We start from the raw sequence: 72,089 nt of genomic DNA on the forward strand, positions 1-72,089 counted from the left end.
CCCACATCACCTAGGAGTTCCATCGGGTGCATCCAACATGATTTCCGAGCCTATCGTACGTTCAGCGCAAACCATGCACCTATCTTACGTAAAGATTAGCACTATCTCCAAACGGACCGAAATGAGCTTTCACTTGAGCCTCGTCACCTAGGAGTACAATCGGGAGCGTCCAAATTGATTTTCTGACCCTATGGTACATTTGGCACAAACCGTGCAACTATCTTGCGTCAAGATTAGCACTACCTCCAAACAGACCAAAATGAGTTTACACTTGTGCCTCATCTCCCAGGAGTACCATCTGGTGCGTCCAAAATGATTCCAGAGCCTATGGTATGTTTGGCACAAACCATGCACCTATCTTGCTCTAGCACTAACACCGTCTCCAAACGAACTGAAACGAGATTTGACATGACCCACATCTCCTAGGAGTTCCATCAGGTGCGTCCAAATTGGTTTCTGAGCCAATGGTACGTTCGGCACAAACCTTTCACCAATCTTGCGTCAAGATTAGCACTACCTCCAAATAGACCAAAACGAGTTACCACTTGAGCCTCATCACCTAGGAGTACCATCGAGAGCGTCCAAAACAATTTCTAACCCTATGGTTCGTTTGGCACAAACATTGCACCTATATTGCACTAACAACAACACTGTCTCCATACGGACCGAAACAAGATTTGATATGACCCACGTCACCTAGGAGTTCTAGCAGGTGCGTCCAAAATGTTTTATGAGCCTATGGTATGTTCAGCACGAAGCTTGCACCTATCTTGCGTAAAGATTAGCACTATCTCCAAATAGACCGAAACGAGCTTCCACTTGAGCATAGTTACTTAGGAGTACCATCTATTTCATCCAAAATGATACCAGGGCATATGGTATGTTTCGCGCAAACTGTGCACCTATCTTGCACTTACACTAACACCATCTCCAAATGGACTGAAACAAGATTCGACATGACCCACATCACCTAGGAGTTCCATCGGGTGCATCCAAAATGATTTCTGAGCCTATCGTATGTTCAGCGCAAACCGTGCACCGCTCTTGCATCAAGATTTGCACTATCTCCAAACGGACCAAAATGAGCTTCCACTTGAGCCTCGTCACCAAGGAGTACCATTGGGAGCATCCAAAATGATTTCTCACCCTATGGTACATTTGGCACAAACCATGCAACTATTTTGTGTCAAGATTAGCACTACCTCCAAATGGACCAAAATGAGTTCCACTTGTGGCTCGTCTAACAAGAGTACCATCTAGTGCATCCAAAATGATTCCTGATCCTATGGTACATTTGGCACAAACCATGCACCTATCTTGCACTAGCACTAACACCATCTCCAAACGAACTAAAATGAGATTTGATATGACCCACATCACCTGGGAGTTCCATCAGTTGCGTCCAAATCGGTTTCCGAGCCTATGGTACGTTCGGCGCAAACCTTTCACCTATCTTGCATCAAGATTAGCATTACCTCCAAACAGTACAAAATGAGTTACCACTTGAGCCTCATCACCTAGGAGTACCATCGAGAGCGTCCAAAACAATTTCTGACCCTATGGTACGTTTGGCACAAACCGTGCACCTATATTGCACTGACAATAACACCTTCTCCATACGGACCGAAACAAGATTTGACATGACCCAAGTCACCTAGGAGTTCTAGCGGGTGCATCCAAAATGTTTTATGAGCCTATGGTATGTTCAGCACGAAGCTTGCACCTATCTTGCGTAAAGATTAGCACTATCTCCAAATAGACTGAAACGAGCTTCCACTTGTGCATAGTTACTTAGGAGCACCATTTGTTTCATCCAAAATGATACCTGAGCATATGGTATGTTTTGCGCAAATAGTACACCTATCTTGCTCTGACACTAACACCATCTCCAAATGGACTGAAACAAGATTCGACATGATCCACATCACATAGGAGTTCCATCGGGTGCATCCAAAACGATTTCCGAACCTATCATACGTTTAGCGCAAACCGTGCAACTATCTTGCGTCAAGATTAGGACTATCTCCAAATAGACTGAAACGAGCTTCCACTTGAGCCTCGTCACCTAGGAGTACCATCGGGAGTGTCCAAAATGATTTCTGACCCTATGGTACATTCAGCACAAACCGTGCAAATATCTTGCGTCAAGATTAGCAGTACCTCCAAACGGACCAAAATGAGTTTCCACTTGTGCCTGATCTCCTAGGAGTACCGTCTGGTGCGTCCAAAATGATTCCTGAGCCTATGGTACGTTTGGCACAAACCGTGCACCTATCTTGCACTAGCACTAACACCGTCTCCAAATGAACTGAAACGATATTTGACATGACCCACATCACCTAGGAGTTCCATTAGGTGCATCCAAATCAGTTTCTGTGCCTATGGTATGTTCGGCGAAACCTTTCACCTATCTTGCGTCAAGATTAGCACTACCTCCAAACAGACCGAAATGAGTTACCACTTGAGCCTCATCACCTAGGAGGACCATCGAGAGCGTCCAAAACAATTTCTGACCCTATGGTACGTTTGGCACAAATCGTGCACCTATCTTGTACTGACAATAATACCGTCTCCAAACAGACCGAAACAAGATTTGACATGACCCACGTCACCTAGGAGTTCCAGCGGGTGCGTCCAAAATGATTTATGAGCCTATGGTATGTTTGGTGCAAAGCTTGCACCTGTCTTGCGTAAAGATTAGCACTATCTCCAAATAGATCTAAACGAGCTTCCACTTGAGCATAGTTACTTAGGAGTACCATCTATTTCGTCCAAAATGATACCTGTGCGTATGGTACATTTCACGCAAACTGTTCACCTATCTTGCATTGACACTAACACTATCTCCAAATTGACTGAAACAAGATTCGACATGATCCACATCACCTAGGAGTTGCATCGGGTGTATCCAAAATGATTTCTGAGCCTATCATACATTCAGCACAAACCGTGCACCTATCTTGCATAAAGATTAGCACTATCTCCAAACGGACCAAAACGAGCTTCCACTTGAGCCTCGTCACCTAGGAGTACCATCGAGAGCGTCCAAAATGATTTATGACCCTATGGTACATTTGGCACAAACCATGCAACTATCTTGTGTCAAGATTAGCACGACCTCCAAACGGACCAAAATGAGTTTCCACTTGTGCCTCGTCTCCTACGAGTACCATCTGGTGCGTCCAAAATGATTCCTGAGCCTATGGTACATTTGGCACAAACCGTGCACCTATCTTGGACTAGCACTAACACCGTCTCCAAACGAATTGAAACGAGATTTGACATGACCCACCTCACTTAGGAGTTCCATTAGGTGCGTCTAAATCGGTTTCTGAGCCTATGGTACATTTGGCGAAACCTTTCACCTATCTTGTGTCAAGATTAGCACTACCTCCAAACAGACCGAAGTGAGTTACCACTTGAGCCTCATCACCTAGGAGTACCATCGAGAGCGTCCAAAACAATTTCTGACCCTATGGTACGTTTGACACAAACCGTGCACCTATCTTGCACTAACAATAACACCATCTCCAAATGGACCGAAACAAGATTTGACATGACCCACGTCACCTAGGAGTTCCAGCGGGTGCGTCCAAAATGATTTATGAGCCTATGGTATGTTCGGTGCGAAGCTTGCACCTATCTTGCATAAAGATTAGCACTATCTCCAAATAGACTGAAACGAGCTTCCACTTGCACATAGTTACTTAGGAGTACCATCTGTTTCATCCAAAATGATACCTGAGCATATGGTATGTTTCGTGCAAATGGTGCACCTATCTTGCACTGGCACTAACACCGTCTCCAAACGAACTGAAACGAGATTTGACATGACCCACATCACCTAGGAGTTCCATCAGGTGCATCCAAATTAGTTTCTGAGCCTATCTTACGTTCAGCGCAAATCGTGCACCTATCTTGCGTAAAGATGAGCACTTTCTCCAAACGGACCGAAATGAGCTTCCACTTGAGCCTCATCGCCTAGGAGTACCATCAGGAGCATCCAAAATGATTTTCTAACCCTATGGTACATTTGGCACAAACCGTGCAACTATCTTGCGTCAAGATTAGCACTACCTCCAAATGGACCAAAATGAGTTTCCACTTGTGCCTCGTCTCCTAGGAGTACCGTCTGCTGCGTCCAAAACGATTCCTGAGCCTATGGTACATTTGGCACAAACCGTGCACCTATCTTGCACTGGCACTAACACCATCTCCAAACGAACTAAAACGAGATTTGACATGACCCACATCACCTAGGAGTTCCATCAGGTGCGTCCAAATCGGTTTCTGAGCCTATGGTACGTTCAGCGCAAACCTTTCACCTATCTTGCATCAAGATTACCACTACCTCCAAACAGACCGAAACGAGTTACCACTTGAGCCTCATCACCTAGGAGTACTATCGAGAGCGTCCAAAACAATTTCTGACCCTATGGTTCGTTTGAGACAAACATTGCACCTATATTGCACTAACAACAACACTCTCTCCATACGGACTGAAACAAGATTTGATATGACCCACGTCACCTAGGAGTTCTAGCGGGTGCGTCCAAAATGTTTTATGAGCCTATGGTATGTTTGGCGCGAAGCTTGCACCTATCTTGCGTAAAGATTAGCACTATCTCCAAATAGACTGAAACGAGCTTCCACTTGTGCATAGTTACTTAGGAGTACCATCTGTTTCATCCAAAATGATACCTGAGCATATGGTATGTTTTGCGCAAATAGTACACCTATCTTGCTCTGACACTAACACCATCTCCAAATGGACTGAAACAAGATTCGACATGATCCACATCACATAGGAGTTCCATCGGGTGCATCCAAAACGATTTCCGAACCTATCATACGTTTAGCGCAAACCGTGCAACTATCTTGCGTCAAGATTAGGACTATCTCCAAAATAGACTGAACAAGCTTCCACTTGAGCCTCGTCACCTAGGAGTACCATCGGGAGTGTCCAAAATGATTTCTGACCCTATGGTACATTCAGCACAAACCGTGCAAATATCTTGCGTCAAGATTAGCACTACCTCCAAACAGACCAAATGAGTTTCCACTTGTGCCTCATCTCCTAGGAGTACCGTCTGGTGCGTCCAAAATGATTCCTGAGCCTATGGTACGTTTGGCACAAACCGTGCACCTATCTTGCACTGGCACTAACACCGTCTCCAAACGAACTGAAACGATATTTGACATGACCCACATCACCTAGGAGTTCCATTAGGTGCATCCAAATCAGTTTCTGTGCCTATGGTATGTTCGGCGAAACCTTTCACCTATCTTGCGTCAAGATTAGCACTACCTCCAAACAGACCGAAATGAGTTACCACTTGAGCCTCATCACCTAGGAGGACCATCGAGAGCGTCCAAAACAATTTCTGACCCAATGGTACATTTGGCACAAACCGTGCACCTATCTTGTACTTACAATAATACCGCCTCCAAATGGACCGAAACATGATTTGACATGACCCACGTCACCTAGGAGTTCCAGCGGGAGTGTCCAAAATGATTTATGAGCCTATGGTATGTTCGGTGCAAAGCTTGCACCTATCTTGCGTAAAGATTAGCACTATCTCCAAATAGATCGAAACGAGCTTCCACTTGAGCATAGTTACTTAGGGAGTACCATCTATTTCGTCCAAAATGATACCTGAGCGTATGGTACATTTCATGCAAACTGTTCACCTATCTTGCATTAACACTAACACCATCTCCAAATTGACTGAAACAAGATTCGACATGATCCACATCACCTAGGAGTTGCATCGGGTGCATCCAAAATGATTTCTGAGCCTATCATACATTCAGCACAAATCATGCACCTATCTTGCATAAAGATTAGCACTATCTCCAAACAGACCGAAACGAGCTTCCACTTGAGCCTCGTCACCTAGGAGTACCATCGAGAGCGTCCAAAATGATTTCTGACCCTATGGTACATTTGGCACAAACCGTGCAACTATCTTGTGTCAAGATTAGCACGACCTCCAAACAGACCAAAATGAGTTTTCCACTTGTGCCTCGTCTCCTACGAGTACCATCTGGTTCGTCCAAAATGATTCCTGAGCCTATGGTACATTTGGCACAAACCGTGCACCTATCTTGCACTAGCACTAACACCATCTCCAAACGAATTGAAACGAGATTTGACATGACCCACCTCACTTAGGAGTTCCATTAGGTGCGTCTAAATCGGTTTCTGAGCCTATGGTACGTATGGCGAAACCTTTCACCTATCTTGCGTCAAGATTAGCACTACCTCCAAACAGACCGAAGTGAGTTACCACTTGAGCCTCATCACCTAGGAGTACCATCGAGAGCGTCCAAACAATTTCTGACCCTATGGTACGTTTGGCACAAACCGTGCACCTATCTTGCACTAACAATAACACCATCTCCAAATGGACCGAAACAAGATTTGACATGACCCACGTCACCTAGGAGTTCCAGCGGGTGTGTCCAAAATGATTTATGAGCCTATGGTATGTTCGGTGCGAAGCTTGCACCTATCGTGTGTAAAGATTAGCACTCTCTCCAAATAGACTGAAACGAGCTTCCACTTGCGCATAGTTACTTAGGAGTACCATCTGTTTCATCCAAAATGATACCTGAGCATATGGTATGTTTCGTGCAAACGGTGCACCTATCTTGCACTGGCACTAACACCGTCTCCAAACGAACTGAAACGAGATTTGACATGACCCACATCACCTAGGAGTTCCATCAGGTGCGTCCAAATCAGTTTCTGAGCCTATCTTACGTTCAGCGCAAACCGTGCACCTATCTTGCGTAAAGATGAGCACTTTCTCCAAACAGACCGAAATGAGCTTCCACTTGAGCCTCGTCGCCTAGGAGTACCATCAGGAGCATCCAAAATGATTTTCTGACCCTATGGTACATTTGGCACAAACCATGCAACTATCTTGCGTCAAGATTAGCACTACCTCCAAACGGACCAAAATGAGTTTCCACTTGTGCCTCGTCTCCTAGGAGTACCGTCTGGTGCGTCCAAAACGATTCCTGAGCCTATGGTACATTTGGCACAAACCGTGCACCTATCTTGCACTGGCACTAACACCATCTCCAAACGAACTAAAACGAGATTTGACATGACCGACATCACCTAGGAGTTCCATCAGGTGCATCCAAATCGGTTTCTGAGCCTATGGTACGTTCAGCGCAAACGTTTCACCTATCTTGCATCAAGATTAGCACTACCTCCAAACAGACCGAAATGAGTTACCACTTGAGCCTCATCACCTAGGAGTACCATCAAGAGCATCCAAAACAATTTCTGATTCTCTAGTACGTTTGGCACAAACCGTGCACCTATCTTGCACTGACAATAACGCCGTCTCCAAATGGACCCAAACAAGATTTGACACGACCCACATCATGTAGGAGTTCTAGCGGGTGCGTCGAAAATGATTTATGAGCCTATGGTATGTTCAGCGCAAAGCTTGCACCTATCTTGCGTAAAGATTAGCACTATATCCAAATAGATCGAAACGAGCTTCCACTTGAGAATAGTTACTTCAAAGTAACATCCATTTCGTCCAAAATGATACCTAAGCGTAAGGTATGTTTTGTGCAAACTGTACACCTATCTTGCACTGACACTAACACCATCTCCAAATGGACTAAAACAACATTTGACATGACCCACAACACCTAGAAGTTCCATCGGGTGCATCCAAAATGATTTCTAAGGCTAGTGTACGTTCAGCGCAAACCGTGCACCTATCTTGCGTCAAGATTAGCACTATCTCCAAATGGACCGAAATGAGCTTCCACTTGAGCCTCGTCACCTAGGAGTACCATTGGGAGCGTCCAAAATGATTTCTGACCCTATGGTACATTTGGCACAAACAGTGCAACTATCTTGCGTCAAGATTAGCACTACCTCCAAATAGACCAAAATGAGTTTCCACTTGTGCCTCATCTCCTAGGAGTATCGTCTGGTGCATCCAAAATGATTCCTGAGACTATGGTACATTTGGCACAAACCATGCACCTATCTTGCACTGGCACTAACACCATCTCCAAATGAACTGAAACGAGATTTGACATGACCCACATCATCTAGGAGTTCCATCAGGTGCGTCCAAATCAGTTTCTGAGCCTATGGTACGTTCGGCGCAAACCTTTCACCTATCTTGTGTCAAGATTAGCACTACCTGCAAACAGACCGAAATGAGTTACCACTTGAGCCTCATCACCTAGGAGTACCATCGAGAGCATCCAAAACAATTTCTGACCCTATGGTACGTTTGGCACAAACATTGCACCTATATTGCACTAACAATAACACCATCTCCATATGGACTAAAACAAGATTTGACATGACCCACGTCACCTAGGAGTTCTAGCAGGTGCGTCTAAAATGATTTGTGAGCCTATGGTATGTTCGGCGCGAAGCTTGCACCTGTCAAGCGTAAAGATTAGCACTATCTCCAAATAGACCGAAATGAGCTTCCACTTGAGCAAAGTTACTTAGGAGTGGCATCTGTTTCATCCAAAATGATACCTGAGCATATGGTATGTTTTGCACAAACTGTACACCTATCTTGCACTGACACTAACAACATCTCCAAATAGACTGAAACAAGATTCGACATGATCCACATCACCTAAGAGTTGCATCGGGTGCATCCAAAATGATTTCCAAACCAATCGTACGATCAGCGCAAACCATGCACCTATCTTGTGTCAAGATTAACACTATCTCCAAACAGACCGAAACGAGCTTCCACTTGAGCCTCATCACCTAGCAGTACCATCGGGAGCATCCAAAATGATTTCTGAACCTATGGTACATTTGGCACAAACCGTACAACTATCTTGCGTCAAGATTAGCACTACCTCCAAACGGACCAAAATGAGTTTCCACTAGTGCCTCGTCTCCTATGAGTACCATCTGGTCTGTCCAAAACAATTCCTAAGCCTATGGTACATTTGGCACAAACCATGCACCTATCTTGCACTAGCACTAACACCGTCTCCAAATGAACTGAAACGAGATTGATATGATCCACATCACCTAGGAGTTCCATCAGGTGTGTCCAAATCGGTTTCTAAGCCTATGGTATGTTTGGCGAAACCTTTCACCTATCTTGCATCAAGATTAGCACTACCTCCAAATAGACCGAAATGAGTTACCACTTGAGCCTCATCACCTAGGAGTACCATCAAGAGCGTCCAAAACAATTCTGACCCTATGGTACGTTTGGCACAAACCATGCACCTATCTTGCACTAACAATAACACCGTCTCCAAACGGACCGAAACAAGATTTGACATGACCCACGTCACCTAGGAGTTCCAGCGGGTGCATCCAAAATGATTTATGAGCCTATGGTACATTCGGCACAAAGCTTGCACCTATCTTGTGTAAAGATTAGCACTATCTCCAAATAGACCGAAACGAGCCTCCACTTGAGCATAGTTACTTAGGAGTACCATCTGTTTCATCCAAAATGATACCTGAGCGTATGGTATGTTTCACGCAAACTGTACACCAATCTTGCACTGACACTAACACCATCTCCAAATGGACTGAAACAAGATTCAACATGACCCACATCACCTTGGAGTTCCCTCGGGTGCATCCAAAATGATTTCCGAGCCTATCGTATGTTCAGCGCAAACTGTGCACCTATCTTGCGTAAAGATTAGCACTATCTCCAAATGGACCGAAATGAGCTTCCACTTGAGCCTCATCACCTAGGAGTACCATCGGGAGCGTCCAAAATGATTTTCTAACCCTATGGTACATTTGGCACAAACCGTGCAACTATCTTGCGTCAAGATTAGCACTACCTCCAAACGGACCAAAATGAGTTTCCACTTGTGCCTCGTCTCCTAGGAGTACCGTCTGGTGCGTCCAAAACGATTCCTGAGCCTATGGTACATTTGGCACAAACCGTGCACCTATCTTGCACTGGCACTAACACCATCTCCAAACGAACTAAAACGAGATTTGACATGACCGACATCACCTAGGAGTTCCATCAGGTGCATCCAAATCGGTTTCTGAGCCTATGGTACGTTCAGCGCAAACGTTTCACCTATCTTGCATCAAGATTAGCACTACCTCCAAACAGACCGAAATGAGTTACCACTTGAGCCTCATCACCTAGGAGTACCATCAAGAGCATCCAAAACAATTTCTGATTCTCTAGTACGTTTGGCACAAACCGTGCACCTATCTTGCACTGACAATAACGCCGTCTCCAAATGGACCCAAACAAGATTTGACACGACCCACATCATGTAGGAGTTCTAGCGGGTGCGTCGAAAATGATTTATGAGCCTATGGTATGTTCAGCGCAAAGCTTGCACCTATCTTGCGTAAAGATTAGCACTATATCCAAATAGATCGAAACGAGCTTCCACTTGAGAATAGTTACTTCAAAGTAACATCCATTTCGTCCAAAATGATACCTAAGCGTAAGGTATGTTTTGTGCAAACTGTACACCTATCTTGCACTGACACTAACACCATCTCCAAATGGACTAAAACAACATTTGACATGACCCACAACACCTAGAAGTTCCATCGGGTGCATCCAAAATGATTTCTAAGGCTAGTGTACGTTCAGCGCAAACCGTGCACCTATCTTGCGTCAAGATTAGCACTATCTCCAAATGGACCGAAATGAGCTTCCACTTGAGCCTCGTCACCTAGGAGTACCATTGGGAGCGTCCAAAATGATTTCTGACCCTATGGTACATTTGGCACAAACAGTGCAACTATCTTGCGTCAAGATTAGCACTACCTCCAAATAGACCAAAATGAGTTTCCACTTGTGCCTCATCTCCTAGGAGTATCGTCTGGTGCATCCAAAATGATTCCTGAGACTATGGTACATTTGGCACAAACCATGCACCTATCTTGCACTGGCACTAACACCATCTCCAAATGAACTGAAACGAGATTTGACATGACCCACATCATCTAGGAGTTCCATCAGGTGCGTCCAAATCAGTTTCTGAGCCTATGGTACGTTCGGCGCAAACCTTTCACCTATCTTGTGTCAAGATTAGCACTACCTGCAAACAGACCGAAATGAGTTACCACTTGAGCCTCATCACCTAGGAGTACCATCGAGAGCATCCAAAACAATTTCTGACCCTATGGTACGTTTGGCACAAACATTGCACCTATATTGCACTAACAATAACACCATCTCCATATGGACTAAAACAAGATTTGACATGACCCACGTCACCTAGGAGTTCTAGCAGGTGCGTCTAAAATGATTTGTGAGCCTATGGTATGTTCGGCGCGAAGCTTGCACCTGTCAAGCGTAAAGATTAGCACTATCTCCAAATAGACCGAAATGAGCTTCCACTTGAGCAAAGTTACTTAGGAGTGGCATCTGTTTCATCCAAAATGATACCTGAGCATATGGTATGTTTTGCACAAACTGTACACCTATCTTGCACTGACACTAACAACATCTCCAAATAGACTGAAACAAGATTCGACATGATCCACATCACCTAAGAGTTGCATCGGGTGCATCCAAAATGATTTCCAAACCAATCGTACGATCAGCGCAAACCATGCACCTATCTTGTGTCAAGATTAACACTATCTCCAAACAGACCGAAACGAGCTTCCACTTGAGCCTCATCACCTAGCAGTACCATCGGGAGCATCCAAAATGATTTCTGAACCTATGGTACATTTGGCACAAACCGTACAACTATCTTGCGTCAAGATTAGCACTACCTCCAAACGGACCAAAATGAGTTTCCACTAGTGCCTCGTCTCCTATGAGTACCATCTGGTCTGTCCAAAACAATTCCTAAGCCTATGGTACATTTGGCACAAACCATGCACCTATCTTGCACTAGCACTAACACCGTCTCCAAATGAACTGAAACGAGATTTGATATGATCCACATCACCTAGGAGTTCCATCAGGTGTGTCCAAATCGGTTTCTAAGCCTATGGTACGTTTGGCGAAACCTTTCACCTATCTTGCATCAAGATTAGCACTACCTCCAAATAGACCGAAATGAGTTACCACTTGAGCCTCATCACCTAGGAGTACCATCAAGAGCGTCCAAAACAATTCTGACCCTATGGTACGTTTGGCACAAACCATGCACCTATCTTGCACTAACAATAACACCGTCTCCAAACGGACCGAAACAAGATTTGACATGACCCACGTCACCTAGGAGTTCCAGCGGGTGCATCCAAAATGATTTATGAGCCTATGGTACATTCGGCACAAAGCTTGCACCTATCTTGTGTAAAGATTAGCACTATCTCCAAATAGACCGAAACGAGCCTCCACTTGAGCATAGTTACTTAGGAGTACCATCTGTTTCATCCAAAATGATACCTGAGCGTATGGTATGTTTCACGCAAACTGTACACCAATCTTGCACTGACACTAACACCATCTCCAAATGGACTGAAACAAGATTCAACATGACCCACATCACCTTGGAGTTCCCTCGGGTGCATCCAAAATGATTTCCGAGCCTATCGTATGTTCAGCGCAAACTGTGCACCTATCTTGCGTAAAGATTAGCACTATCTCCAAATGGACCGAAATGAGCTTCCACTTGAGCCTCATCACCTAGGAGTACCATCGGGAGCGTCCAAAATGATTTTCTAACCCTATGGTACATTTGGCACAAACCGTGCAACTATCTTGCGTCAAGATTTGCACTACCTCCAAACAGACCAAAATGAGTTTCCACTTGTGCCTCGTCTCCTAGGAGTACCATATGGTGCGTCCAAAATGATTCCTGAGCCTATGGTACGTTTGGCACAAACCGTGCACCTATCTTGCACTAGCACTAACACCATCACCAAACGAACTGAAATGAGATTTGACATGACCCACATCACCAAGGAGTTCCATCAGGTGCGTTCAAATTAGTTTCTGAGCCTATGGTATGTTTGGCGCAAACCTTTCACCTATCTTGTGTCAAGATTAGCACTACCTCCAAGCAGACCGAAATGAGTTACCACTTGAGCCTCATCACCTAGGAGTACCATCGAGAGCGTCCAAAACAATTTCTAACCCTATGGTACGTTTGGCACAAACATTGCACGTATATTGCACTGAGAATAACACCGTCTCCATACGGACCAAAACAAGATTTGACATGACCCACATCACCTAGGAGTTCTAGCAGGTGCGTCCAAAATGATTTGTGAGCCTATGGTATATTCGGCGTGAAGCTTGCACCTATCTTGCATAATGATTAGCTCTATCCCCAAATAGACCGAAATGAGCTTCCACTTGAGCATAGTTACTTAGGTGTGCCATCTGTTTCATCCAAAATGAGACCTAAGCATGTGGTGTGTTTCACGCAAACTGTACACCTATCTTGCACTAACACTAACAACATCTCCAAATGGACTGAAACAAGATTCGACATGATCCACATCACCTAGGAGTTCTATCGGGTGCATCCAAAATGATTTCCGAACCTATCATACGTTCAGCGCAAACCATGCACCTATCTTGAGTCAAGATTAGCACTATCTCCAAACAGACCGAAACAAGCTTCCATTTGAGCCTCGTCACCTAGGAGTACCATTGGGAGCGTCCAAAATGATTTCTGACCCTATGGTACATTTGGCACAAACCGTGCAACTATCTTGCGTCAAGATTAGCACTACCTCCAAACGGACCAAAATGAGTTTGCACTTGCGCCTCGTCTCCTAGGGGTACCATCTGGTGCGCCCAAAATGATTCTTGAGCCTATGGTACGTTTGGCACAAACCATGCACCTATCTTGCACTGGCACTAAGACCGTCTCCAAGTGAACTGAAACGAGATTTGACATGACCCACCTCACCTAGGAGTTCCATCTGGTGTGTCCAAATTGGTTTCTGAGCCTATGGTACGTTTGGCAAAACCTTTCACCTATCTTGCGTCAAGATTAGCACTACCTCCAAACAGACCAAAATGTGTTACCACTTGAGCCTCATCTCCAAGGATACCATAGAGAGCGTCCAAAACAATTTTTGATCCTATGGTACGTTTGGCACAAACCGTGCACCTATCTTGCACTTACAATAACACCATCTCCAAATGGACTAAAACAAGATTTGACATGACCCACATCACCTAGGAGTTCCAGCGGGTGCGTCCAAAATGATTTATGAGCCTATGGTATGTTCGGCACAAAGCTTGCGTAAAGATTAGCACTATCTCCAAATAGACCGAAACGAGCTTCCACTTGAGCATAGTTACTTAGGAGTACCATCTGTTTCATCCAAAATGATACCTGAGCGTATGGTATGTTTCACGCAAACTGTACACCAATCTTGCACTGACACTAACACCATCTCCAAATGGACTGAAACAAGATTCGACATGACCCACATCACCTAGGAGTTCCCTCGGGTGCATCCAAAATGATTTCTGAGCCTATCATATGTTCAGCGCAAACCGTGCACCTATCTTGCGTAAAGATTAGCACTATCTCCAAACGGACCGAAATGAGCTTCCACTTGAGCCTCGTCACCTAGGAGTACCATCGGGAGGGTCCAAAATGATTTTCTAACCCTATGGTACATTTGGCACAAACCATGCAACTATCTTGCGTCAAGATTTGCACTACCTCCAAATGGACCAAAATGAGTTTCCACTTGTACCTCGTCTCCCAGGAGTACCATCTGGTGTGTCCAAAATGATTCCTGAGCCTATGGTACGTTTGGCACAAACCGTGCACCTATCTTGCACTGGCACTAACACCATCACCAAAGGAACTGAAACAAGATTTGACATGACCCACATCACCTAGGAGTTCCATCAGGTGCGTTCAAATCAGTTTCTGAGCCTATGGTACGTTCGGCACAAACCTTTCACCTATCTTGCGTCAAGATTAGCACTACCTCCAAGCAGACCGAAATGAGTTACCACTTGAGCCTCATCACCTAGGAGTACCATCGAGAGCGTCCAAAAAAATTTCTAACCCTATGGTACGTTTGGCACAAACATTGCACGTATATTGCACTGACAATAACACCGTCTCCATATGGACCAAAACAAGATTTGACATGACCCACGTCACCTAGGAGTTCTAGCGGGTGCGTCCAAAATGATTTGTCAGCCTATGGTATGTTCGGCGTGAAGCTTGCACCTATCTTGCATAATGATTAGCACTATCCCCAAATAGACCAAAATGAGCTTCCACTTGAGCATAGTTACTTAGGAGTGCCATCTGTTTCATCCAAAATGATACCTAAGCATGTGGTATGTTTCGCGCAAACTGTACACCTATCTTGCACTAACACTAAGAACATCTCCAAATGGACTGAAACAAGATTCGACATGATCCACATCACCTAGGAGTTCTATCGGGTGCATCCAAAATGGTTTCCGAACCTATCGTACATTTAGCGCAAACCATGCACCTATCTTGTGTCAAGATTAGCACTATCTCCAAACGGACCGAAACGAGCTTCCATTTGAGCCTCGTCACCTAGGAGTACCATCGGGAGCGTCCAAAATGATTTCTGACCCTATGGTACATTTGGCACAAATCGTGCAACTATCTTGTGTCAAGATTAGCACTACCTCCAAACGGACCAATATGAGTTTCCACTTGTGCCACGTCTCCTAGGGGTACCATTTGGTGCGCCCAAAACAATCCCTGAGCCTATGGTACGTTTGGCACAAACCGTGCACCTATCTTGCACTGGCACTAAGACCGTCTCCAAGTGAACTGAAACGAGATTTGACATGACCCACCTCACCTAGGAGTTCCATCAGGTGTGTCCAAATCGGTTTCTGAGCCTATGGTACATTTGGCGAAACCTTTCACCTATCTTGCATCAAGATTAGCACTACCTCCAAACAGACCGAAATGTGTTACCACTTGAGCCTCATCTCCAAGGATACCATCGAGAGCGTCCAAAACAATTTTTGATCCTATGGTACGTTTGGCACAAACCATGCACCTATCTTGCACTAACAATAACACCATCTCCAAATGGACTGAAACAAGATTTGACATGACCCACATCACCTAGGAGTTCCAGCGGGTGCATCCAAAATGATTTATGAGCCTATGGTATGTTCGGCGCAAAGCTTGCTCCTATCTTGCGTAAAGATTAGCACTATCTCCAAATAGACCGAAACGAGCTTCCACTTGAGCATAGTTACTTAGGAGTACCATCTGTTTCATCCAAAATGATACCGAATCGTATGGTATGTTTCGCACAAACTATACACCTATCTTGCACTGATACTAACACCATCTCCAATTGGCTAAAACAAAATTCGACATGACCTACATCACCTAGGAGTACCATCGGGAGCGTCCAAAATGATTTCTGACCCTATGGTACATTTGGCACAAACCGTGCAACTATCTTGCGTCAAGATTAGCACTACCTCCAAACAGACCAAAATGAGTTTCCACTTGTGCCTCATCTCCTAGGAGTACCATCTGGTGCGTCCAAAATGATTCCTGAGCCTATGGTACATTTGGCACAAACCATACACCTATCTTGCACTGGCACTAACACCGTCTCCAAATGAACTAAAACAAGATTTGACATGACCCACATCACCTAGGAGTTCCATAAGGTGCGTCCAAATCGGTTTCTGAGCCTATGGTACGTTCGGCAAAACCTTTCACCTATCTTGCGTCAAGATTAGCACTACCTCAAAATAGACCGAAACGAGTTACCACTTGAGCCTCATCACCTAGGAGTACCATCGAGAGCGTCCAAAACAATTTTTGACCCTATGATACGTTTGGCACAAACCATGCACCTATCTAGCACTAACAATAATACCGTCTACAAACGGACCGAAACAAGAATTGACATGACCCACATCACCTAGGAGTTCCAGCGGGTGCATCAAAAATGATTTATGAGCCTATGGTATGTTTGGCGCAAAGCTTGCACCTATCTTGCATAAAGATTAGCACTATCTCCAAATAGACCGAAATGAGCTTCCACTTGAGCATAGTTACTTAGGAGTACCATCTGTTTCGTCCAAAATGAAACCTGAGCGTATGGTATGTTTCGCGCAACCTGTACACCTATCTTGCACTAAAACTAACACCATCTCCAAATGGACTGAAATAAGATTCGACATGACCCACATCACCTAGGAGTTCCATCGGGTGCATCCAAAATGATTTCCGAGCCTATCGTACATTCAGCGCAAACCGTGCACCTATCTTGCGTCAAGATTAGCACTATCTCCAAACAGACCGAAACAAGCTTCCACTTGAGCCTCATCACCTAGGAGTACCATCAGGAGCATCCAAAATGATTTTTGACCCTATGGTACATTTGGCACAAACTGTGCAACTATCTCGCGTCAAGATTAGCACTACCTCCAAACGGATCAAAATGAGTTTCCACTTGTTGCCTCATCTCCTAGGAGTACCATCTGGTGCGTCCAAAATGATTCCTGAGCCTATGGTACGTTTGGCATAAATGTGCACCTCCCTTGCTCAAGCACTAACACCATCTCCAAATGAACCGAAATGAGATTTGACATGACCCACATCACCTATGAGTTCCATCTGGTGCATCCAAAATGATTCCTGAGCCTATGGTATGTTTGGCACAAACCGTGCACCTATCTTACACTGGCACTAACACCATCACCAAAGGAACTGAAACAAGATTTGACATGACCCACATCACCTAGGAGTTCCATCAGGTGCGTTCAAATCAGTTTCTGAGCCTATGGTATGTTCGGCGCAAACCTTTCACCTATCTTGCGTCAAGATTAGCACTACCTCCAAGCAGACCGAAACGAGTTACCACTTGAGCCTCATCACCTAGGAGTACCATCGAGAGCGTCCAAAAAAATTTCTAACCCTATGGTACGTTTGGCACAAACATTGCACCTATATTGCACTGACAATAACACCATCTCCATATGGACCAAAACAAGATTTGACATGACCCACGTCACCTAGGAGTTCTAGCGGGTGCGTCCAAAATGATTTGTGAGCCTATGGTATGTTCAGCGTGAAGCTTGCACCTATGTTGCATAATGATTAGCACTATCCCCAAATAGACCGAAATGAGCTTCCACTTGAGCATAGTTACTTAGGAGTGCCATCTGTTTCATCCAAAATGATACCTAAGCATGTGGTATGTTTCGCGCAAACTGTACACCAATCTTGCACTAACACTAAGAACATCTCCAAATGGACTGAAACAAGATTTGACATGATCCACATCACCTAGGAGTTCTATCGGGTGCATCCAAAATGGTTTCCGAACCTATCATATGTTCAGCATAAACCATGCACCTCTCTTGTGTCAAGATTAGCACTATCTCCAAACGGACCGAAACGAGCTTCCATTTGAGCCTCGTCACCTAGGAGTACCATCAGGAGCGTCCAAAATGATTTCTGAACCTATGGTACATTTGGCACAAACCGTGCAACTATCTTGCGTCAAGATTAGCACTACCTCCAAACGGACCAAAATGAGTTTCCACTTGTGCCTCGTCTCCTAGGGGTACCATCTGGTGCGCCCAAAACGATTCTTGAGCCTATGGTACGTTTGGCATAAACCGTGCACCTATCTTGCACTGGCACTAAGACCGTCTCCAAGTGAACTGAAACGAGATTTGACATGACCCACCTCACCTAGGAGTTCCATCTGGTGTGTCCAAATCGGTTTATGAGCCTATGGTATGTTTGGCAAAACCTTTCACCTATCTTGCGTCAAGATTAGCACTACCTCCAAACAGACCGAAATGTGTTACCACTTGAGCCTCATCTCTAAGGATACCATCGAGAGCGTCCAAAACAATTTTTGATCCTATGGTACGTTTGGCACAAACCGTGCACCTATCTTGCACTAACAATATCACCATATCCAAATGGACTGAAACAAGATTTGACATGACCCACATCACCTAGGAGTTCCAGCGGGTGCGTCCAAAATGATTTATGAGCCTATGGTATGTTCGGCGCAAAGCTTGCTCCTATCTTGTGTAAAGATTAGCACTATCTCCAAATAGACCGAAACGAGCTTCCACTTGAGCATAGTTACTTAGGAGTACCATCTGTTTCATCCAAAATGATACCTGAGCGTATGGTATGTTTCACGCAAACTATACACCAATCTTGCACTGACACTAACACCATCTCCAAATGGACTGAAACAAGATTCGACATGACCCACATCACCTAGGAGTTCCCTCGGGTGCATCCAAAATGATTTCTGAGCCTATCATATGTTCAGCGCAAACCGTGCACCTATCTTGCGTAAAGATTAGCACTATCTCCAAACGGACCGAAATGAGTTTCCACTTGTGCCTCGTCTCCTAGGAGTACCATCTAGTGCATCCAAAATGATTCCAGAGCCTATGGTACATTCGGCACAAACCATGCACCTATCTTGCACTAGCACTAACACCGTCTCCAAAAGAACTAAAACAAGATTTGACATGACCCACATCACCTAAGAGTTCCATAAGGAGCGTCTAAATCGGTTTCTGAGCCTATGGTACGTTCGGCAAAACCTTTCACCTACCTTGCGTCAAGATTAGCACTACCTCCAAACATACCGAAATGTGTTACCACTTGAGCCTCATCTCCAAGGATACCATCGAGAGCATCCAAAACAATTTTTGATCCTATGGTACGTTTGGCACAAACCGTGCACCTATCTTGCACTAACAATATCACCATATCCAAATGGACTGAAACAAGATTTGACATGACCCACATCACCTAGGAGTTCCAGCGGGTGCATCCAAAATGATATATGAGCCTATGGTATGTTCGGCGCAAAGCTTGCTCCTATCTTGTGTAAAGATTAGCACTATCTCCAAATAGACCGAAACGAGCTTCCACTTGAGCATAGTTACTTAGGAGTACCATCTGTTTCATCCAAAATGATACCAAAGCGTATGGTATGTTTCGCACAAACTGTACACCTAATTTGCACTGATACTAACACCATCTCCAAATGGCTGAAACAAAATTCGACATGACCTACATCACCTAGGAGTACCATCAGGAGCATCCAAAATGATTTCTGACCCTATGGTACATTTGGCACAAACCGTGCAACGATCTTGCGTCAAGATTAGCACTACCTCCAAACGGACCAAAATGAGTTTCCACTTGTGCCTCGTCTCTTAGGAGTACCATCTGGTGCATCCAAAATGATTCCTGAGCCAATGGTACATTTGGCACAAACCATGCACCTATCTTGCACTGGCACTAACACCGTCTCCAAACGAACTAAAACGAGATTTGACATGACCCACATCACCTAAGAGTTCCATAAGGTGCGTCCAAATCAGTTTCTGAGCCTATGGTACGTTCGGCAAAACCTTAAACCTATCTTGCGTCAAGATTAGCACTACCTCGAAATAGACCGAAATGAGTTACCACTTGAGCCTCATCACCTAGGAGTACCATCAAGAGCGTCCAAAACAATTTTTGACCCTATGATACGTTTGGCACAAACCATGCACCTATCTTGCACTAATAATAATACCGTCTACAAACGGACCAAAACAAGAATTGACATGACCCACATCACCTAGGAGTTCCAGCGGGTGCATCAAAAATGATTTATGAGCCTATGGTATGTTTGACGCAAAGCTTGCACCTATCTTGCTTAAAGATTAGCACTATCTCCAAATAGACCGAAATGAGCTTCCACTTGAGCATAGTTACTTAGGAGTACCATCTGTTTCGTCCAAAATGAAACCTGAGCGTATGGTATGTTTCGCGCAACCTGTACACCTATCTTGCACTGAAACTAACACCATCTCCAAATGGACTAAAACAAGATTCGACATGACCCACATCACCTAGGAGTTCCATCGGGTGCATCCAAAATGATTTCCGAGCCTATCGTACATTCAGCGCAAACCGTGCACCTATCTTGCGTCAAGATTAGCACTATCTCCAAACGGACCGAAACGAGCTTGCACTTGAGCCTCATCACCTAGGAGCACCATCAGGAGCATCCAAAATGATTTTTGACCCTATGGTACATTTGGCACAAACTGTGCAACTATCTCACGTCAAGATTAGCACTACCTCCAAACGGATCAAAATGAGTTTCCACTTGTTGCCTCATCTCCTAGGAGTACCATTTGGTGCGTCCAAAATGATTCCTGAGCCTATGGTACGTTTGGCACAAATATGCACCTCTCTTGCTCTAGCACTAACACCATCTCCAAATGAACCAAAACGAGATTTGACATGACCCACATCACCTATGAGTTCCATCAGGTGCGTCCAAATCAGTTTCTGAGCCTATGGTACGTTCGGTGCAAACCTTTCGCCTATCTTGCATCAAGATTAGCACTACCTTCAAACAGACCAAAACAAGTTACCACTTGAGCCTCATCACCTAGGAGTACCATCGAGAGCGTCCAAAACAATTTCTGACCCTATGGTATGTTTGGCACAAACCGTGCACCCATCTTGCACTAACAATAACACCATCTCCAAATGGACCGAAACAAGATTTGACATGACCCACGTCACCTATGAGTTCTAGCGGGTGCATCCAAAATGATTTATGAGCCTATGGTGATGAGTAGAGGCCCGATCTTCCGAGAGGTAACCGGTAAGTTCAATTTTGTGGAGATCTCGACGTTGGCGATCCGGCTTTAAATCAGACACGATTCGAACCTTGCAACTGTTACATCACTGCTCTGTTGGTTATCAACCAAGCACAACTTGATTGACCTCGCCAAGAAGGCTTTTCCTGCAAGCGAATCGAAGAGCACAAGCAAGAAGGTAAAACATGCAATTTGAAATTGCAAATATGAATGACGTGAATATCAATAGAGGATTCAAGAACTCGGTTCCAAAGGACTAATCGACACAGTGGAGGAGATCAAGAACGGGGGCCCTGGATCACTGTAAAAGGATTTGTCACCACAGTTACAATGAACGATTCAGTTTCTTGATGGAAAACTAAACTCTAAACAAAACCCAATTGTGTAGCAGCGGCGGCGGCTGTGTTTATAGTCTAAGACTCGACCTAGGGTTGGGGACGGCCAGGGGTTGGGTGCCCACAACTTGGGCTTAAGGCCCGACACGATACATGGCCAAGTTGGCCCAAATAGGTGATGCAGCACCTTGCTATGGTCACACAGAATGATCCACAGACCTTCTAGAGCTGGGACCAGATCCAAAATGACGGCATCGTTGTCCCCTTTCCAACACATCCAAGAACGGCCCGTTTCGATGTCGTATGAGAAAGTTATGACCGAAACAGTGACGACGTGTCTACTGAATCCGAGGGCGACGTGGCAGCTGAGTTGGGAACGAATTGCAACTTGGGGAAGACCATGGCGTCGGTGTGTCCAGCGTGGCGATGTCCTCATCATATGGTATGTTCGGTGCAAAGCTTGCACCTATCTTGCGTAAAGATTAGCACTATCTCCAAATAGACCGAAACAAGCTTCCACTTGAGCACAGTTACTTAGGAGTACCATATGTTTCGTCCAAAATGATACCTAAGCGTATGGTATGTTTCGCGCAAACTATACACCTATCTTGCACTGACACTAACACCATCTCCAAATGGAATGAAACAAGATTCGACATGACCCATATCACCTAGGAGTTCCATCGGGTGCATCCAAAATGATTTCCGAGCCTATCGTATGTTCAGCGCAAACCATGCACCTATCTTGCGTCAAGATTAGCACTATCTCCAAATGGACCAAAATGAGCTTCCACTTGAGCCTTGTCACCTACGAGTACCATCGGGAGCGTCCAAAATGATTTCTGACCCTATGGTACATTTGGCACAAACCGTGCGACTATCTTGCGTCAAGATTAGCACTACTTCCAAATGGACCAAAATGAGTTTCCACTTGTGCCTCATCTCCTAGGAGTACCATTTGGCGCGTCCAAAACGATTCCTAAGCCTATGGTACGTTTGGCACAAACCGTGCACCTATCTTGCACTGGCACTAACACCATCTCCAAACAAACTAAAACGAGATTTGACATGACCCACATCACCTAGGAGTTCCATCAGGTGCGTCCAAATTGGTTTCTGAGCCTATGGTACAATCAGCGCAAACCTTTCACCTATCTTGCATCAAGATTAGCACTACCTCCAAACAAACCGAAACGAGTTACCACTTGAGCCTCATCACCTTGGAGTACCATCGAGTGCGTCCAAAACAATTTCTGATTCTCTAGTACGTTTGGCACAAACCGTGCACCTATCTTGCACTGACAATAACACCGTCTCCAAATGGACCCAAACAAGATTTGACATGACCCACGTCATGTAGGAGTTCCAGTGGGTGCATCCAAAATGATTTATGAGCCTATGGTATGTTCGGCGCAAAGCTTGCACCCATCTTGTGTAAAGATTAGCACTATATCCAAATAGATCAAAACGAGCTTCCACTTGAGAATAGTTACTTCAGAGTAACATCCATTTCGTCCAAAATGATACCTAAGCGTATGGTATGTTTCGCGCAAACTGTACACCTATCTTGCACTAACACTAACACCATCTCCAAATGGACTAAAACAACATTCGACATGACCCATAGCACCTAGAAGTTCCATTGGGTGCATCCAAAATCATTTCTGAGGCTAGCGTACGTTCAGCGCAAACCGTGCACCTTTCTTGCATCAAGATTAGCACTATCTCCAAACGGACCAAAACAAGCTTCCACTTGAGTCTCGTCACCTAGGAGTACCATCAGGAGCGTCCAAAATGATTTCTGACCCTATGGTACATTTGGCACAAACCGTGCAACTATCTTGCGTCAAGATTAGCACTACCTCCAAACGGACCAAAATGAGTTTCCACTTGTGCCTCATCTCCTAGGAGTACCATCTGGTGCATCCAAAATGATTCCTGAGGTTATGGTACGTTTGGCACAAACCGTGCACCTATCTTGCACTAGCACTAACACTGTCTCCAAATGAACTAAAACGAGATTTGACATGACCCACATCACCTAGGAGTTCCATCGAGTGCGTCCAAAATGATTTCCGAGCTTATCATACGTTCAGCGCAAACCATGCACCTATCTTGCATCAAGATTAGCACTATCTCTAAATGGACAGAAACGAGCTTCCACTTGAGCCTCGTCACCAAGGAGTACCATTAGGTGCGTCCAAAATGATTCTAGAGCCCATGGTACGTTTGGCATAAACCGTGCACCAATCTCGCACCAACATTAACACTCTCTCCTAATGGACCGAAACAAGATAAGACATGACCCACATCACCTAGGAGTACCATCGGGAGCATCCAAAAGGATTTTTGACCCTATGTTATGTTTGGTGCTAACCGGGCAACTATCTTGCATCAACACTAACACCATCTCCAAACGGACCTAAACAAGATTCGACATGACACACGTCACCTAGGAGTTCCATCGAGTGCGTCCAAAACAATTTCTGAGCTTATGGTACGTTCAGCGCAAACTGTGCACCTATCTTGCGTCAAGATTTGCACTATCTCCAAATAGACCGAAATGTGCTTCCACTTGAGCCTCATCACTTAGGAGTACCATCTGTTTCGTCTAAAATGATTCCTGCGCCTATCGTACATTTGGTGCAAACCGTGTATCTATCTTGCACCGACACTAACACCATCTCCAAGAGGACCGAAATGAGATTTGATGTGACCCATGATACCTAGGATTTCCATCGAGTGTGTACAAAAATGATTTCTAAGCCTATCAGACGTTCGGTGCAAACCATGCACCTATCTTGCGTCAAGATTAGTACTATCTCTAAATGGACAGAAATGAGCTTCCACTTGAGCCTCGTCACCAAGGAGTACCATTAGGTGCGTCCAAAATGATTCTAGAGCCCATGGTACGTTTGGCACAAACCATACACCTATCTTGCACTAGCACTAACACTATCTCCTAATGAACTGAAACGAGATTTGACATGACCCACATCAGCTAGGAGTTCCATCAGGTGCATCCAAATCAGTTTTTGAGCCTATGGTACGTTCAGCACAAACCTTTCACCTATCTTGCATCAAGATTAGCACTACCTCCAAACAGACCGAAACGAGTTACCACTTGAGCCTCATCACCTAGGAGTACCATTCAGAGCGTCCAAAACAATTTCTGACCCTATGGTACATTTGGCACAAACCTTGCACCTATCTTGCACTAACAATAACACCATCTCCAAACGGACTGAAACAAGATTTGACATGACCCACGTCACCTAGGAGTTCCAGCGGGTGCCTCCAAAATGATTTATGAGCCTATGGTATGTTCGACACAAAGCTTGCACCTATCTTGCGTAAAAATTAGCACTATCTAAAAATAGACCGAAATGAGCTTCCACTTGAGCATAGTTACTTAGGAGTACCATCTGTTTTGTCCAAAATGATACCTGAGCGTATGGTATGTTTCGCACAAACTATACACCTATCTTGCACTGACACTAACACCATCTCCAAATGGACTAAAACAACATTCGACATGACCCACAACACCTAGAAGTTTCATCGGGTGCATCCAAAATGATTTCTGAGGCTAGCGTACGTTCAGCGCAAACCATGCACCTATCTTGCGTCAATATTAGAACTATCTCCAAATGGACCAAAACGAGCTTCCACTTGAGCCTCGTCACCTAGGAGTACCATTGGGAGCGTCCAAAATGATTTCTAACCGTATGGTACATTTGGCACAAACCGTGCAACTATCTTGCGTCAAGATTAGCACTACCTCCAAATGGACCAAAATGAGTTTCCACTTGTGCCTCATCTCCTAGGAGTACCATCTGGTGCATCCAAAATGATTCCTGAGGTTATGGTACGTTTGGCACAAACCGTGCACCTATCTTGCACTGGCACAAACACCGTCTCCAAATGAACTGAAACGAGATTTGACATGACCCACATTACCTAGGAGTTCCATCGAGTGCGTCCAAAACAATTTCCGAGCTTATCATATGTTCAGCGCAAACCATGCACCTATCTTGCGTCAAGATTAGCACTATCTCTGAATGGATAGAAACGAGCTTCCACTTGAGCCTCGTCACCAAGGAGTACCATTAGGTGCGTCCAAAATGATTCTAGAGCCCATGGTACGTTTGGCGTAAACCGTGCACCAATCTCGCACCAACACTAACACTGTCTCCTAATGGACCGAAACAAGATAAGACATGACCCACATCACCTAGGAGTACCATCGGGAGCATCCAAAAGGATTTTTGACCCTATGGTACGGTTGGTGTTAACTGGGCAACTATCTTGCATCAACACTAACACCATCTCCAAACGGACCGAAACAAGATTCAACATGACCCACGTCACCTAGGAGTTCCATCGAGTGCGTCCAAAACAATTTCCGAGCTTATGGTACGTTCAGCGCAAACTGTGCACCTATCTTGCGTCAAGATTTGCACTATCTCCAAATGGACCGAAATGAGCTTCCACTTGAGCCTCATCACTTAGGAGTACCATCTGTTTCGTCTAAAATGATTCTTGCGCCTATCATACGTTTGGTGCAAACCGTGTATCTATCTTGCACCGACACTGACACCGTCTCCAAGCAGACCGAAATGAGATTTGATGTGACCCACGTTACCTAGGATTTCCATCGAGTGTGTACAAAATGCTTTTCGAGCCTATCAGACGTTCGGTGCAAACCATGCACCTATCTTGCGTCAAGATTAGCACTATCTCCAAACAGACCGATACGAGCTTCTACTTGAGCCTTGTCACCTAGGAGTACCATCAGGAGCGTCCAAAATAATTTCTGACCCTATGGTACATTTGGCACAAACCATGCAACTATCTTGCGTCAAGATTAGCACTATCACCAAACGGACCGAAACGAGCTTCCACTTGAGCCTCGTCAACTAGGAGTACCATCTGGTGCGTCCAAAATGGTTCCTGAGCCTATGGTATGTTTGGCACAAACCATACACCTATCTTGCACTGGCACTAACACCATCTCCAAATGAACTGAAACGAGATTTGACATGACCCACATCAGCTAGGAGTTCCATCAGGTGCATCAAAATCAGTTTTTGAGCCAATGGTACATTCAGCGCAAACCTTTCACCTATCTTGCATCAAGATTAGCACTACCTCCAAACAGACTAAAATGAGTTACCACTTGAGCCTCATCACCTAGGAGTACCATTCAGAGCGTCCAAAATAATTTCTGACCCTATGGTACGTTTGGCACAAACCTGGCACCTATCTTGCACTAACAATAACACCATCTCCAAACGGACCGAAACAAGATTTGACATGACCCACGTCACCTAGGAGTTCCAGCGGGTGCCTCCAAAAGGATTTCCGAGCCTATCGTACGTTCAGCGCAAACCATGCACCTATCTTGCGTCAAGATTACCACTATCTCCAAATGGACCAAAATGAGCTTCCACTTGAGCCTTATCACGTATGCGTACCATCGGGAGCATCCAAAATGATTTCTGACCCTATGGTACATTTGGCACAAACTATGCGACTATCTTGCGTCAAGATTAGCACAACCTCCAAACGGACCAAAATGAGTTTCCACTTGTGCCTCATCTCCTAGGAGTACCATTTGGCGCGTCCAAAACGATTCCTGAGCCTATGGTACATTTGGCACAAACCGTGCACATATCTTGCACTAGCACTAACACCATCTCCAAATGAACTAAAACGAGATTTGACATGACCCACATCACCTAGGAGTTCACTCAGGTGCGTCCAAATCGGTTTCTGAGCCTATGGTACGTTCAGCGCAAACCTTTCACCTATCTTGCATCAAGATTAGCACTACCTCCAAACAGACCGAAATGAGTTACCACTTGAGCCTCATCACCTAGGAGTACCATCGAGAGTGTCTAAAACAATTTCTGATTCTCTGGTACGTTTGGCACAAACGTGCACCTATCTTGCACTGACAATAACACCATCTCCAAACGGACCCAAACAAGATTTGACATGACCCACGTCATGTTGGAGTTCCAGCGGGTGCGTCCAAAATGATTTATGAGCCTATGGTATGTTCGGCGCAAAGCTTGCACCTATCTTGCGTAAAGATTAGCACTATATCCAAATAGATCGAAATGAGCTTCCACTTGAGAATAGCTACTTCAGAGTAACATCCATTTCGTCCAAAATGATACCTGAGCATATGGTATGTTTCGTGCAAACTGTACACCTATCTTGCACTGACACTAACACCATCTCCAAATGGACTAAAACAACATTCGGCATGACCCACAACACCTAGAAGTTCCATCGGGTGCATCCAAAATGATTTCTGAGGCTAGCGTACGTTCAGCGCAAACCGTGCATCTATCTTGCGTCAAGATTAGCACTATCTCCAAATGTACCGAAACGAGCTTCCACTTGAGCCTCGTCACCTAGGAGTACCATCGGGAGCGTCCAAAATAATTTCTGACCCTATGGTACATTTGGCACAAACCATGAAACTATCTTGCGTCAAGATTAGCACTACCTACAAATGGACCAAAATGAGTTTTCACTTGTGCCTCGTCTCCTAGGAGTACCATCTGGTGCATCCAAAACGATTCCTGAGGTTATGGTATGTTTGGCTCAAACCGTGCACCTATCTTGCACTGGCACTAACACCGTCTCCAAATGAACTAAAACAAGATTTGACATCACCCACATCACCTAGGAGTTCCATCGAGTGCGTCCAAAATGATTTCCAAGCTTATCATACGTTCAGCGCAAACCATGCACCTATCTTACGTCAAGATTAGCACTATCTCTAAATGGACAGAAACGAGCTTCCACTTGAGCCTCGTCACCAAGGAGTACCATTAGGTGCGTCCAAAATGATTCTAGAGCCCATGGTACGTTTGGCGTAAACCATGCACCAATCTCGCACCGACACTAACACTGTCTCCTAATGGACCAAAACAAGATAAGACATGACCCACATCACCTAGGAGTACCATCGGGAGCATCCAAAAGGATTTTTGACCCTATGGTACGTTTGGTGCTAACCGGGCAACTATCTTGCATCAACACTAACACCATCTCCAAATGGACCGAAACAAGATTCGACATGACCCACATCACCTAGGAGTTCCAGCGGGTGCATCCAAAATGATTTATGAGCCTATGGTATGTTCGGCACAAAGCTTGCTCCTATCTTGCGTAAAGATTAGCACTATCTCCAAATGGACCAAAACGATCTTCCACTTGAGCCTTATCACCTACGAGTACCATCGGGAGCGTCCAAAATGATTTTTGACCCTATGGTACATTTGGCACAAACCATGCGACTATCTTGCGTCAAGATTAGCACTACCTCCAAACGGAAAAAAATGAGTTTCCACTTGTGCCTCATCTCCTAGGAGTACCATTTGGCGCGTCCAAAATGATTCCTGAGCCTATTATACATTTGGCACAAACCATGCACCTATCTTGCACTGGCACTAACACCATCTCCAAATGAACTAAAACAAGATTTGACATGACCCACATCCCCTAGGAGTTCCATCAGGTGCGTCCAAATCGGTTTCTGAGCCTATGGTACGTTCAGCGCAAACCTTTCACCTATCTTGCATCAAGATTAGCACTTCCTCCAAATAGACCGAAACGAGTTACCACTTGAGCCTCATCACCTAGGAGTACCATCGAGAGCGTCCAAAACAATTTCTAATTCTCTGGTACGTTTGGCACAAACCGTGCACCTATCTTGCACTGACAATAACACCATCTCCAAACGGACCCAAATAAGATTTGACATGACCCACGTCATGTAGGAGTTCCAGCAGGTGCGTCCAAAATGATTTATGAGCCAATGGTATGTTCGACGCAAAGCTTGCACCTATCTTGCGTAAAGATTAGCACTATATCCAAATAGATCGAAACGAGCTTCCACTTGAGAATAGTTACTTCAAAGTAACATCCATTTCGTCCAAAATGATACCTGAGCGTATGGTATGTTTCGCGCAAACTATACACCTATCTTGCACTGACACTAACACCATCTCCAAATGGACTAAAACAACATTCGACATGACCCACAACACCTAGAAGTTCCATCGGGTGCATCCAAAATGATTTCTGAGGCTAGCGTACGTTCAGCGCAAAACCGTGCACCTATCTTGCGTCAAGATTAGCACTATCTCCAAACGGACCGAAACGAGCTTCCACTTGAGCCTCGTCACCTAGGAGTACCATCGGGAGCGTCCAAAATGATTTCTGACCCTATGGTACATTTGGCACAAATCGTGTAACTATCTTGCGTCAAGATTAGCACTACCTCCAAACGGACCAAAATGAGTTCCACTTGTGCCTCATCTCCTAGGAGTACCATCTGGTGCATTCAAAACGATTCCTGAGGTTATGGTACGTTTGGCACAAACCGTGCACCTATCTTGCACTGGCACAAACACCGTCTCCCAATGAACTGAAACGACATTTGACATGACCCACATTACCTAGGAGTTCCATCGAGTGCGTCCAAAATGATTTCCAAGCTTATCATACGTTTAGCACAAACCATGCACCTATCTTGGGTCAAGATTAGCACTATCTCTAAATGGACATAAACGAGCTTCCACTTGAGCCTCGTCACCAAGGAGTACCATTAGGTGCGTCCAAAATGATTCTAGCGCCCATGGTACGTTTGGCGTAAACCATGCACCAATCTCGCACCGACACTAACACTGTCTCCTAATGGACCGAAACAAGATAAGACATGACCCACATCACCTAGGAGTACCATCGGGAGCATCCAAAAGGATTTTGACCCTATGGTACATTTGGTGCTAACCGGGCAACTATCTTGCATCAACACTAACACCATCTCCAAACGGACCGAAACAAGATTCGACATGACCCACGTCACCTAGGAGTTCCATCGAGTGCGTCCAAAACAATTTCTGAGCTTATGGTACGTTCGCAAACTGTGCACCTATCTTGCGTCAAGATTCGCACTATCTCCAAATAGACCGAAATGAGCTTCCACTTGAGCCTCATCACTTAGGAGTACCATCTATTTCGTCTAAAACGATTCCTACGCCTATCATACGTTTGGTGCAAACCATGTATCTATCTTGCACCGACACTGACACCATCTCCGAGCGGACCGAAATGAGATTTGATGTGACCCACGCTACCTAGGATTTCCATCGAGTGTGTACAAAATGATTTTCGAGCCTATCAGACGTTCGGTGCAAACCATGCACCTATCTTGCGTCAAGATTAGCACTATCTCCAAACAGACCGATACGAGCTTCTACTTGAGCCTTGTCACCTAGGAGTACCATAAGGAGCGTCCAAAATAATTTCTGACCCTATGGTACATTTGGCACAAACCATGCAACTATCTTGCGTCCAGATTAGCACTATCACCAAACGGACCAAAACGAGCTTCCACTTGAGCCTCGTCAACTAGGAGTACCATCTGGTGCATCCAAAATGGTTCCTGAACCTATGGTATGTTTGGCACAAACCATACACCTATCTTGCACTGGCACTAACACCGTCTCCAAATGAACTGAAACGAGATTTGACATGACCCACATCAGCTAGGAGTTCCATCAGGTGCATCCAAATCAGTTTTTGAGCCTATGGTACGTTCAGCGCAAACCTTTCACCTATCTTGCGTCAAGATTAGCACTACCTCCAAATAGACCGAAACAAGTTACCACTTGAGCCTCATCATCTAGGAGTACCATTTAGAGCGTCCAAAATAATTTCTAACCCTATGGTATGTTTGGCACAAACCGTGCACCTATCTTGCACTAATAATAACACCGTCTCCAAACGGACTGAAACAAGATTTGACATGACCCATGTCACCAAGGAGTTCCAGCTGGTGCCTCCAAAATGATTTCTGAGCCTATGGTATGTTCTACACAAAGGTTGCACCTATCTTGCATAAAAATTAGCACTATCTAAAAATAGACCGAAATGAGCTTCCACTTGAGCATAGTTACTTAGGAGTACCATCTGTTTTGTCCAAAATGATACCTGAGCGTATGGTATGTTTCGCGCAAACTGTACACCTATCTTGCACTAACACTAACACCATCTCCAAATAGAATGAAACAAGATTCGGCATGACCCATATCACCTAGGAGTTCCATCGGGAGCATCCAAAATGATTTCTGAGCCTATCGTACGTTCAGCGCAAACCATGCACCTATCTTGCGTCAAGATTAGCACTATCTCCAAATGGACCAAAATGAGCTTCCACTTGAGCCTTGTCACCTACGAGTACCATCGGGAGCGTCCGAAATGATTTCTGACCCTATGGTACATTTGGCACAAACCGTGCGACTATCTTGCGTCAAGATTAGCACTACCTCCAAACGGATCAAAATGAGTTTCCACTTGTGCCTCATCTCCTAGGAGTACCATTTGGCGTGTCCAAAATGATTCCTAAGCCTATGGTACGTTTGGCACAAACCATGCACCTATCTTGCACTAGCACTAACACCATCTCCAAATGAACTAAAACGAGATTTGACATGACCCACATCACCTAGGAGTTCCATCAGGTGCGTCCAAATCGGTTTCTGAGCCTATGGTATGTTCAGCGCAAACCTTTCACCTATCTTGCATCAAGATTAGCACTACCTCCAAACAGACCGAAACGAGTTACCACTTGAGCCTCATCACCTAGGAGTACCATCGAGAGTGTCCAAAACAATTTCTAATTCTCTGGTACGTTTGGCACAAACCGTGCACTAACAATAACACCGTCTCCAAATGGACCCAAACAAGATTTGACATGACCCACGTCATGTAGGAGTTCCAGCGGGTGCGTCCAAAATGATTTATGAGCCTATGGTATGTTCGGCGCAAAGCTTGCACCTATCTTGCGTAAACATTAGCACTATATCCAAATAGATCGAAATGAGCTTCCACTTGAGAATAGTTACTTCAGAGTAACATCCATTTCGTCCAAAATGATACCTGAGCGTATGGTATGTTTCGCGCAAACTGTACACCTATCTTGCACTAACACTAACACCATCTCCAAATGGACTAAAACAACATTCGACATGACCCACAGCACCTAGAAGTTCCATCGGGTGCATCCAAAATGATTTCTGAGGCTAGCGTACATTCAACGCAAACCATGCACCTATCTTGCGTCAAGATTAGCACTATCTCCAAACGGACCGAAATGAGCTTCCACTTGAGCCTCGTCACCTAGGAGTACCATTGGGAGGTCCAAAATGATTTCTGACCCTATGGTACATTTGGCACAAACCGTGCAACTACCTTGTGTCAAGATTAGCACTACCTCCAAACAGACCAAAATGAGTTTCCACTTGTGCCTCGTCTCCTAGGAGTACCATCTGGTTCATCCAAAATGATTCCTGAGGTTATGGTACGTTTGGCACAAACCGTGCACCTATCTTACACTGGCACTAACACCGTCTCCAAATGAACTGAAATGAGATTTTACATGACCAACATCACCTAGGAGTTCCATCGAGTGCGTCCAAAATGATTTCCGAGCTTATCATACGTTCAGCGCAATCCATGCACCTATCTTGCGTCAAAATTAGCACTATCTCTAAATGGACAGAAACGAGCTTCCACTTGAGCCTCGTCACCAAGGAGTACCATTAGGTGCCTCCAAAATAATTCTAGAGCCCATGGTACGTTTGGCGTAAATCGTGCACCAATCTTGCACCGACACTAACACTGTCTCCTAATGGACCGAAACAAGATAAGACATGACCCACATCACCTAGGAGTACCATCGGGAGCATCCAAAAGGATTTTTGACCCTATGGTACGTTTGGTGCTAACCGGGCAACTATCTTGCATCAACACTAACACCATCTCCAAACAGACCGAAACAAGATTCGACATGACCCATGTCACGTAGGAGTTCCATCGAGTGCGTCTAAAACAATTTCTGAGCTTATGGTACGTTCGGCGCAACCTATGCACCTATCATGCGTCAAGATTCGCACTATCTCCAAATAGACCGAAATGGGCTTCCACTTGAGCCTCATCACTTAGGAGTACCATCTGTTTCGTCTAAAATGATTCCTGCGCCTATCGTACATTTGGTGCAAACTGTGTATCTATCTTGCACCGACACTGACACCATCTCCAAGTGGACCGAAATGAGATTTGATGTGACCCACGTTACCTAGGATTTCCATCGACTATGTACAAAATGATTTTCGAGCCTATTAGACGTTTGGTGCAAACCATGCACCTATCTTGCGTCAAGATTAGCACTATCTCCAAACAGACCGATACAAGCTTGTACTTGAGCCTTGTCACCTAGGAGTACCATCAGGAGCGTCCAAAATAATTTCTGACCCTATGGTACATTTGGCACAAACCGTGCAATGATCTTGCGTCAAGATTAGCACTATCACCAAACGGACTGAAACGAGCTTCCACTTGAGCCTCGTCAACTAGGAGTACCATCTGGTGTGTCCAAAACGGTTCCTGAGCCTATGGTATGTTTGGCACAAACCATACACCTATCTTGCACTGGCACTAACACCGTCTCCAAACGAACTGAAACGAGATTTGACATGACCCACATCAGCTAGGAGTTCCATCAGGTGCATCCAAATCAGTTTTTGAGCCTATGGTACGTTCAGCGCAAACCTTTCACCTATCTTGCGTCAAGATTAGCACTACCTCCAAACAGACCAAAATGAGTTACCACTTGAGCCTCAACACCTAGGAGTACCATTCAGAGCGTCCAAAATAATTTCTGACCCTATGGTACGTTTGGCACAAACCGTGCACCTATCTTGCACTAACAATAACACCATCTCCAAATGGACCAAAACAAGATTAAATATGACCCACGTCACCTAGGAGTTCCAGCGCGTGCCTCCAAAATGATTTCTGAGCCTATGGTATGTTCAACGCAAAGCTTGCACCTTTCTTGCGTAAAAATTAGCACTATCTAAAAATAGACCAAAATGAGCTTCCACTTGAGCATAGTTACTTAGGAGTACCATCTGTTTCGTCCAAAATGATACCTGAGCATATGGTATGTTTTCACGCAAACTGTACACCTATCTTGCACTAACACTAACACCATCTCCAAATGGACTGAAACAAGATTCGACATGACCCACATCACCAAGGAGTTCCATCGAGTGCATCCAAAATGATTTCCGAGCCTATCCTACGTTCAGCGCAAACCGTGCACCTATCTTGCGTCAAGATTAGCACTATCTCCAAATGGACCGAAATAAGCTTCCACTTGAGCCTCGTCACCTAGGAGTTCCATCTTTTTCGTCCAAGACGATTCGTGAGCTATAGTACATATGGCGCAACCGTTGCACCTATCTTGCACCGACACTAACACCATCTCCAAATGGACTGAAATAAGATTTGCCAGGACCCACGTCACCTAGGAGTTTCATCCGGTGCGTCCAAAATGATTTTCGAGCCTGTGGTACTTTCGGCGCAAACCGTGCACCTATCTTGCTTCAAGATTAGCTCAATATCCAAATGGACCGAAACTAGCTTCCACTTGAGCCTCATCACCTAGGAGTACCATCGGGTGTGTTCAAAACAATTCTGGATCCTGTGGTATGTTTGGCGCAAGCCATGCACCTATTCTACACCAACACTAACACTGTCTCAGAATAGACAAAAACAAGATTCCACATGACCCACTTCACCTAGGAGTTCCATCGGGTGCGTCTAAAATGATTTCCGAGCCTATGGTACGTTTGGCGCAAACTGTGCACCTATCATGCGTCAAGATTAGCACTATCTCCAAACTACAGAAATGAGCTTCCATTTGAGCCTCATCACCTAGGAGTACCATCAGGAGTGTCCAAAACAATTTCTGACCCTATGGTATGTTTGGCACAAACCATGCACCTATCTTGTACTACTGACACTAACACTATCTATAAACAAACCGAAACAAGATTTGACGTGACCCACGTCTCCTAGGAGTTCCGTCGGGTGCGTCCAAAATGATTTCCGAGCCAATGGTACTTTCGAGGCAAACCGTGCACCTATCTAGCCTCAAGATTAGCACTATCTCCAAACAGACCAAAATGGGCTTCCAGTTGAGCCTTGTCACTTAGGAGTACCATCTGTTTCATCCAAAATGATATCCAAGCCTATGGTACGTTTGGTGCAAATCGTGCACCTATCTTGTACCGACACTAACACCGTCTCCAAATGGACCAAAACGAGATTTGACATGACCCACATCACCTAGGAGTTCCATTAGGTGCATCCAAATCGATTTCTAAGCCTATGGTACGTTCGGTGCAAACCTTGCATCTATTTTGCATCAAGATTAGCGCTACCTCCAAACGGACCAAAATGAGCTACCACTTGAGCCTCATCACCTAGGAGTACCATCGAGAGCGTCTAAAATGATTTTTGATGCTATGGTACATTTGGCGCAAACCATGCACATATCTTGCACTGACACTAACACCGTCTCTAAACGGATAGAAACAACATTTGACATGACCCATGTCACCTTGGAGTTCCAGCAGGTGCGTCCAAAATGATTTCCTAGCCTTTGGTATGTTCAGTGCAAACCATGCAACTTTCTTGCACCGATACTAACACCATCTCCAAACGGACCAAAACAAGATTCGACATGACCCACGTCACCTAGGAGTTCCATCGAGTGCGTCCAAAATGATTTCCGAGCTTATCATATGTTCGGCGCAAACCATGCACCTATCTTGCATCAAGATTAGCACTATCTCCAAACAGACAGAAACGAGCTTCCACTTGAGCCTCATCACCTAGGAGTACCATCGGGTGCATCCAAAACAATTCTAGAGCCTATGGTACGTTTGGCGCAAACCATGCACCAATCTCACACTGACACTAACACTGTCTCCAAATGGACCGAAACATGATAAGACATGACCCACATCACCTAGGAGTACCATCAGGAGCATCCAAACGGATTTTTTACCCTATGGTACGTTTGGCGCAAATCGTGCAACTATCTAGCACCGATGCTAACACCATCTCCAAACAGACCAAAACAAGATTCCGCATGACCCATGTCACCTAGGAGTTCCATCAGGTGCGTCCAAAATGATTTTAGAGCTTATGATACGTTTGGCACAAACCGTGCACCTATCCTGCGTCAAGATTAACACTATCTCCAAGCATACCAAAATGAGCTTCCACTTGAGCCTCGTCACTTAGGAGTACCATCTATTTTGTCCAAAATGATTCCTACACCTATGGTACATTTGGTGCAAAACATGCAACTATCTTGCATCAACACTAACACCATCTCCAAATGAACCAAAACAAGATTCGACATGACCCACATCACCTAGGAGTTCCATCGAGTGCATCCAAAATGATTTAAGAGCTTATGGTATGTTCAGCGCAAACTGTGCACCTATCTTGCATCAAGATTAGCACTATCTCCAAACAGACCGAAATGAGCTTCCTCTTGAGCCTCATCACTTAGGAGTACCATCTGTTTTATCCAAAACAATTCCTATGCCTACCGTACGTTTGGTGCAAACCGTGTATCTATCTTGCACCAACACTGACACCATCTCCAAGCAGACCGAAATGAGATTTGCTATGACCCGTGTTACCTAGGATTTCCATCGAGTGTGTACAAAATGATTTCTGAGCCAATCATACGTTCGGTGCAAACCGTGCACATATCTTGCATCAAGATTAGAACTATCTCCAAATGGACCAAAACGGGCTTCCACTTGAGCCTCGTCACCTAGGAGTACCATCTGGTGCGTCCAAAACAATTCCTGAGCCTATGGTATGTTTGGCACAAACCGTGCACCTATCTTGCATTGGCACTAACACCGTCTCCAAATGAACTGAAATGAGATTTGACATGACCCACATCAGCTAGGAGTTCCATCAGGATCCTCCAAATCGGTTTCTGAGCCTATTGTACGTTCGGCGCAAACCTTTCAGCTATCTTGCGTCAAGATTAGCACTAACTCCAAACAGACCGAAACGAGTTACCACTTGAGCCTCATCACCTAGGAGTACCATTGAGAGCGTCCAAAATAATTTCTGACCCTATGGTACATTTGGCACAAACCGTGCACCTATCTTGCACTGACAAGAACACCGTCTCCAAATGGACCAAAACAAGATTTGACATGACCCACGTCACCTAGGAGTTCCAGCGGGTGCATCCAAAATGATTTCTGAGCCCATGGTATGTTTGGCGCAAAGCTTGCACCTATCTTGCATAAAGATTAGCACTATCTCCAAATAGACCAAAACGAGCTTCCACTTGAGCATAGTTACTTAGGAGTACCATCTGTTTCGTCCAAAATGATACCTGAGCGTATGGTATGTTTCGCGCAAACTATACACCTATCTTGCACTGACACTAACACCATCTCCAAACGGACAGAAACAAGATTCGACATGACCCACATCACGTAGGAGTTCGATCGGGTGTGTCCAAAATGATTTTCGAGCCTATCGTACGTTCAGCGCAAACCGTGCACCTATCTTGCGTCAAGATTAGCACTATCTCCCAATGGACCAAAATGAGTTTCCACTTGTGCCTCATCTCCTAGGAGTACCCTCTAGTGCATCCAAAACATTTCCTGAGCCTGTGGTACGTTTGGCATAAACCATGCACCGACCTTGCACTAGCACTAACACCGTCTCCAAATGAACTAAAACGAGATTTGACATGACCCACATTAGCTAGGAGTTCCATCAGGTGCGTCCAAATCTGTTTCTGAGCCTATGGTACATTCGGTGCAAACCTTTCAACTATCTTGCGTCAGGATTAACAATACATCCAAACAGACTGAAATGAGTTACCACTTGAGCCTCATCACCTAGGATACCATCGAGAGCATCCAAAACAATTTCTGAACCTATGGTACCTATGGCAAAAACCGTGGACCTATCTTGCACTGACAATACACCGTCTCCAAACGGACCGAAACAAGATTTGACATGACCCACATCACCTAGGAGTTCCAGCTGGTGCATCCAAAATGATTTCTGAGCCTATGTACGTTTCGTGCAAAGCTTGCACCTATCTTGCGTAAAGGATTAGCACTAATCTCCAATAGACCAAAAACGCTTCCACTAGAGCATAGTTACTTAGGAGTACCATCTGTTTCATCCAAAAGGATACCTGAGCATATGGTATGTTTCGCGCAAACTATACAACCAATCTTGCACTGACACTACACACCATCTCCAAATGGACTAAAATAAGATTCAACATGACCCACATCACCTAGGAGTTCCATCGGGTGCATCCAAAATGATTTCTGAGCCTCATCACCTAGGAGTACCATCGGGAGCGTCCAAAATGATTTCTGACCCTATGGTACATTTGGCACAAACCGTGCAACTATCTTGCGTCAAGATTTGCACTACCCTCCAAATAGACCAAAATGAGTTTCCACTTGTGCCTCGTCTTCTAGGAGTATCATCTGGTGCGTCCAAAATAATTCCTGAGCCTATGTTACGTTTGGCACAAACCGTGCACCTATCTTGCACTGGCAACCGACAGCCCGTCTCCAGGCGGACCAAAATGAGATTTGATGTGACCCATGTAACCTAGGATTTCCATCGAGTGTGTACAAAATAATTTTCGAGCCTATCATACGTTCGGTGCATACCGTGCACCTATCTTACGTCAAGATTAGCACTATCTCCAAATGGGCCGAAACGATCTTCCACTTGAGCCTCGTCACCTAGGAGTACCATCTGGTGCGTCCAAAATGATTCCTGAGCCTATGGTATGTTTGGCACAAACCATGCACCTATCTTGCACTGATAATAACACCGTCTCCAAACAGACCAAAACAAGATTTGACATGACCCATGTCACCTAGGAGTTCTAGTGGGTGCATCCAAATGATTTATGAGCCTATGGTATGTTCATTGCAAAGCTTGCACCTATCTTGCATAAAGATTAGCACTATCTCCAAATAGACCGAAACGAGCATCCACTTGAGCATAGTTACTTAGGAGTACCATCTGTTTTGTCCAAAATGATACCTGAGCATATGGTATGTTTTGGCGTAGACCGTGCAACTATCTTGCACTGACACTAACACCATCTCCAAATGGACGGAAACAAGATTTGACATGACCCCCATCACCTATGAGTTCCATCGGGTGCGTACAAAATGATTTCCAAGCCTATCATACATTCAGCGCAAACCGTGCACCTATCTTGCGTCAAGATTAGCACTATCCCCAAACAGATCGAAACGAGCTTCCACTTGAGGCCTCGTCACCTAGGAGTACCATCAGGAGCGTCCAAAATGATTTCTGACCCTATGGTACATTTGGCACAAACCGTGCAACTATCTTGCGTCAAGATTAGCACTACGTCCAAAACGGACCAAAATGAGTTTCCACTTGTGCCTCGTCTCCTAGGAGTACCATCTGGTGCATCCAAAATGATTCCTGGGCCAATGGTACATTTGGCACAAACCATGCACCTATCTTGCACTAGCACTAACACCATCTCCAAACGAACTGAAATGAGATTTGACATGACCCACATCAGCTAGGAGTTCCATCAGGTGCTTCCAAATTGGTTTCTGAGCCTATGGTACGTTCGGCGCAAACCTTTCACCTATCTTGCGTCAAGATTAACAATACCTCCAAACAGACCAAAACGAGTTACCACTTGAGCCTCATCACCTAGGAGTACCATCGAGAGCGTCCAAAACAATTTCTGATTCTCTGGTACGTTTGGCACAAACGTGCACCTATCTTGCACTGACAATAACACCATCTCCAAACGGACCCAAACAAGATTTGACATGACCCACGTCATGTAGGAGTTCTAGCGGGTGCGTCCAAAATGATTTATGAGCCTATGGTATGTTCGGCGCAAAGCTTGCACCTATCTTGCGTAAAGATTAGCACTATATCCAAATAGATCGAAACGAGCTTCCACTTGAGAATAGCTACTTCAGAGTAACATCCATTTCGTCCAAATGATACCTGAGCGTATGGTATGTTTTGTGCAAACTGTACACCTATCTTGCACTGACACTAACACCATCTCCAAATGGACTAAAACAACATTCGACATGACCCACAGCACCTAGAAGTTCCATCGGGTGCATCCAAAATGATTTCTGAGGCTAGCGTACGTTCAGCGCAAACCGTGCATCTATCTTGCGTCAAGATTAGCACTATCTCCAAATGGACCGAAACGAGCTTCCACTTGAGCCTCGTCACCTAGGAGTACCATCGGGAGCATCCAAAATAATTTCTGACCCTATGGTACATTTGGCACAAACCGTGCAACTATCTTGCGTCAAGATTAGCACTACCTCCAAACGGACCAAAATGAGTTTCCACTTGTGCCTCATCTCCTAGGAGTACCATCTGGTGCATCCAAAACGATTCCTGAGGTTATGGTATGTTTGGCTCAAACCGTGCACCTATCTTGCACTGGCACTAACACCGTCTCCAAATGAACTAAAACAAGATTTGACATCACCGACATCACCTAGGAGTTCCATCGAGTGCGTCCAAAATGATTTCCGAGCTTATCATACGTTCAGCGCAAACCATGCACCTATCTTGCGTCAAGATTAGCACTATCTCTAAATGGACAGAAACGAGCTTCCACTTGAGCCTCGTCACCAAGGAGTACCATTAGGTGCGTCCAAAATGATTCTAGAGCCCATGGTACGTTTGGCGTAAACCATGCACCAATCTCGCACCGACACTAACACTGTCTCCTAATGTACCAAAACAAGATAAGACATTTGGCACATTTGGCACAAACCATGCACCTATCTTGCACTGACAATAATACCGTCTCCAAACGGACCAAAACAAGATTTGAAATGACCCACGTCACCTAGGAGTTCCAGTGGGTGCATCCAAAATGATTTCTGAGCCTATGGTATGTTTGGCGCAAAGCTTGCACCTATCTTGCGTAAAGATTAGCACTATCTCCAAATAGACCGGAACGAGCTTCCACTTGAGCATAGTTACTTAGGAGTACCATCTGTTTTGTCCAAAATGATACCTAAGCGTACGGTATGTTTCGTGTAAACTATACACCTATCTTGCGCTGACACTAACACCATCTCCAAATGGACTGAAACAACATTCAACATCACCCACGTCACCTAGGAGTTCCATTGGGTGCATCCAAAATGATTTCCAAGCCTCATCACCTAGGAGTACCATCGGGAGCGTCCAAAATGATTTCTGACCCTATGATACATTTGGCATAAACCGTGCAACTATCTTGCGTCAAGATTAGCACTACCTCCAAATGGACCAAAATGAGTTTCCACTTGTGCCTCGTCTCCTAGGAGTACCATCTAGTGCATCCAAAATGATTCCTGAGCCTATGGTATGTTTGGCACAAACCGTGCACCTATCTTGCACTAGCACTAACACCGTATCCAAACAAACTAAAATGAGATTTGACATGGCCCACATCACCTAGGAGTTCCATCAGGTGCACCCAAATCTGTTTGAGCCTATGGTACGTTTAGCGCAAACCTTTCACTTATCTTGCATCAAGATTAGCACTACCTCCAAATAGACCAAAACATGTTACCACTTGAGCCTCATCACCTAGGAGTACCATCGAGAGCATCCAAAACAATTTCTGACCCTATGGTATGTTTGGCACAAACCATGCACCTATCTTGCACTGACACTAACACCATCTCCAAATGGACTGAAATAAGATTTGACATGACCCACATCAGCTAGTAGTTCCATCGGGTGCATCCAAAATGATTTCTGAGCCTATTGTACGTTCAGTGCAAACCGTGCACCTATGTTGTGTTAAGATTAGCACTATCTCCAAAGGGACCAAAACGAGCTTCCACTTGAGCCTTGTCACCTAGGAGTACCATCGGGAGCATCCAAAATGATTTGTGACCCTATGGTACATTTGGCACAATCCATGCAACTATCTTGCGTCAAGATTAGCACTACCTCCAAACAGACCAAAATGAGATTCCACTTGTGCCTCATCTCTTAGGAGTACCATCTGGTGCATCCAAAATGATTCCTGAGCCTATGGTATGTTTGCCACAAACTGTGCACCTATCTTGCACTAGCACTAACACAATCTCCAAACAAACTGAAATGAGATTTGACATGAGCCACATCACCTAGGAGTTCCATCAGGTGCGTCCAAATCGGTTTCTGAGCCTATGGTACGTTCAGCGCAAACCTTTCATCTATCTTGCGTCAAGATTAGCACTACCTCCAAACAGATTGAAATGAGCTACCACTTGAGCCTCATCACCTAGGAGTACCATCGAGACCATCCAAAACAATTTCTGACCTTATGGTACATTTGGCACAAACCGTGCTCCTATCTTGCACTGACAATAACACCGTCTCAAAACAGACCGAAACAAGATTTGACATTACCCACGTCATCTAGGAGTTCCAGCAGGTGCGTCCAAAATGATTTATGAGCCTATGGTATGTTCGGCGCAAAGCTTGCACCTATCTTGCATAAAGATTAGCACTATCTCCAAATAGACCGAAACGAGCTTCCACTTGAGCATAGTTACTTAGGAGTACCATCCGTTTTGTCCAAAATGATACCTGAGCGTCTGGTATGTTTCGCGCAAACTGTACACCTATCTTGCACTGACACTAACACCATCTCCAAATGGACTGAAACAAGATTTGACATGACCCACATCACTTAGGAGTTCCATTAGGTGCATCCAAAATGATTTCTGAGCCTATCGTACGTTCAGCGCAAACCGAGCACCTATCTTGCGTCAAGATTAGCACTATCTCCAAACGGACCAAAACAAGCTTCCACTTGAGCCTCGTCACCTAGGAGTACCATCAGGAGTGTCCAAAATTATTTCTAACCCTATGGTACATTTGGCACAAACCGTGCAACTATCTTGCGTCAAGATTAGCACTACCTCCAAATGGACCAAAATGAGTTTCCACTTGTGCCTCGTCTCTTAGGTGTACCATCTGGTGCGTCTGAAATGATTCCTGAGCCTATGGTACATTTGGCACAAACCATGCACCTCTCTTGCACTTGCACTAACAACGTCTCCAAACGAACTAAAACGAGATTTGACATGACCCACATCACCTAGGAGTTCCAGCAGGTGCGTCCAAAATGATTTCCTAGCCTATGGTATGTTCGGCGCAAACCGTGCAACTATCTTGCACCGACAGTAACACCATCTCGAAATGGACCAAAACTAGATTCGACATGACCCACGTCGCCTAGGAGTTCCATCGGGTGCGTCCAAAATGATTTCCGAGCCTATGATATGTTCGGCGCAAACTGTGCCACTATCATGCGTCAAGATTAGCACTATCTCCAAATGGACAGAAACGAGCTTCCACTAGAGCCTCGTCACCTAGGAGTACCATCGGGAGCGTCCAAAACAATTTCTGACCCTATGGTACGTTTGGCAGAAACCGTGCACCTATCTTGTACTAACACTAACACCATCTACAAATGGACCGAAACAAGATTTGACATGACCCACGTCTCTTAGGAGTTCCGTCGGGTGCGTCCAAAATGATTTCCAAGCCAATGGTACTTTCGGTGCAAACCGTGCACCTATCTTGCCTCAAGATTAGCACTATCTCCAAACAGACCAAAACGAGCTTCTAGTTGAGCCTCATCACTTAGGAGTACCATCCGTTTCATCCAAAATGATATTCGAGTCTAGGTACATTTGGCGCAAACTGTGCACCTATCTTGCACCGACACTAACACCGTCTCCAAACGGACCAAAATGAGATTTGACATGACGCACATCACCTAGGAGTTCCATCGGGTGCATCCAAATCGATTTCTGAGCCTATGGTATGTTCGGCGCAAACCTTGCACCTATCTTGCATCAAGATTAGCGCTACCTCCAAACGGACTGAAATGAGCTACCACTTAAGCCTCGTCACCTAGGAGTACCATCGGGAGCATCCAAAATGATTTTTGACGCCGTGGTACATTTGGCGCAAACCATGCACCTATCTTGCACTGACACTAACACCATCTCCAAACGGACCGAAACAACACTTGACATGACCCATGTCACCTAGGAGTTCCAGCGGGTGCGTCCAAAATGATTTCCTAGCCTATGGTATGTTCGGTGTAAACCGTGCAACTATCTTGCACCGACACTAACACCATCACCAAACAGACCAAAACAAGATTCGATATGACCCACGTCACCTAGGAGTTCCATCGAGTGTGTCCAAAATGATTTCTGAGCTTATCATATGTTCGGCGCAAACCATGCACCTATCTTGCGTCAAGATTAGCACTGTCTCCAAACAGATAGAAACGAGCTTCCACTTAAGCCTCGTCACCTAGGAGTACCATCGGGTGTGTCCAAAATAATTCTAGAGCCTATGGTACGTTTGGCGCAAACCATGCACCAATCTCACACCGACACTAACACTATTTCCAAATAGACCGAAACAAGATAAGACATGACCCACATCACCTAGGAGTACCATCGAGAGCGTCCAAACGGATTTTTGACCCTATGGCATGTTTGGCACAAATCGTGCAACTATCTAGCACCGATGCTAATACCGTCTCCAAACAGACCAAAATAAGATTCCGCATGACCCACGTCACCTAGGAGTTCTATCGGGTGCGTCCAAAATGATTTTAGAGCTTATGGTACGTTTGGCGCAAATCATGCATCTATCTTGCGTCAAGATTAACATTATCTCCAAACATACCAAAATGAGCTTCCACTTGAGCCTCATCACTTAGGAGTACCATCTATTTTGTCCAAAATGATTCCTACGCCCATGGTACGTTTGGCGCTAACCGTGCAACTATCTTGCATCAACACTAACACCATCTCCAAACGGATCAAACCAAGATTCGACATGACCCACATCACCTAGGAGTTCGATCGAGTGCGTCCAAAATAATTTCCAAGCTTATGGTACGTTCAGCGTAAATCATGCACCTATCTTGCGTCAAGATTAGCACTATCTCCAAACATAACGAAATGAGCTTCCACTTGAGCCTTGTCACTTAGGAGTACCATCTGTTTCGTCCAAAACAATTCATGCGCCTATCGTACGTTTGGTGCAAACCATGTATCTATCTTGCACCGACACCAACACTGTCTCCAAATGAACTGAAACGAGATTTGACATGACCCACATCACCTAGGAGTTCCATTGGGTGCATCCAAAATGATTTATGAGCCTATCGTACGTTCAGCGCAAACCGAGCACCTATCTTGCGTCAAGATTAGCACTATCTCCAAACGGACCAAAACAAGCTTCCACTTGAGCCTCGTCACCTAGGAGTACCATCGGGAGCGTCCAAAATTATTTCTAACCCTATGGTACATTTGGCACAAACTGTGCAACTATCTTGCATCAAGATTAGCACTACCTCCAAACGGACCAAAATGAGTTTCCACTTGTGCCTCGTCTCTTAGGTGTACCATCTGGTGCGTCCAAAATGATTCCTGAGCCTATGGTACATTTGGCACAAACCATGCACCTCTCTTGCACTTGCACTAACAACGTCTCCAAACGAACTAAAATGAGATTTGACATGACCCACATCACCTAGGAGTTCCAACGGGTGCATCCAAAATGATTTCCTAGCCTATGGTATGTTCGGCGCAAACCGTGCAACTATCTTGCACCGACAGTAACACCATCTCCAAATGGACCAAACTAGATTCGACATGACCCACGTCGCCTAGGAGTTCCATCGGGTGCGTCCAAAATGATTTCCGAGCCTATGATACGTTCGGCGCAAACCGTGCCACTATCATGCGTCAAGATTAGCACTATCTCCAAATGGACAGAAATGAGCTTCCACTGGAGCCTCGTCACCTAGGAGTACCATCAGGAGCGTCCAAAATAATTTCTGACCCTATGGTACGTTTGGCAGAAACCGTGCACCTATCTTGTACTAACACTAACACCATCTACAAATGGACCGAAACAAGATTTGACATGACCCACGTCTCCTAGGAGTTTCGTCGGGTGCGTCCAAAATGATTTCCGAGCCAATGGTACTTTCGGGGCAAACCGTGCACCTATCTTGCCTCAAGATTAGCACTATCTCCAAACAGACCAAAATGAGCTTCTAGTTGAGCCTCATCACTTAGGAGTACCATTCGTTTCATCCAAAATGATATCCGAGTCTAGGTACATTTGGCGCAAACCATGCACCTATCTTGCACCGACACTAACACCGTCTCCAAACGGACCAAAATGAGATTTGACATGACGCACATCACCTAGGAGTTCCATCGGGTGCATCCAAATCGATTTCTGAGCCTATGGTATGTTCGGCGCAAACATTGCACCTATCTTGCATCAAGATTAGCGCTACCTCCAAACGGACTGAAATGACCTACCACTTAAGCCTCATCACCTAGGAGTACCATCGGGAGCATCCAAAATGATTTTTGACGTTGTGGTACATTTGGCGCAAACCATGCACCTATCTTGCACTGACACTAACACCATCTCCAAACGGACCGAAACAACATTTGACATGACCCATGTCACCTAGGAGTTCCAGCGGGTGCGTCCAAAATGATTTCCTAGCCTATGGTATGTTTGGCGTAAACCGTGCAACTATCTTGCACCGACACTAACACCATCACCAAACAGACCAAAACAAGATTCGATATGACCCACGTCACCTAGGAGTTCCATCGAGTGCATCCAAAATGATTTCTGAGCTTATCATATGTTCGGCGCAAACCATGCACCTATCTTGCGTCAAGATTAGCACTATCTCCAAATAGATAGAAACGAGCTTCCACTTGAGCCTCGTCACCTAGGAGTACCATCGGGTGCGTCCAAAATAATTCTAGAGCCTATGGTACGTTTGGCGCAAACTATGCACCAATCTCACACCGACACTAACACTGTTTCCAAACAGACTAAAACAAGATAAGACATGACCCACATCACCTAGGAGTACCATCGGGAGCGTCCAAACGGATTTTTGACCCTATGGCATGTTTGCCACAAATCGTGCAACTATCTAGCACCGATGCTAATACCATCTCCAAACAGACCAAAATAAGATTCCGCATGACCCACGTCACCAAGGAGTTCTATCAGGTGCATACAAAATGATTTTAGAGCTTATGGTACGTTTGGCGCAAATCGTGCATCTATCTTGCGTCAAGATTAACACTATCTCCAAACATACCGAAATGAGCTTCCACTTGAGCCTCATCACTTAGGAGTGCCATCTATTTTGTCCAAAATGATTCCTATGCCCATGGTACGTTTGGCGCTAACCGTGCAACTATCTTGCATCAACACTAACACCATCTCCAAACGGATCGAACCAAGATTCGACTTGACCCACATCACCTAGGAGTTCGATCGAGTGCGTCCAAAATAATTTCCAAGCTTATGGTACGTTCAGCGTAAATCGTGCACCTATCTTGCGTCAAGATTAGCACTATCTCCAAACATAACGAAATGAGCTTCCACTTGAGCCTCGTCACTTAGGAGTACCATCTGTTTCATCCAAAACAATTCATGCGCCTATCGTACATTTGGTGCAAACCATGTATCTATCTTGCACCGACACTAACACTGTCTCCAAATGAACTGAAACGAGATTTGACATGACCCACATCACCTAGGAGTTCCATCGAGTGTGTATAAAATGATTTTTGAGCCTATCATACGTTTGGTGCAAACCATGTAGCACTATCTCCAAACAGACCAAAACGAGCTTCCACTTGAGCCTCGTCACCTAGGAGTCCATCAGGAGCGTCCAAAATGATTTCTGACCCTACAGTACATTTGGCACAAACCGTGCAACTATCTTGCGTCAACATTAGCACTACCTCCAAATGGACCAAAATGAGTTTCCACTTGTGCCTCATCTCCTAGGAGTACCATCTGGTGCATCCAAAACAATTCCTGAGCCTATGGTATGTTTGACACAAACCGTGCACCTATCTTGCACTAGCACTAACACCATCTCCAAACGAACTGAAATAAAATTTGACATGACCCACATCACCTAGGAGTTCCATCAGGTGCGTCCAAATCGGTTTCTGAGCCTATGGTACGTTCAGCGCAAACCTTTCACCTATCTTGCGTCAAGATTAGCACTACCTCCAAAAAGACCGAAACGAGTTACCACTTGAGCCTCATCACCTAGGAGTCCCATCGAGAGCGTCCAAAACAATTTCTGACCCTATGGTATGTTTGGCACAAACCGTGCACCTATCTTGCACTAACAATAACACCATCTCCAAATGGACCAAAACAAGATTTGACATGACCCACGTCACCTAGGAGTTCTAGCGGGTGCATCCAAAATGATTTATGAGCCTATGGTATGTTCGGCACAAAGCTTGCACCTACTTGCATAAAGATTAGCACTATCTCCAAATAGACCGAAACGAGCTTCCACTTGAGCATAGTTACTTAGGAGTACCATCTGTTTCGTCCAAAATGATACCTGAGCGTATAGTATGTTTCGCACAAACTATACACCTATCTTGCACTAACAGTAACACCATCTCCAAATGGACTGAAACAAGATTCAACATGACCCACATCACCTAGGAGTTTCATTGGGTGCATTCAAAATTATTTTTGAGCCTATCATACGTTCAGCGCAAACCGTGCACCTATCTGTCGATGTGGGACCCACGGGATACCCACAGGACCCACGGGATTCCTCCCATGTAATCCTAGTAGTAATACTACCCTATAATCCTACTAGGACTCTACATTGTAAACTAACTAGGACTCTGGCCTCCTGACTATATAAAGGAGGGCAGGGCTCCTTAGATGAGGATGTTGGAGGGGGAGATGAGAGAAGACTGGACAATCAATCCAACGGAAAGGCTAACGCCAACTGGACGTAGGGCTATTACTCGATCATGGTCGAGGGCCTGAACCAGGATAAATCGACTTTCTCTTGCATTTATTGTCGAGTTTTGCTTATGCCGAATCTTGAAAAAACTACCCCGGGTACCCCCATGGCAGGCTATCGGTGGTGAAACATCGACAGCTGACGTGCCAGGTAGGTGCTTTCGGCAAATTTGCATCCGAGAGCTTAACGGACCTTGTCAACATGATCTTCTCGACGGGATCAACCTTCATCTTCGGTTCATGGGTCTACGAGGCGGACGACAATAGCAAGCTTCAAGGTTGTCTCCTCGAAGATTCGGATCACCATGAAGGCCTCGCTATTTCGGCAACTATGGCAGATCAAATCACTGGGAAACTCACGTGGCTCGTGATGTCTGATCCGACTCAGATTTCACGACCAACCGTTTTCTATGCTGGTCCAAGTTCTTTTCCGTTAGGACTTCACAACGCGACCATTTAGAGTTCTCTCAAGAATAGTCTGAGTTCTTTTCTGGTGGGGCTCTAGAACGTGGCCTCGACCTATCAAGAATTCAACTCGGAGAACATTTAGAGTTCTCTCGAGAATAATCTGAGTTCTTTTTGGCATCAACCTATCAAGAATTCAACTCGGAAAGCATTCAGAGTTCTTTCGAGAATAGTCCGAGTTCTTTTTCGATAGGGCTCTGGAACGCGGCCTCGGCCTATCAAGAATACAACTCAAAGTACATTCAGAGTTCCCTCAAGAAGTCAGGTCAGGGTACGACTACGTCAAGATGTCCGAGCCAGGGGCAAGCCAGTTGTCCAGCTGCATCCCGAGCTGGAAGCAAGCCAGTTGTCTGACTACTCGTCATAGTTTCTGACTACTTTGGCTGCGGTGACCAACTACTCGACAGCTCATGTCCAAGTACTCGCAAGCTGATGCTCGGGGGCTACAACCACTGGGGTCTCCTAAGCACAAAATGTCAGGATCGTGCACTGATTCTACCATGCGGCCGTCAATCAAACTAAGTCATGGTTTAATATTTTTTCAAATATTCTTTAATCATCATATATCTCTAGATATTATCCATATGCCTCTGCAGCTCTACTATAGCTGATTTACCTAGGTTGCTGAGGCCTTAATCTGTGAAGCCTACTCGCCAGAAAGGTGCGGGAGGTGTTTAAACGTAACAGGCTACCTACCCAAGGAAATTACATGGCCTAGTAAGAGCAAGATGCGAAAAAATATAATATGCATTTTATAATGTCTTCTCTTAACGGTTGTTAATTTACCTGGGTTGCTGAGGCCTTAATCCGTGAAACCTACTCACCAGAAAGGTGTGAGAGGTATTTAAACATAATAGGCTACCTACCTAGGGAAATTACATAGCCTACTAAGAGCAAGACACGAAAAAAATTTAATATGCATTTTATAATACTGGGACATACTTCCAACTTGATATCTTGTGTATCAATTATTACATACTTTCGTATGATTACTTTGCAGGGAACCATTTTTTGGACCACGTCATCAAATAAGGAGCTCGCCCACTGCTGGCTGCCTTACTTGGCCACTACTTTGTTGGGTGGGACACACACCCCATGCTGTCTTACTCGGTTGCTGCTCTACAAGTCGCCAAGACGTCCGACTACTCGACCGCGGTGACCGACTACTCGGTTGGGGTGATCAACTACTCGACAGCTAAGGTCGACCTTGTTGCGGTGATTTGGAAATTCTAAGGTGGGGGTGATACGGGGTCTCCAGTGAGGGGACTGCCCACCCGAAGCCTTTTGATGGATTATCTAGGTTGCCTTACTCGGATCATATCATGGTCGAATGAGAAGATTTTGTGTCAGCAAGATGAGCACGAATATGAGGATGCACGTGCATATTTATATGTACTTTCATTAGTCAAGCGAAACAAAGGAAGAGGCATGACATATAGTAGCATGCAAGAAGACATCAAGCACGCAAGCTAATTATGGAAAGTACTCGGTGGCGCAACTGTGTTGACTTGCAATGGTATATGGATAGCCTACTGCAGTTCATGGGTTACTTGGATACACCCTTGAGAATGTCTACAAGATCCTACATATCCTTAGAAGAGGTTTTCATTTCTTTGAACAACTCAGATTCAAGACCCTCCAACTTTTTGTTCCAAATAGCAAGAGGCTCGGGGGCTACACTCAGTGAGTGCACTTTTTCTTCCAAAAGTGCACATCACTCAGAAGACTTCTTCAAGACAGGAGTTTTCAAACAACATAAGATTCAAGATCCTCCAACTTTTTGTTCCAAATAGCAAGAGGCTCAGGGGCTACACTCAGTGAGTGCAGTTTTTTCTTCGAAAAAGCGCACGTCACCAAGAAGACTTCTTCAAGACAGACCACTTCAAGGCCTCACGACAAAAAGAACCCGGACTGAGCTATATCCGAGTTTTTTTTGATAAAGAACCCGGGTATATGCTCAGGAGCCCTTCGACGAAGAATCAGAGCAATTTCAAGACAAGACCCTCCAGCTCATTGTTCCAAATAGCAAGAGGCTCGGGGGCTACACCAAGATGGGAGTACTTTTTCTTCAAAAAAGCACACACCACTCGAAGATCCCAAGAAGTGCTACATGGTTTCACTCAAGAAAGCACTCGGGCGATGCTTGTTCCTGCTCGGCAAGACCTAGAGGAACAAGACAACGCTTCTAGAGTTCAACCATGAAGTGCTCGGGGGCTTGTCGATGCGGGACCCATGGGATACACCACAAGAAAGAGAGGAGATCTAGTTTGATTAGGATTCCTCCCATGTAATCCTAGTAGTAATACTACCCTGTAATCCTACTAGGACTCTACATTGTAAACTGACTAGGACTCTGGCCTCCTAACTATATAAAGGAGGGCAGGGCTCCTTAGATGAGGAGGTCGGACGGGGAGATGAGAGAAGACTAGACAATCAATCCAACACAAAGGCTAACACCGACTGGATGTAGGGCTATTACTCGATCATGGTTGAGGGCCTGAACCAGGATAAATTGACTGTCTCTTGCATTTATCGTCGAGTTCTGCTTACGCTGAAGCCCGAACAAACTACCCTGGGTACCCTCGTGGTAGGCTATTGGTGGTGAAACATTGATAGAGTACTTTTTCTTCAAAAAAGCACACACCACTTGAAGATCCCAAGAAGCGCTACATGGTTTCACTCAAGAAAGCACTCAAGTGATGCTTGTTCCTACTCGGCAAGACCTGGAGGAACAAGACAAGGCTTCCAGAGTTCAACCATGAAGTGCTCAGGGGCTTGTCGATGCGGGACCCATGGGATACACTACAAGGAAGAGAGGAGATCTATTTGATTAGGATTCCTCCCATGTAATCCTAGTAGTAATACTACCCTATAATCCTACTGGGACTCTACATTATAAACCGACTAGGACTCTAGCCTCCTGACTATATAAAGGAGGCAGGGCTCCTTAGATGGGGAGGTCAGAGGGAGAGATGAGTGAAGACTGGACAATCAATCCAACGCAAAGGCTAACACTGACTAGACGTAGGGCTATTACTCGATCATGGTCGAGGGCCTAAACCAGGATAAATCGACTGTCTCTTGTGTTTTCTATCGAGTTTTGCTTACGCCAAAGCCCAAACAAACTGCCCCGGATACCCTCGTGGCAGGCTATCTGTGGTGGAACATTGACAGCTGGCACGCTAGGTAGGGGCTTTCGGTGAATTTGCATCCGAGACTCGATGGACCTCAACAACATGATCTTCTCGATGGGATCAACCTTCATCTTTGGTTCATAGATCTACGAGGCAGATGACAACGGCAAGCTTCAAGGCCGTCTCCTCGAAGATTTGGATCACCATGAAGATCTCGCTATTTTGGCAACTACGGCAGATCAAATCAGTGAGAAACTCACGTGGCTCATGATGTCTGATCCGACTTAGATTTCATGACCAACTGTTTTCCACGCTAGTCCGAGTTCTTTTCCGTTAGGACTTCACAACGCGACCATTTAGAGTTCTCTTGAGAATAGTCCGAGTTCTTTTTCGGCGGGGCTCTAGAACGCGGCCTCAACCTATCAAGAATTCAACTCAGAGAACATTCAGAGTTCTCTCGAGAATAATCCGAGTTCTTTTCTAGCGGGGCTCCAGAACGCGACATCAACCTATCAAGAATTCAACTCAGAAAGCATTCAGAGTTCTTTCGAGAATAGTTCGAGTTCTTTTCCGACAGGGCTTCAGAACGCGGCCTCGGCCTATCAAGAATACAACTCGAAGTACATTCAGAGTTCACTTAAGATGTCGGGTCATGGTATGACTATGTCAAGCTATCCGAGCCAGGGGCAAGCTAGTTGTCTGACTGCATCCCGAGCCGGAAGCAAGCCAGTTGTCTGACTACTCATCATAGTTTCTGACTACTTTGGCTGCGGTGACCAACTATTCGACAGCTCATGTCCAAGTACTCGCAAGCTGATGCTCAGGGGCTACAACCACTCGGGTCTCCTGAGTGCAAAATGTTAGGATCATGCGCTGATTCTACCACGCGGCTGTCAATCAAGCTAAGTCATGGTTTAATATTTTTTCAAATATTCTTTAATCATCATATATCTCTGGATATTATCCATATGCCTCTGCGGCTCTACTACAGTTGATTTACCTGGGTTGCTGAGGCCTTAATCCGTGAAGCCTACTCGCCGGCAAGGTGCAAGAGGTGTTTAAATGTAACAGGCTACCTACCTAGGGAAATTACATGGCCTAGTAAGAGCAAGACATGAAAAATTTTAATATGCATTTTATAATGTCTTCTCTTAACGGTTGTTAACTTACCTAGGTTGCTGAGGCCTTAATCTGTGAAGCCTACTCACTGAAAAGGTGCGAGAGGTGTTTAAACATAACAGGCTACCTACCTAGGGAAATTACACAGCCTAGTAAGAGCAAGACGCGAAAAAATTTAATATGCATTTTATAATACTGGGACATACTTCCAACTTGATATCTTGTGTATCAATTATTACATATTTTCGTATGATTACTTTGTAGGGAACCATTTTCTGGACCACATCATCAAATAAGGAGCTCGCCCACCGCTGGCTGCCTTACTTGGCCACTACTTCATTGGGTGAGACACACGCCCCGTGTTGTCTTACTCGGTTGCTGCTCTACAAGTCACCGGGATGTCCGACTACTCGGCCGCGGTGATTTACTACTCGGTTGGGGTGATCAACTACTCGATAGGTAAGGTCGACCTTGTTGCGGTGATTTGGAACTTCTAAGGTGGGGGTGATATGGGGTCTCCGGTGAGGGGACTGCCCACCCGAAGCCTTTTGACGGATTATCTAGGTTGCCTTACTCAGATCGGATCATGGTTGAACGAGAAGATTTTGTGTTAGCAAGATGAGCACGAATATGAGGATGCACATGCATATTTATATGTACTTTCATTACTCTAGCAAAACAAAGGAAGAGGCATGACATACAGCAGCATGCAAGAAGACATCAAGCATACAAGCTAATTATGGAAAGTACTCGGTGGCGCAACTATGTTGACTTGCAATGGTATATGAATAGCCTACTGCAGTTCGCGGGTTACATGGATACACCCTTGAGAATGTCTACAAGATCCTACATATCCTCAGAAGAGGTTTTTAGTTCTTTGAACAACTCAGATTCAAGACCCTCCAACTTTTTGTTCCAAATAGCAAGAGGCTCAGGGGCTACACTCAGTGAGTGCGCTTTTTCTTCCAAAAAGCGCACATCACTCAAAAGACTTCTTCAAGACAGGAGTTTTCAAACAACATAAGATTCAAGACCCTCCAACTTTTTGTTCCAAATAGCAAGTGGCTCAGGGGCTACACTCAGTGAGTGCACTTCTGTCAATGTTTCACCACCGATAGTCTGCCACGGGGGTACCTGGGGCAGTTTGTTTGGGCCTTGGTGTATGTAGAACTCGATGGTAAATGCAAGAGATAGTCTATTTATCCTAGTTCGGACCCTCAACCATGATCGAGTAATAGCCCTACGTCTAGTCATCATTAGCCTTTGCATTGGATTGATGGTCAAGTGTTGTCTCATCTCCCCCTCCGACCTCCCCATCTAAGGAGCCCTGCCCTCCTTTATATAGTCAGGAGGCCAGAGTCCTTGTAGAATTACAGGGTAGTATTACTACTAGGATTACATTGGAGGAATCCTAATCAAACTAGATCTCCTCTCTTCCTTGCGGTGTATCCCATGGGTCCCGCATCGACACTATCTTGTGTCAAGATTAGCACTATCTCCAAATAGACCAAAACGAGCTTCCACTTGAGCCTCGTCACCTAGGAGTATCATCGGGTGCATCCAAGATGATTTCAAAGCCTATGGTACATCTAGCGCAAACCCTGCACCTATCTTGCATTGACACTAACACCATCTCCAAGCAGACCGAAATGAGATTTGACATGACCCACGTCACCTAGGAGTTCCATCGGGTGCGTCCAAAACAATTTCTGAACCTATGGTACGTTTGGCGCAAACCGTGCATGTATCTTGCATCAAGATTAGCACTATCTCCAAACAGACCGAAACAAGATTCCACTTGAGCGTTGTCACCTAGGAGTTCCATCAGCTTTGTCCAAAACAATTCCTAAGTCTATGGTACGTTTGGTGCAAACCGTGCATCTATCTTGCACTGACACTAACACCGTCTCTAATCGAACCGAAACGAGATTTGCCACGACCCACGTCACCTAGGAGTTCCATCGAGTTTGTCCAAAATGATTTCCGAGCCGATGGTACGTTCGACGCAAACCGTGCACCTATCTTGCTTCAAGATTAGCACTATCTCCAAATGGACCAAAACGAGCTTCCATTTGAGCCTCGTCACCTAGGAGTACCATCAGGTGCGTCCAAAATGATTCTGGAGCCTTTGGTACATTTGGTGCAAGCCGTGCAACTACCTTGCACCAGCACTAACACTGTCTCAGAACAGACCGAAATGGGATTCCACGTGACCCACTTCACTTAGGAGTTCCATTAGGTGCGTCCAAAATGACTTCTGAGCCTATGTAACGTGCGGCCCAAACTGTGCACCTATCTTGCATCAAGATTAGCACTATCTCCAAACGAACCAAATGAGCTTCTAGTTGAGCCTCGTCACCTAGGAGTACCATCGGGTGTATCAAAATGATTTCTGTGCCTATGGTATGTTTCGCGCAAACCGTGCACCTATATTGCACCGACACTAACACCGTCTCCAAATGGACCGAAATGAGATTTGACATGACCACGTCACCTAGGAGTTCTATCGGGTGCGTCCAAAACAATTTCTGAGCCTATGTTCGGCGCAAATCATGCACCTGTCTTGCGTCAAGATTAGCACTATCTGCAAATGGACCAAAACGAGATTCCACTTGAGCCTCATCACATAGGAGTTCCATCTATTTCATCCAAAACGATTCCTGAGCCTATGGTACGTTTGGCGCAAACCGTGCACCTATCTTGCGGCGACACTAACACCATCTCCAAACAGACCAAAACAAGATATGCCATGACCCACGTCATCTAGGAGTTCCATCGGGTTCATCCAAAATGATTTCTGAGCCTATGGTATGTTCGGCGCAAAACGTGCACCTAACTTGCTTCTAGATTAGCACTATCTCCAAATGGACCAAAATGAGCTTCCACTTGAACCTCGTCACCTAGGAGTACCATCGGGTGCGTCCAAAATGATTCAGAAGCCTATGGTATGTTTGGCACAAGCATTGCACCTATCTTGCACCGACACTAACACCATCTCAGAACAAACAGAAACAAGATTCCACATTACCCACTTCACCTAAGAGTTCCATCGTGTGCATCCAAAATGATTTCCGAGCCTATGGTACGGTCGGCGCAAACCGTGCACCTATCTTGCGTCAAGATTAGCACTTTCTCCCAACAGACCAAAATGAGCTTCCACTTGAGCCTCATCACCTTAGAGTACCATCGGGTGCGACCAAAACCATTCTGGAGCCTATGGTACGTTTGGCGCAAGCCGTGCAGCTATCTTGCACCAACACTAACACCGTCTTTGAACAGACCGAAATGAGATTCCATGTGACCCACTTCACATAGGAGTTCCATTGGGTGCGTCCAAAATGACTTTCGAGCCTATGGTATGTTCGACACAAACCGTGCACCTATATTGCGTCAAGATTAGCACTATCTCCAAACGGATCAAAATGAGCTTCCACTTGAGCCTCGTCACATAAGAGTACCATCTAGTGCGTCCATGCACCTATCTAGCACCGACACTAACATCGTTTCCAAACGGACTAAAATGAGATTCGACATGACATTATCACCTAGGAGTTCCATCGGATGCGTCCAAATCGATTTCTGAGCCTGTGGTATGTTCGGCGCAAACAGTGCACCTATCTTGCGTCAAGATTAGCACTACCTCTAAATGGATCAAAACAAGCTACAACTTGAACCTCATCACCTAGGAGTACCATCGGGAGCGTCCAAAACGATTTCTGACCCTATGGTACGTTCGGCGCAAACCGTGCACCTATCTTGCATCAAGATTAGCACCATCTCCAAATGGACCAAAACGAGCTTCCACTTGAGCCTCGTCACCAAGGAGTACCATCGGGTGCATCCAAAATGATCTCTACGTCTATGGTATTGTCGATGTTTGACCATCGATAGCCTGCCACAGGGGTACCCGGGGTAGTATGTTCGGGCTTCAGCGTATGCAGAACTCGATGGTAAACGCAAGAGACAGTCGATTTATCCTGGTTTGGACCCTCGATCTTAGATCGAGTAATAGCCCTACGTCCAGTCGGCGTTAGCCTTTGTGTTGGATTGATCATAAAGTGTTGTGTTGTACAATTGTTGTCTGAACTTTCGATCCAAGGAGCCCTGCCCTTCTTTATATAGTCAGGAGGCTAGAGTCCTAGTCAGTTTACAATGAGAGTTCCTAATAGGATTATAGAATAATACTACTACTAAGATTACAGGGGAAGAATCCTAGTTAGGCTAGTTCTTCTCCCTTCCTTGCGGAGTATCCCATGGGTCCCACACCGACAAGCTCCCGAGCACTTCATGATTGAGTTCTAGAAGCCTTGTCTTGTTCCTTCAAGTCTTGTCGAGCAGTAACAAGCGTCGTCCGAGTGCTTTCTTGAGCGAAATCGTGCAGCAGTTCATGAGTTCTTCGCGTGGTGTGTACCTTTTTGAAGAAAAAAGTACCCCCATTTGGATGTAGCCCCCGAGCCTCTTGCTATTTGGCACAAGGAGCTTGAGGGCCTTTTCTTGAAATCTCCCTGATTCTTCATCGAAAGGCTCCCGAGTATATACCCAGTTTCTTTGTTGAAAAGAGCTCGGATTTAGCTATGTCCGGGTTCTTTTTGTCGAAAAGAGCTTAGATATAGCTATGTCTAGGTTCTTTTTATCTTGTGGCCTTGAAGTCGTCTGTCTTGAAGAAGTCTTCTGAATGACGTGCACTTTTTTGAAGGAAAAAGTGCACTCATTGAGTGTAGCCCCCGGGTCTCTTGCTATTTGGAACAAAAAGTTGGAGGGTCTTGAATCTGAGTTGTTCGAAAGAACTATATACCTTTCCTATTGCAGCCCCTGAGCATATATCCGGGTTGTTTTGTTTAGGAAGAACTCGGATGCAGAGTCTTGGCGTATTCTCTGGTAGTCTATTGTTGTCAGATATAGTTGTATGGTGGTGGTTGAGTGTAAATGCCTTTTGTTCACGTGTTGTACTATGTTGGTATATTCTCCCGAATATGCTTGTTGTTGAGTACTATTCCTTCATGCCTGAGTCCTCTTTCATTGAATTCTGTCTTTTCACTATGTCCTTTGTTAGGCTTGTTTCATTGGTGCTCCTAGTCCATGTGCACCACTCCTTCAGTCTATAAATACCCTCCTGGATTGTTGTTTTGATTCGTTGAGCGTTTTGTTGCTTATGGTAGTTTGTGAGGTAGAGCAGCCCTCGGGCGCATTTTGTAGTTCTCGTATGTCTTGTCATAGCTAGAGGAAGTCTTGTGATAGGGATTAGAGGTAGACTAATCCCACAATAGCAATGTACCAGGATGTACGTGGCAGTAGTTGGAGGGAGTCTTGTGATGTGGGCTTCGTTCCTTCATCTGGTAGTTCTAGGTTGATCCTCGCCGCTTGTCTTGAGACTATCCGATGCAGATCAACACCATATCCAGCATCACATCGGACTTGGGTAGACAGATGCCTACCGGCCTTCTCTGCTCCATGTTGTCCTGCCATTCTGCTAATTTCTGCCTTAGGTGCACTATGTCCGTCCTTTGAAGAAAACAGTGTAGTCGAGTGCGGTTTGTTCTACCGAGTAGCGATTTGGAACACATAGTCGTTCCAGATCCTAGTTGTTTCCGGGTTCCTTTTTGCTACTTGCTTGTCGTAGTTCCAAGTTTGTTGGGTCTTGTAAGATGTGTAATCTTGTATCTTTCGAAGTCATTTGTAATAGAAAGAATCTTATCTTCTGAGTTGTCATTTATTTTTCTGCTGTAGTCCTGATTGTTCATGAGATTCCCGAGTTCTTTCCATAAGAACCAGGTTCTTATGTTCCTGGTGAGGTAGCCCTTCGTTTCTTCATGGTTGACGAGTTGTTCTTGTAGTAATCTGATAACTCCGCCGTAGTGCTAGATGGATAAGTCTGAAATCTACCCATTGAATTGTACCGTTGTGTGGATTTGTGCCCTCCGTCATTTAGCTGTGTCAGTAAATGGACCGTTGTGTTCTCACACCGTGTTTTAACGGGCTTGGTGGGCTATTTTTATCGCTGTAAAATCTATTTAAAGACCTTTCATCTTATTTTTCTTTACTGCCCTTCTCTTGCCTTGAAACCCTAGCTTTCAGAAATCCACCGTCGCCATTGCCGCTGCCATCTTAGCACCGCCGTCCAAGCCTTCTCTTCCCCTAGTTCCTTCTTGCCTCTGTTAGTACATGGGTAGGAAGAAGGCTACGAGCAAGTCTTAGGCAACCTTCGTGGATGAGGAGTCATCTCTTTCCGTGATCGAGAACCAGGAGTTCATGGCCATGAGGGCTGCCCAGAAAGCTTGGCTGGCTCCAACAACAACTAAAGACCAGCTTTGCGAGCTTACCGGCAATGGTTTGATCCAGAGCAAGGGCATTGCTGAATGGAGAGTTCTAGGTGAGCATTGGGTCCCTGGTCTAGGTCCTGGTGAGATTATCCTTTTCATCTCCTTTATCCATGCCGGTCTTTGCCTTCCTACTTCCGCCTTCCTTCATCAATTTCTTGGTTATTTTGGGGTTAGTTTGAACCATCTAACTCCCAATGCCATCCTCCATCTTTCTATTTTCGTACATCTCTATGAAGCTTTCCTTGGAATTCCTCCTTCTCTTCCTCTTTTCTGTCACTTCTTTCATTTGAAGCCTCAACCCTACCGTGAAGACACCAACGTTCTTGGCGGCTATGGGATTCAATTTCACCAGGGTCTTAAAAGCAAGTTCTTTGACTATGACCTAGTTGATTCTGTGAGGGATTGGTGTGCTGATTGGTTCTATGCCGCCAATTTGATTCCTTCTCTTGCCGTGCATTCTAGATCTGGTCCCTCAGTTAACGACCGGTGGGAAAAGAACTTCTAACTCTAGATGAGCTCCAAGCGATCCAACTGTTCCTTGAGTGGATAAGCACTCTAAAGCAGCAGGGCTTGACCAGTTTTGGAATCGTCTCGAGCTTCCTTCGTCGTTGTGTTTAGCCTCTGAAGGAGCGAGAGAACCTTGGTTTCGAGTACTCTAGGGCTGAGGATCCTTCACGCATGGTCCCTACCCTTGAGTTGACCGACGAGGAGGTACTCGAGCGTCTCCAGAAGATGCTAAAAGGAGCAAGCGTTGTCCTACTTACTGTCTTCAAGTACTCTGCCAACAACCCGCCTCCAGCTATAAGTTGTTTTCTCTTCGTGCAGGTTCTTTCTATATTTCTTTTGCTACATCCATTATTGCTTAATTTTCCTTGTCTTGTTGTTTTATTCGTTTCGCAGGAATTGGGGTGCAACTTTGTTGACCCGATTCCCCTTGATGTCCTCCCTACCGTGGTGAATACTGGGGAGAACCTTGCTAGGGCTTCTGTAACTAGTAAGTTCCCAATCACCACAGTGTTTCCTAGAGTTTCTTTCGGAGTTGTTGATGTATATGAAGAATATGTTCCTCGTCTAGTCCCTCGAGGTCCTCGTAGTGTCTCTAAGAGGGGGCGAGTGGATGGTTCTTCATCTGGTTTACCTGCTTCCAAGAAGTCTCGCCAGCCAAGTACTCATCCAGGTACTCTAGTTGTAGCTAGCATGCTCTTAGGTGAGCATATTAATACACTCTATTCCTTTGTCTTCTTGTTTTTGTCTTGAACTAAGTACTTTTGTTCTTTTTTTAGCCGATGCTATGGTGGCCTTGGTCGAGACTGAGGAAGAAGAGGGCGATGATGCACCCTTATCATGCGGCGGTGAGTTGTTTTCTTATTTTGCTGCTGCTGAATCCCTCCTCTTTGTTTTGACTTTGGTCTTGATTTTTTTTGTAGTAAGCGGTCGTCGGGTATGAGTTCTTCCAAGGCTCCTGCACTGAGTTCTTCTATAGCTCTGGTGCCGAGTTCTTCCGTAGCTCTAGTACTGAGTTCTTCTAGGGCTCTGGTACCGGCTACACCGCTCCTGCCGCTGAGTGGCGGGGACGTTTTTGCTGCCGTGGTTCCCCCTATGAGGTCTTCGTTTTGTTTTACAAAGAAGAAGATAGCTGGGTGAGTGAATTCTGGTTTTGTTTCTTTGCTTATGTTCTCCTTTTCTCTTGTTCTCATTGGCGAGTTTCTTTATTCAACTTTCAGGCCTTCGTCTTCTCTTGTCCCTCCATCAACTTCTTGCCAGCCCTCTGTTGTGCCATCGAGTACTGAGCCTCAGGACTCGTAGCGCACTATTGGTGAAGTGGTTGTGGGGGTGACAAGGCCTTCTGGTGACGATGCTACTGCTGTCTTGGTTGCCCTAGAGGTGACCGTGGCCATTACGGAGGATTCATCTAGGGAGGTAGCCGGGACTTCCCATGATGTGTCCTTGATCTTGCCTTCTCCGCATCGGCTGTCTTCTCCCTCCGCTCCTCTTTCTACTGAAGATGTGGTTCATCAATTTGATGCCACTCATCGGTTGTCAGAGTTGACCGCTTCTTGGGGAGACTTCGTGACCTTTGCGACTTCTTTTGGAGAAAAACTCCAAGTAAGTTTTTTGAAGTTCTTTCTTTGGATGTCCATCTTTCTCCTATTCTTATGCCTTCTTTCTCTCTTTCTTTTTTGTTCAGTCCTTCTCTCGGGACCATACCGGCTTCTTCTTCTCGTCGGAAACCGAGAAGAAGTTGTCTTCTGAGTTGAGCGCCCTAAAGGTAGAGCTGGATCTCTGCCAGGCTGAGATGGAGGCTAAGTGTAAAACACATTAGAAGGAGGAACAAGTCTTCATTCCTAGGTTGTTGAGGCCGAGAAGCAGAGGGGTTAAAGAATTTGGAGGCCATGAAGAACTTGGAGGCCGTGAAGGAGTGCAAGGTATTGCGGGTTCTTTTTGTTTCCTTCTATATTCAAATTCTCCTTTCCGCTGACTTGTTGTTTGGTGTCTTGTCCAGCTCTCCGAGTTAAAAAGCAGAAGCTCTTGGAAGGCATTGATGAAATGAAGACTCTTGTTCATTCTAGTCACAACAAGGCTGAGGAGGTAATTACTCATGCTGAGGAAGAACTTGCGCTTGCTAAGTTGATTAGGCATGGAGCTGATAGAGATCTTGTGTAGGCCCAAAAAACTATTGAAGACTTGTCTGGCAAGTTAGCGATGACTACTGAAAACTGGAAAGCTTTGTGTAACACCTCGGGTGTTAGCCTTGCATAACTTGACTTGCATAACATGAGCATGATCATCAAGCATTCATAAACAAGCATTTATAATTGAAACATTGGATTGAAACATCTGCAACATTTGCTTGTTATCGCATGTTTCTTTGAACATATGCAACTTTTCTCATTATTTCATGTCTCCATGTGTATATGCATATGATCATGAGTGTATACATGTAGATGGTTGAATTGAGTCACAAAAATATATTGGCAATACTTAGGTTAGCAAATGGAACATAGTTCATGAATGTCATTTCCCATGATCAAGCCTTAAGTCAGGTTTCATGTGATTACACTAAATAGCTCTATGAGTGACTAATACATGAAATGATTGAATGACCTTGCAAATTGCTTAAACATGTTTAGAGTGTCATTATGAACAACTTTGATATTCATGGTTAAGGGTAATTAGGTCATTAAGCCATGCTTTGAAGTGTATCATCATTTAAATGTGACATGTTTGACTAAATTTGAACTAGGTGTTAGAGACCTTGCATGGAGGAGATCACTAAAGCAAAGTTGTAGTATTTGCTATAAGGAACAACTTTTATTTTTGGGTCATTAACTGATTTAGCTCCTAACATGTGTGAAATTGGATCACAAAAATTAGTAAAATCAACATTTCAACACTTATGAAATTTTCTAAGTCTTTGTTCGTTGACAGACTGACAGGCTGACCATGGGAATGATCTAACTCGAATTCGGTTGCGAATTTGAACATGATTCCTTAATGAGAGTTGGAGCTGGTACATAGGGCTATCATTGTTGTTAAGATAGTTTGCGCTTTGGAGCCATGGTTTAGCAGTTATATCAACATAAAAACTAGCTGTCAGGCGCCCCTTTCAGTTTCTGAATTGACTGAATCAGGCTTGGTGGCCGACCAGCGTCAGTCATCGCGCACCACGTGGTGGCTAGCAACGGTCGCGCGTCACCGGCGCCTCACCACGTGTGGCTAGGGTAGGGCAGCGCGTGCCTTAACATCGCCCGCACCCGCCCGCACTGCCAGAGCACGCCATTCACCTCGCCTCGGCCTCCTTTCCTCGCCGCAGCAGCAGCCGAGCTCGTCCCGCGTCCGCCATAGCCAGCACAAACTTGCGTCGTGCAGCCCATTCATCACCACGGCAACACCACTAGCTCCCTAGCAACCCACTACGTTCACCTGTGCCTGCTATTAGCAACTGGTAAGCCACCGTGCCATGCAAGTGCTCGCCGGAGCTCCGCCGCCAACCCTGTCGTCGTGGCCACACCGCCACCATCCACCTCTCCCAGCGTTAGCTAGCGCGTTGAGTTCGTCTTAGGTCACGTATGCTCGTCTAAGCTTAAGCTTGCTTCGCCGTGGCCTCCTCCGATGTGCCACCGTCATTCCGCCCCGCCATGCCACCATAGTTGCCGCTAGCTCCGACGAGAAGGCCACCCACATAGCTCAATCGATGCGCCAGGTTGAGTAGATCATCGTATAATGATGTCACCGCCGGCGAGTTCGCCATCGGCGAGCTTGGTCATGCCACTGTAGCGCAGCATAGCGACTCTATTCTTGTCTCACTGACGCATGGGTCCTCTAACCAACGGGTCCCACCAGTCAGCGGTAGTGAAAGTATAGGCTAGTTCAAATATTCTAGATTTTGAATTGTTTTGTGATTTTTATATCTCCAGTTTCGTAGCTTCAAAAATTGTGCAATAAATTTGGTAGTGTTCCTTAGGAAGTGTAGTATTTAAGAAAAATATATTGTTAACATTTACAGTAGAAATTTTAGGAGATTTAAATGGATATTTGAAATGTGTTTTTGAATGCATGCAAACTTGTTTACTTTATATCTAGAGTTCCTTTGCTCCAAAAATTATGAAATTTTTGTGGTAAGCTAGTCTTAACATATATGAGCTCTGGTAAAAATTTGAGGATCAGTGCATTTGTAGATTTGTAGTTATAGATTTTTCTTTTATAAATAGTGAATCTTGGTATGAATTTTTATAAATTATTTATGAATCCAAAATTCATGAAATTTGTTGGGGGTAATCCTAGTACCCTAAGGATGCTAAGAAAAATAGGAAATCTGTTGCTTGACACTTTTCACTAGGGTTTTTCTATTTTTGCTATTGTAAGCCTTTCTGCCTTGTCCTTTTTGTATAGAATGTTTTATTGTATAAAATGGCATGAAACTTTTACAGTAGTCCTTTGATAGCATTAGTAAGGCACTGTAAATTTTTAAGAATTTATGATGCACATTTGATATATATTTATTATTTAACCTATGTATCTAAATAAAATAATAAAGGCATATAAAGAAATAGTTTTGGCTTCACCATTAGGTTTTCTTGAGTGTATTTGGTATGCTTAAACTGTTGGTAGACTTTGTGTTGTCAAACTTTGAATGATTACATGAAGTAGAAGTATTGTTACTTTGTAATGCAAATTGAAAGGATTCCGGACAGATTCTGGAGTTTGATAAGTTGCATGATAAAAATGATGTTTACTGTAAAAATGGTTAATAAAAAAGTTGTAGGTAATTTTATAAGCTTTCCAGAAAGTCTAGGATCACTGCATTTGGATAATTAGAACTCCAGTTATGAGTAAAATAAGCAGCTGTTGTTTGTGAAATAGTTGATGAGTTGTTAAAGTAGTTAATTGCTTAATCAAGAAGAGATATGTACCTACTCAGTAGGACATGATGCACTTGTTAACATATATGCATTCACGATATCTTATGCCATATTCATGCATCTAGGATCAGAGGAAGAAATAACGTTGCTTGAATTCAACGAAGCAGAGGAAGGGGACCAGCAGAAGAATCCTCAAGTCGCAGCTCCCGAAGGAGTGGAGCAGAATTCTAAAGAGCTTCCGGAGTGTCCTGGCCACCGCCCCACTTCCTTTCTGTGAGGCAAGCCCTGGAGCATTCTAAGTCTCCCCATATTTTACAAATGACTACTTGAGTATTTATGATTGATGCATTAGGTTATAAGAGTTGAATGGAACCACTTGATGCATATACATTCCTTGTCTAGATATTACACCTTTAACCGGTATAGGTCCAGGATCGAATATATGCTTAGCCATGCTTAGACCAGTAGAAGTCGGGTGATGTCCTGTCACCTGCGAGATATAGGTGGATACCGGAGCACGGTTGGCTATATTTGCTATCGTGGAACAGAACCATGGGGTAAAAGAAAATCGAGACCGGGTGTGATGTCGATAGAGAAGTAATGAGACATGGAGGTCTTGGGTGTGGATCTATCCCCGTCTGTGTCAATTAAGGACCGTACTATTGTTGGCTCTTCTGATAAGATTGAATGCATGCCTCTCACTTAGCTGGCCGGATAACTCGTTCTGACTGCGAAGCCGAGTAATTCAACTCAGGCCGGGACCCGTTTTGTTGTGCGCTCCTTGTGGTGGGTGATCAGACTGAGTCCAAGGGCAGGCTAGGCCTAAACATCCTGGCATCTGGTGTCCCAGCTTGTGCGGCGCAGTACAGACCCACAAAATGTAGACCTGAGTTGTACCAAAGGTGACCCAAGGCTGCCTTCGCATGGTATGCCTGGGTTTGTGTTAGGAATAAATTCCTAGCTGGTTGAAATCGATTTGAATCGCCGTCTCTCCCGGATAGTGAGAAACTTGGCTAGTCCCAACATCGTAGTAACTGTGTTATGGAACGTGATGGTTCGAATGAATATGGAAGTACAATACCTGCTATGGTTACTATTGTATGCTTTTAAATGATATACCACATGTTTGGCACAGGATAGTTGCTAATCTAGAATTGGATAGTTATAATTAACTTGATAAAGGAATCCGAATTATACAACTAAGTCCATTGCTTTTATGCAAAATGTTGTCGAGTTATCTCCACTTATACAGCCTTGCATAATCCTTGGAGTCATTCTATTTCTGGTTTATGACGGGTAAGTCTAGCTGAGTACCTTCTCGTACTCAGGGTTTTATTTCCCATTGTTGCAGATGGCACTGTGTATCATAGTTATTGCAAGAGTTGCTTCTATCCTGCCGTGGATGAGGAGTAAGCCTTGGGTAGGCTTCTTTATTAATCCCTATCTTTGCTTTTGTGGACCATGATCCTACTTGGCACTGTATCAAACTATGTTGGAAACTTTATCTTCAAACTTATTTGCTTCCACTTTATCTATCAAACTCAGTTTGTAATAACTTTTATTCGTACTCTGATGATGAAATGTATCTGTGAACTTTATGTAATATATGGCATGTATGTTGAATCATGTACGATCTTGGTTGTTGTAAATCGTTTATCAAGACCCATCGTGGTACTCGACGGACTACCGGGTTTATATGGGTTCAAGTATGACAGTGCGACCACTTGCTAGCTGCCATTGTACTTGTACTCTTATAAATTGGTTGGTTCTGTGACACTTTGTGGAAATCCTTTCGTTTAGTAGCTGATATTCTCTGAACTCCAGCGGATGATGGACAATCTTGGGCTCAGTTAATTCCTCAAATTCCAACTCATTTCCAAGAGTTCGTGAAGAGGTGCGCCCAACTGTGTACCAAGAATGTCTTGGCCTAGGTCCGGGTTCTTGCTCCAGAGGTGCCTTTGTCCAAGATAGTAGAGGAAGCTGGTAGTCAAGAGTACATTGATGCCGTTGAGAGGATGGAGCCTGAGGTCGAATACTTAGCCAGTAGAATTGTAGATAATCTTAATATTGTTATCTCTTCTCCTGACGATGACGCTTGATGTATTTGACCTTTATGCCCGTGCCTTGTAATATGACATTATACTTCTTCTTGAATGAAGATTTTTTGTTGATGTCTTCTTTGCCTGGATGCCTTGTTTATTCTTTGGATGAGTTGTCCAAGTGATCAGGGTTACTCGACTTGCCGAGTACTTTGTCTTGCTTTCATCTTTGCCATGTAAACAATTCTGCACGTTATCTTGATAAACTTTCTTGATTTGTCGAGTGCATTTCTTTCCTTCCTCTGTGCCATGTAAACAACTCGTTATATGTAGGTCTTTGTGTTGACAACCTTTCTTGATCTATCGAGTGCTTGTCCGACTTTCGTCTACACCATGTAAACAACTCGGTATAGAACATTGTCTTGACAAACTCTAGGCTCTTGTTAGTACTGAAAAGACTTAGGACTGGAGATCTCAAACATCTTTAACTTCTCCTTTTCGGCTTTTTCACTTAACTCAAACTGTGTTCAGCATCTGTCTCTTTCCTTGAGTGTAGCCCCCGAGCCTCTTGCTTCTTAGCACAAGGAGCTAGAGGGTCTTGTCTTGAAATTGCTCTGATTTATGCTTCAGGCTTAGTTTCAGTCGCTTTGCTTTTTGGTTCTTGTGTTAGCTTGTTAGCTACCCTCATCGATAGGCTCAAGCATCTTTTCAACTATTTTGCTCTCGGCTGGGATGCTCAGGCGTATTTTCAGCCATTTTGCTTTTTGGTTCGGGTGTTAGCTTGTTAGCTACCCTCATCGATGGGCTCAAGCATCTTTTTAGCTATTTTGCTCTCGGCTGGGATGCTCAGGCGTATTTTCAGCCATTTTGCTTTTTGGTTCGCGTGTTAGCTTGTTAGCTACCCTCATCGGCGGGCTCAAGCATCTTTTCAGCTATTTTGCTCTCGGCCAGGATGCTCAGGCGTATTTTCAGCCATTTTGCTTTTTGGTTCGGGTGTTAGCTTGTTAGCTACCCTCATCGATGGGCTCAAGCGTCTTTTCAGCTATTTTGCTCTCAGCCAGGATGCTCAGGCGTATTTTAGCCATTTTGCTTTTTGGTTCAGGTGTTAGCTTGTTAGCTACCCTCATCGGTGGGCTCAAGTGTCTTTTCAGCTATTTTGCTCTTGGCCAGGATGCTCAGGCGTATTTTCAGCCATTTTGCTTTAAAGAAACAACTCGGGGGAAGCCATAATGAGACATATGTTTGTCGAGAAAGAATCATCTTTGTTGATTATGAATATTGATAGGTCACAATGGTACATATGTTTTTGGTGACCGCTATCTTTGTTGATCATGAACGTTGATCTCTTGTGTCTTGTATACATATTTTCCCTTGAGTTGTTTTCATGCGTAGAATCTTCGTAGCTGACTAATGTGCCATGTATTGTTGACTTCTTTTCTGTCTTCAGTTATGAGCTTGTATGTGCCTGGTCCAATGACTTTTGTGACGATAAAAGGACCTTCCCATGGACTAAGTAATTTGTGGCGTCCGTCGGTTTTTTTGTATTCTTCTTAGTACTAGGTCTCTGACTTGTAATGATCATGACTGGGTATTCTTGTTGTAGTGGCACCTTAGTCCTTGGAGGTATCTTGCTGATTGTAGGGCAGCGTTTACTCTAACTTCTTCTGTACTATCGAGTTCTAATCTTCGGGTGTGTTCTGCTTCTCCTTCGTCATATTGCTCTATCCTTGGGGACGTCCAGATCAAGTCTGCGGGTAGTATGGCTTCTGATCCATACACCAGGAAGAAAGGTGAGTATCCGGTGGCTCTACTTATTTGAGTCCATAACCCCCATACAACCTTGGGTAATTCTTCAATCCATTTTGATCCATAGTCTACTAGTTCTTCATACAGTCTTAGTTTTAATCCAGCTAGTATGAGTCTGTTTGCCCTTTCTACCTGTCCGTTGGCCTCTGGATGTGCGACTGATGCGTAATCTATTTTGAAACCACAGTCCTGTGCCCAACTTTGGAATTCTGTGGCCATGAACTGAGAACCCAAATCCATGATGATTCGATTGGGCATGCCGAAGCGGTGCATAATGTCTTGGATGAACTCGACTGCTTTGGCTACGCTATATTTTGCTAGTGGTTTGAATTCAATCCATTTGGTGAACTTGTCAATTGCCACGAAGATGTACTTGAATCCGCCTTTTGCTTTCTTGAGAGGTCCTACTTGATCTAGCCCCCAGCAGGAGAAGGGCCAAGCAGGTGGTATGCAGATGAGGTTGTGGGCTGGCACATGAGCCTGTCTTGCGAACATCTAACAACTTTTGCATCTTCTGATGAGTTCTTCTACATCTTTCAAAGTGGTTGGCCAGTAGAAACTAGTGTGAAATGCTTTGCCGACTAGAGTTCTTGAAGCGGCGTGATTTCCACAGCAACTTGAGTGTATTTCGTCCAGGATTGGTTTGCCTTTTTCAAATGAGATGCATTTTAGGAGTACTCCTGATGATGCAGCTCTTCTGTAGAGCTTGTCTCCTACTAGGACGTAATTCTTGCTTCTGCGAACAACTCATGTGGCTTCCTGTTTTTCCGCTGGCAACTTATTCTCTTTGATGTAGTCAATAAAAACCTATATCCATGAAGTGTTGATTGCCAGAATCTAGTTGCCTTTGGCTATGAGTTCTGGGGTTGTCTCACCAGGTTGTTTGATAGAAGAAGTTGATAACTCCTCTATGAATACACAAGGTGGGACCTTTGCCCTATCTGATCCGAGCTTGGCGAGGATTTCTGCTGTAATGTTGGAATCGCGTAGGACATGTAGAATTTCCAATCCTTGGAAATGTTTTTTGAGTTTTCTGATTTCAGCACAGTAAGCACCCATGTTTTCTTTGGTGCAATCCCAATCTTTGTTGACTTGGTTGATGACTACTACCGAATCGCCGTATACGAGTAATCGCTTGATTCCGAGGGTAATTGCCACTCATAGCCCATGGATGAGAGCTTGTATTCTGCTTCATTGTTGGTAGCTTGCCATAATATCTGAAGGACATACTTGAGTTGTTTTCCATCCGGAGAGATTAGGAGAACGCCCGCACCGGCTCTGCCTAGCTCGAGTGATCCATCAAAGTACATCTTCCAGTGGTCAAGGATTGTATTTGATATAGGTTGTTGAATCTCTGTCCATTCGGCAACAAAATCTGCAAGGGCTTGAGATTTAATTGCTTTTCGTGGGGTGAAAATCGATGTTGAGAGCGCCAAGTTCAACCGCCCACTTAGATATGCGCCTTGTTGCATCTTTGTTGTGTAAGATGTCTCCTAGTGGCTTTCAAAATAGTGATGAAGCTTACGTGAAGTGATCAGTAGGGCGTAGAGTAGTTTTTGCACATGCGGGTACTGGATTTTTGATTCTGACAGTACTTCGCTGATGTAGTATACTGGGCATTGTACTTTATACATGCGCCCTTCTTCTTCTCTTTCTACTACTATCATCGTGCTGACTATAGTAGAAGTTGCCGCAATGTATAGCATCATGTCTTTGTCTTTCTTTGGAGGTGTGAGGACTGGTGAGGATGTGAGGTATGCCTTAAGTTTCTTGAAAGCTTCATTGGCTTCTTCCGTCCACTCAAACTTGTCTGTCTTCTTTAGTAGTTTAAACAAAGGTAACCCTTTTTGTCGAGTCTTGAAATGAAACGATTGAGTGCCACCATGCAGCCTGTTAGTTTTTATACATCTTTGACGCTTCGAGGATGGCCCATCTCTGTTATGGCTTGAATTTGCTTGGTGCTTGCTTCAATTCCACGATGACTGACCAAGAATCCGAGTAGTTGTCCTGAAGGAACTCCGAATACACACTTGTTTGGGTTCAATTTCCACCTCCACCTTTTTAGATTCTCGAAGGTTTGTTTTAAGTCTTCAATC

This window comes from Miscanthus floridulus, chromosome 17 (assembly GCF_019320115.1).
Source record: "Miscanthus floridulus cultivar M001 chromosome 17, ASM1932011v1, whole genome shotgun sequence".
In the NCBI taxonomy this organism is placed as follows: Eukaryota; Viridiplantae; Streptophyta; class Magnoliopsida; order Poales; family Poaceae; genus Miscanthus; species Miscanthus floridulus.